Raw genomic sequence first — 71,807 nt, 5'->3', positions numbered from 1 at the left:
TTATTTTTTTTTACATTTATTTTACAAATGATAAAACTAACTTCCATAGTACTTTTGTATAGGTTGATTACCATAGTTTATTATTGTGTCTTGCATATGAATGCCCAGCCCGAATGGGTTTATAAAACACACCACAAAACATTATACAGATGGTTGCAATGCCTCACAGTTTACACAAATACAAACAAAACACAAATCACTACTAAATCCAGATCAAGCAGGAAATAAACACATTTTGTCTTCGGTCGCAGGTTTTCAAAATATAATACACAAAATCAAAAACATGTTTTTCAAAAGCATAGAAGCAAAAGGGTTAATATAAATAAATGTAAGGGCTGGGAGCTATGATAGTGATTTATTTTCTCCCATAGAACTGATCAGCCAATGGGCATTGCTCTTTGTGTTTTGGTTTGTCGTGTCAGACAGAGCATCTTGCAGAGCAATTGGGTCAAATTTATTAGATACAAATTAATTATTGCTTCTAATATTCTAAAAGCTTTGCAAGAGTTCAAGAATCAGTGGCCTCGAGAGTTTTTAGTTGTTGTTTTTTACCTAGAAATTTGTGTGTGTGTGTGTGTACGTGCGCATGTGTGTTTTTACCTGACTGATTCATCTTTTTTGCACCAGACTTTCTTCTTTTGCCAAAATTTGAAAAGCAACTGCAAATACTGAATTCTTGTATGTTGTTGCATCTGAAACCCAGAAGGGGGCGCCACAATAAAGGGAAGTGCGTGATACATAACGTTAACCGATGAAACTGCTGCCAAACAGCGACATTTGTCGGCCTCGTTCTGATTCAGGACACACATTCAACACAGAATGTTATTCCTTGCTCAGTAAAACTATCAAGCAAATAACAAAAGTCAGCTTTCAGAACTTAAGGACCTTTTATTAATAAAGATATCAATCCTGAGATGGACTTCTGTTGAACTTTAACACAACATAAAGACTGTGTCCCTCAGGAAAATCAGTGAGCTTGATTGTAGCATAATGTTAATTAATAGCTTGATGCAATTCATTGTTTTGACTCTAAATGTCTGTGCATTACATTGTTGCAGTATATAGATATTATAATGAATTAAAAATGGTTTAAAGGAGGTTAAATCCCAGGTGTTGGAGTTTAACTGAATCAAACGTGAGATTTGTCTTATTTTTAAACACTTGTGGGAGAAACCTTTCCGTGTCGTGCGTGTGCACGTCCCCAGTGATTCCAGCAAGAGACCTTTTGTAATTCTTTGCTGGGATAAAGTTCCAACTGTGTGTAATTGGATATAGCCTCACGGTCGCTTAAAAGGGGGAAAGAACCTTCCTCTCAAAAGTGTTTGCAAATATGAATGAAGTCACAGAGGTCTCCTGTCAGAGGGCGTAACACGATAATTACATACATAACTAGAAAAGCACTCAGACAGCGCAAACCTCTGCCATGCAGCCCATTCCCTTTGGATTTACCTAAAAAATTATCATCTTTATTTTATTAACATTTTTAGATTCAATGACCATTAAAAATACCTTAAACAATTGAATTCACATTGACATCATTAGCTGAGTAGTTATCCGCGCAAAAAGCTTCTTCGATAATTTTGTGTTGGTTCCATGAATATGTACTTTCAAGAGTCCATCTGGACTCCTTTGAAACCATCCGTCGAGCATCTACTGCTGATTCCAAATTATACTGAAGCTCCTTGAGGAACCCTCAATTACCTCTTGAGTTTCAGTCCAGTGCATGCCGTGTACACCCCCAGAGAACAGCATTTCAAAGTCTAAGGAATACAAGACGGGCATCTGGGCTCGCTCTAAACATTTAATGGGATCGACGTTGGACCGAGACCCATCTTCAGATTTTTTTTTCCATCAAGCTCCATCCAGCAGTTTTTCCACAATCTAACAAACAACAAACAAACAAACAAATGCTGTCAAAACCCATAACCTCCTTGGTGAAGGTAATTAACATAAACTGTACAGCAGTTGATTTTACAGGGGGAAATTCAGTAGTAGTTGTACTCCTACTTCACCCAGTAGCCTTAGTCTGTAAATACTGTACTAGTCCATACTAAATGTATATATTGCTGCTGTAATGGCCTGTTTATCTAAATTTACAGTCAGTACAGCAGTGTTATGCCAGCTCCCCCCAAACTCACAGAGTTTGCTTTCTTTTCTCTCCTTTTACTGAATGAATAAACGAATCCTTTGTCTGGCTTGACACAAGAAAGGCTCCCTCTAAAGATGCGCTTCTGGAGGCAACTGTTTAAACCATCCATTTCATCTGCACAAGGAGAACCTCAATAGCAAAATACATGGAGTGATGGAGACAATATTAAACAGACAGAACCAGCAAAGCATACATGTATTATTTACGTTTTTTGTTTTTGTTTTTTTTCAGAATTCGAGATAATTTCATAAAGAATGCAGGGGCATGTAAACTCATTTCAAGATTATGTTGTATGCTATCAAACGTTAAAACTTTTGCTTTGTGTGGGCAAAAATAACTTTTTTTGAATTGCACAATTTGCATAGAGTGACGTCAAAGGGGCGTGTCAGCTAGGAATACAAGCTGAAAAGACTGAGTAATCACCATGGATACAGCTTTTAAAGTTATCTGTTTGTTGGTCTTGTGTGGAGGTAATGCTGTGTCGTTTCCAGGACTTCATTTATTGCAGTTTGCTTTGGTTTACTTTACAATGGACTCTGTTGGACCTGGAAGAAAATGTACTGTTTTATGTTTTTTGTTTGTGGTAAGTTGGCTTTGTGCAGCAGGTTTTTATGAAAAATGATTTTAGTTTGTTTTTAGTGTTGCAATTTATGAATGTATAAAGTTACAGAGCTTTTGAATATGTAGAACATTTACATATTATGAAAATAAATGTCCCAGTCTAAACCGATACTTGGAAAAGTACGTAACATTAAAATGCTTCAAAAGTTCCCTGTTACTGACAATATCACTTTTGAGAAGAAGCTTACGTTTCTTTCACTCATCAGGTATTTATTATTGCATCCTCTTGTGAATCAACTGGAAAAGGAGTGAGTGTGAGGAAGAGGCATTTTGCAGATAACGTCTATGAGCAACATCTGCTTTCCTTCTGGCATCATGCATCTGTTGATGCTGCAGCCAAACGTCACACAGTCAGCTTACTGGCTGATAACAGACGGCAAACACAGACGGCTTTCTCTAAAATCGTTCATTTTGAGGTGACAGAAGACACAGTACCAGGTTAGTATAGTGTACAGCAAAGTGTTTCTCCATGTTAATTAGTTAATTTAAGTTTTACTTTCCTCATTCTATCAAATGTATTTTAGATATTTTCTGACTTTCTGTTTTTGAAAATAATCAACAAAATGTGTGTTTCAGTCTAAGCGCACTAGATCCTCCAGTAATTATGCGTTATCCATGTGTTGACAGGAACAGTTGTGGGAAAGCTGGAAACAGACTTTGCGTTTCTCACGCCGATCACATTCTCAGTGGAGGAGGATGACGGGGAGAACCTGTTTCTCCTCGGTTCCCTCTCAGGGGAGTTCTCTTTATCCCGAACCCTTGATTTTGAAACACAACGCTTCTACATAGTCACTGTGGTGGTGCAACAGGGGGATTCTCAGGTGTCCAGTGTCAGAGTCTACTTCAATGTGTTGGATGTGAACGATAACCCCCCTGTTTTTAGTCGGCACACTTTTTCTGCATCGTTGCTGGAAGACACTCGGGCTGGCACTTGCTTCCTGTCCTTGAATGTGTCAGATAAAGATCATGGTAAGTATCAAACCTGCTGTAGATGTGAATATATATATGCAGAGAATAATAAAACAAGTATCATTGGAAATCTTTACATTCTTACAGTGCATGGCTGCGTTATTACGACTCTAAAAAAAGAAAGCAACAAAATATGAGGACCGATTTATTGTGAGTTCAGCGAGAAAAACATGGATGCATGCAAAAGCTGAGGTGTCTAAATAAAGAGCATGGAAAGGTGTGATTTATGTAATTGTCCATTGCCCCGATGCGCTGGCAACGCATCCGAGGTGTCCCCTGCCTCTGCCCCGTAGTCAGGTGGAATAGGCTCCAGCAACACCCGTGACCAGCAAGGCGGATAAAGCAGCTGCAGACGACATGATTGAGGTTGTCTCTTCTACAAGAAGATGGATGGATGGATGGCATGAATGTGATTTGTTGTTTGTCATGTGGCCCTGTGATAAACTGACGATGTTTCCAGGGTGTACCCCACCTCACCTCATGCCCAATATCAGCTGTGATAGAGGACAGCCCCCCTGACCCGAACCAGGATGAGTGTTTAAGAAAATGAATGAATGAATGAATGAATGACTGAATGGACAAACGAATGAGGATTTTTTTTCATTTCATTTAATAAATTCATGCAATTTCTTTTAACTACATATCAGAGATTAAGTGTAAATTGATTATTGTACATTTAAATGAACTTAATGCAAATTTGTGCATGAATCTAATGTGTTCAGTCCATTGTTACTAAGAGAAAGTAGAGAAATGTCTATATATATATATATATATTCTCTGTAGTGAACGTTATTCACGTTTAAGGCATGAACGTAAACTCATGATCAAATCTGACTGAATTGTCTGAATTTCCACGTATTGAAAAAAACATGACGGGAAAACGTATCATTAAATAAAACTTTTTCGAGACATTGCATCATGAGTGAATTACCATGTTCCAAATATGGCTGCAAATAGTTTCTAAAATGAAATATGTTTTACTTTTTCCTTCTGTGCCAGGTGACAATGGAGACTTGAAGCTGAAGCTGGTCGCTGGAGATGACGGGGAAGCGTTCTTCATCAACCCGTCTGGTAGTTTGTGCCTGAAGGCAGAGTTAGACAGAGAGAGACAACCCTTCTACAATCTGACCGTGACGGCCACCGACTGTGCCCAGCCCGTGTCATCACAGCTCACCAGCACAGCACAAGCTGTTGTGGTGGTTGAAGACGTCAATGACAACGTTCCATTGTTTGTATCAACGAGGACAGTCGGCGTACCGGAAGACACTCTGCTTCATTCTGTCATAATGAGGGTACACGCTGAGGACGAAGACGCTGGATCCAATGGGGAGGTCTTGTATTATTTAAACAGCACATCTGGTGGCACCTTTAGTATCGGTAGCAAAAGTGGAAACATATACCTGGAAAAAGCATTAGACAGAGAGCAGGAAGATAGCCTTATTATTACTTTACGTGCCACAGATAAAGGCTCACCCAGGATGGAAACCACTATGGATCTCTGGGTGGACGTGGAAGATGCAAATGACCACGACCCCGAGTTCTCACAAAGCACCCACAACCTGACGGTTAGAGAGGATGTTCCCGGAGGAACCAGTCTGTTTCAGGTCCGAGCTCTTGATCGAGACATAGGGATAAATGGACAAGTGAGGTACGTCCTGGCCCCGGCCAGTCCATTTGTGGTGGACACAGTTCGAGGTGACATCACGGTCATGGGTAAACTAGACAGGGAGAAGTACTCTGACTATGGTCTGCTTATAAGAGCTGCAGATCAGGGCAATATACCCAGATCTGCTACCATTGCTTTAAGTGTCACAGTGTTGGATGTTAACGACTTTGCACCCATCTTTAACCCAGAAACGCTGATCATAAATGTGATGGAGAATGGGGCAAATGCCTCTCACCCGGCACAACAGGTGAAACTGGCTCTTGTTCCCAAAGAATTCATTTAATATCGAATGAAACATGTTTTTTATGTTAATTTTGATACATATATGTATTTATTTTATTTTATTCAGGTGTGGGCTTTGGATGAAGATTTAGGCATCAACAGCCAACTTACATATTTTATACAGGAAGGGAATAAAGATGGGTTGTTTTCCATCACTCCGGGTGGCATGTTTGAAATTTTGCACAGCTTGGACAGAGAACGGGAGCCATTATACTTCCTTAGCGTCATTGCTGTTGATTCAGGTGACTGATAAGACGATATTCATGTTACAATACCCTGTTCTGTCAAAATCAATTCAAATAGTTTGATAGTGAATTATTTTCTTTGTCATTTGAAGGTATGCCACCTCTAACAGGTACTCTAACCATACATGTCATCGTGGAGGATGTGAATGACAACCATCCAGACTTTAGTGAGGAGGCCTACAGAACCATAGTATCTGAGGACAGTCCGATCGGCACTGTGTTCGCCGTGATTCTGGCGTCTGACCTTGACGAGGGTGTCAGTGGGGAAATAAGGTAAAATAACAGGTCAAAAAATCACTCAAAGTGTTTGATTAAGATTTTGAGGTACATCCAGGAGGATTCATTTCTGCCAGTTTTTAATTTATTTTATTATTTTATTATTTATTTTATTTTACTAATATCATTTAAGATTATAAAAGACCAATCGAAACATGTTTTCCCCAACATGAATAACTCATGAGGCTAAACCACTATCTACAATTGGATCCAGATTGATCTAGATCATCATGCAGATGTATTTGGAGGGGGGGGGGGGGGGGGGGGGCGTTATGTGCACTGCCCAAACCCAGTTGTTCTTTCAGAGGGCTGAACACGGACAGAAAATGAAAAAAGAGCTTATGTGACAAAATTATTATCCAGCTTTAACTTGAATTATTACCAAGGTTATTTTTTGTTTTTAATCTGTGGTCTTGCTTTGGTATCATGTTTTTGACAGTAGCCCATCATAAATAATACTGCACAGAAGCAAATGGAAATGACGCTTGGACCCCATGCACATCATATACTGCACATTTTGTAAGACACTGAAGTGATTGCATCTCTTGAGGTATTCCGTGGAGAACCCTGATGTGCCTTTCGCCATCGATGAAGCCTCTGGCGAGCTGTTCACCACTGATGGCCTGGACCGCGAGACGGCAGGCGTTTACAGGCTGACGGTGACTGGTGTAGATAAGCATCCGTCTCAGCCTCTGTCGAGCTCTGTGCTCGTCATTGTGCTCGTGGTAGACGTTAATGACCACTGGCCCCAGTTTATGAACAGCCCATACGTGGCCTATGTGCCCTCTGACATCACTCCAGGTGAGAGATATTCTTTACTTCTTGACAGTTAGCCATATTTATTGGAATTGCGTGACTCATTTTCTTCAATGTGGTTTTTTTCGGTGGTGCTGTTGTCTTTTTCCTACAGGCTCAATTGTTTGTGCAGTAAAAGCAACAGACGGCGACGTTGACGTGAATGCAGAACTACATTATTCGCTATACGGAGAAAGTTCCGACCTATTTTCAGTCGATCCATACAGCGGCGTTGTATTCACGACGAGTACTCTCCAGAGAACGGAAGGCATCATACTGTATGTACACGTGGCAGATGCTGGAGACGACCCTAAATTTGCCAACACTACGGTCAGTGTCAGGTTTCAGAACGCCTCCGAGTTCCCAGAGATGAACCTGCATGTTTTTAGCCATTCCCTCTCTGAGGACGTGCCAGTCGGGACATTAGTGGCGGCTGCCTCTGCAGTAAGCACAAGAGCCGAACCTGTCGCTTTTTACCTGGCTTCTGGAAACTCTGAAGACTCGTTTCATGTGGGGCAGTCGAGTGGGACACTGAGCGTAGCGAACGCTTTAGATCATGAGAGCAAAAGGGAGTTTACTTTGTTGATGGAAGCCAGAGACGCTGGATCACCTCCTTTCTCGTCATTCGCTGAAATTCACATAAACGTCAGTGACGTTAATGATAATTATCCTCAGTTCACCCAAGCTGAGTACAGGTGCCAGGTTTACGAGAACGCCCCCTCGCCATGGGTCTGTGACGTTCTCGCCATTGACGCTGACTCGGGCAGCTATGGCAGAGTGCAGTACAGCATCACAGAAGGAAACACTGAGCACTTTTTCACAATTAACCCTGAAAGCGGCTTATTGAGTGCGATTGTAAGTTTAGACAGAGAAAGCATCCCCGAATTCAGTTTAACGGTTGCAGCTGCAGATCTGCACAGCCCTCTCCGTAGAGACAGAGCAAACGTCACCATCGGGGTTTTAGACCAAAACGACAACGCTCCTCGATTTTCACAAATTTTTCTCGCAGTGGTTTTTGAGGATTCCCCTGTTGGACAAATAATTTTACAAGTGACTGCAACTGATGAAGACACAGGTGTAAATGCAGTAATTAATTACGCCATATTTCACCAAAGCGATGTTATGCCCTTTGGCATCGACATCGCCACTGGCGACATCACCATTGATAAGCCTCTGGACAGGGAAAAACAGGATCTGTATATCTTGAAAGTGACTGCGAATGATTCTGCATGGAGCATTGGCACTGATGTCACGATAGTAATTTCAGACATCAATGACAACAGGCCGGTATTTTCGGATCATTTTTACGATGTTGCTCTTCCTGAAAGCAAAGACGAGGAGGCGTTTGTAACGCAGGTTCTCGCTACGGACGCAGACGTTGGACAAAACGGTGAGATTTTATACGTTATTGAACCTCCAAATGAGCAGTTTTGGGTGAACGCTTCATCTGGTGAAATTTATACAAGGCGACCACTGACGTTATATAATTCTGCTTTTGAAATCTTCCAATTTACAGTTAAGGCATCTGATTGTGGCAATATTCCTCTGCACAGCAGTGCCACCATCACAGTGAGGCTAGACCCGTGCAACTACCACCCACCGATGTTTTTACCTTTTCATGCTTCGATCGTTATGCCGTATTACATGACTGTTGGCACTTTGGTGCTCCAGTTAACGGCGATAGATCAGGATGTCAAGAATAGTAGCGTCGGCATTGAGTACGTCTCGAATGGAGGCAATGCTTCTGAGTACTTCTGGATCCAAGCAGACAATGGCAAATTGACGCTGCGTAAAAGTGTGGAAGCGAGCATAAATTCATTTCTCACTTTATTTGTAAAGGCCTCGGATCAGGGCTCCCCGCCGTTGTCTTCGCAGATTGAAATCACATTTGAAATTACTGGAAGGAATCAATTTTCTCCAACCTTCAGAGAGCCACACGTTACTTTCTCTGTCCCCGAGGACTTGGTGGTTGAATCAGTTGTAGCGAGAATTCAAGCAGAAGATGGGGATTATGGTCCCAATGGGGCCGTCATGTTCTGCATTAGCCCTGAAACGCAATATGTACCCTTTGCTGTAGGAGAAGCCTCAGGGCTGCTGACACTGATCAGGGAGCTTGACTTTGAAACAGAAAGTGTTTACCATCTTCAAATCAAAGCCGTGGACGGCGGCTGGGTGCCAAAGACGAGCGTGTTAAATGTTACACTGGTAGTCCTGGATGTGAATGACAACCCTCCAGTCTTTCCATTCTCAGAGTATACCGTTTCATTGCCTGAAAACTCAGCAATAAGGACAAATGTCCTCACTGTTCAGGCTACTGATTCTGATTCAGGAGCAAATGCACAAATATATTACTCTCTAGTTGCTGGCCATGTGGGCGAGTTTGCAATCGGGTCAACGAATGGGACTATTACCACTTTGAGTTCCTTTGATTATGAGCAGGAACAGATCTTTGATATCACAGTCAAAGCTTCAAACGTCGGAGGTCATGCTTTTAGTTTGGCACATGTTGTCGTCCAAATCGCAGACGTTGACGAGTTCACGCCTGCATTCAGGGAGAAGCTCTTTAACTTTTCCGTTTTCAAAAATGTCCCTGTTGGAACTGGGATTGGAAAAGTGACGGCTGCAGATGATGACCGAGGCTCGGAGGGGCAGGTGTTCTACCTGATGTTTGGACAAAATAAAGATGCGGGCTTTGGAATCAACAAACTCTCCGGAGAAATATACACTACTGGCAACTTGAGGAAGCAAGGAAACCGAGACATAGTTCTAAAGGTTCTAGCTAAGAACTCTGGTATTATTACTGGCATGGATGTAGACGAAGCTCTGGTCCACATCAGAGTGATCGACACCAACGATGCGCCCGTCTTCACATCTGGAATCCTTTTTGCTCAGCTAACAGAAGACAGCCCCATCGGGACACCAGTGATGACTGTGAGTGCTCGGGATCAGGACTCCGTCTTGAACTGGAATCGTGTCTTCTACGGTTTGGAAAATGGGAACATGAATTCGTCGTTTACCGTCCACAGGTCCAGCGGTGTCATTTCAGTAAACGCTTCACTTGACAGAGAACTTTGTCCACTTTATAATCTTACTGTCGTGGCCACTGATAATGGATCTCCGCCAGCCACCGGAACTACCAATGTCATTGTGACTATTGTTGATGTGAATGACAATGCTCCCACGCTCGCACCCACTGAAGCTGGGGTGAAGGAAAATCAGCCTCAAGGTACAATAGCAGCCAAGTTGATTGCATTGGATTCTGACTCGCCACCAAACCAGGGACCTTTCACCTACTGGTTGGTCCATCCCTCAACAGCCTTTTCTTTGACTCCTGACGGAGTGTTATTCACCACAAGGACCATCGATCGGGAAATCGTCTCTGCATACCAAGTCTTGGTGGCCGTTAAGGATGCAGGAATTCCCCCGCTGTCATCAACAGGAACAATTTCCATCAACATCGCGGATGAAAATGACAACCCTTCATTGCCGAGAAATATCTTCATTGAGGTGAAATATTTTGGCAGTTATTTCCAAGGAGGCAACATCGGCAACGTCCATCCCGAGGATAAAGATGAGGCCGATCAATTCAACTGCGCCATCAGGAGTGGATCACTTCACATGTTTTCAGTAGCTAATGGCACATGCGAGCTGTGGTCGTCTCCTTTTCAAGGCGAGGCGACGTTTAACATCACAATTGAAGCTACGGACCGTCTTCACTCCCCGGTTAATAACAGTATCCACGTGAAATACAAAGGCTTCACAAAGGCTTCCATAGCCGGCTGCATATTCTTCTACGTGTCGTCAACCTCGATGGAAGCATTTTTGTCTCATCAGTATTTGCGATTTGTGAAAGCTTTGGACAGCCTGTTCAACCTCCAGGCCTCCAAGACTCATGTATTTGGTATTAAACATTTCAGCAGTGAAATCCTTCTATTGGCTGCAGTGAAAAATTACAACGGTCAATACTTTAGCAGGGAAGTAGCCAGCCGTATCTCTGCTGGCCATAAGAAACTACTGGAGGGTCAGAGCAACGCGACAATCTCTCGCATCGCCAGTGATCCGTGTCGCGTCCGTCCTTGCCGAAATGGGGCGACGTGCAGCGAAAACATTCGCATCAGACAGGAAGTCACTGTCCTGGAGAGCACGGCTGTCATATTTGTGTCACCGCAGAAAGAGGTCTTTAACTGTACCTGCCTGGCTGGCTTCAGCGGCACGCTGTGTGAAGACGATATAGATGAATGTGAGGCGAATCCCTGCGACAACGAAGGCGTTTGCGTGAATACTCCAGGAAGTTTCCACTGTCACTGTCTGGGTGGCTTTTCTGGCTTGATTTGCTCTGCTGATAGAGACGAATGCCTGAAGCTGATGTGCCAAAATGGAGGAATGTGTGTTCACACACAGAGTGGATATCGATGCCGATGCGATCCTGGGTTTGAAGGTAGATTTTTGGTATATTGAAAGTGACTTTTATTCCGTTTAATCAGATTCCTGTCTGTGAAGTTGGACTTTGTTTGCTTTTCCTAGGAGACACGTGTGAACAGCTTGTTAACCACTGTCGATCAACGCCCTGTGTTCAGGGCAGCTGCATCAGTTCACAGACAGGATTCTACTGTCAGTGTCCTTTTGGTGAGGATATGTTACGACACTCACTCTCTGTTAAAGGCAACCTACATCCAGCCAGACCTGAATAAAAGTCAACAGAAATAAATTGCTGAGAAATAAATTGTGGCCATATTTTACTGTCAGAATTCAGAGTTGGATCGATCGTCTTCTCGAGCTTTCCATGCAAAAGCAAAGATATTATATTTAGTGTCTCTTTTAATGTCATGAATAACCCACATGTTTCTAGGCCAAACCTGGAAACAGCTGGCTTGTTATTAAAATATGTGTTTTTTTCAGGGGTTTCTGGAGTCCGCTGTGAGGACAACAGTTATGGCTTTGAGGAGCTGTCCTTCTTGGAGTTTCCCCCACTGGATCGTAGGACTAATTTAATCTCCCTTGAGTTTGCAACTGTGCAAAGGAACTCCCTGCTCCTGTACAACCCTGGAGGACCTTCCACCAGAGAGTTCTTTGCCCTGGAGATACTGGATGGGGCTGTCCATCTCACGTATGACCTTGGCTCAGGACCTGTGAGGCTGCAGACAAACAAGCAAGTGACAGATGGATATTTTCACAGTGTCACAGCCAGGAGGATTGGCAACGTGAGTTTGAAGTACATTTGAAGTACACACAGTGAAGCAGATGGAATTTATATGCAAGCAGTGCACCTGAAAACCCTCATGCAGTGCTGTTTTTACTTAACAGATGGGTTCATTACTTGTGGACACCTGCACAGATGTTGAGAAAAATGGCTTTTGTTTTTCTCAGAGTGACGGCAGAACTTTAGACAGGTGACTGTCAAACTGACTGCTTCATTTATATGCATGTCCTTTTGATTATACGCTTTGGTGAGTCCATCTCTCTGCCTTCCTCTCCAACCAGGACACTAGATGTTGGTAGTAATGTGACTTTTGGAGGACTGAGGACTTTTGAAAGTATTTTACTGCATCCCGTTCAGGTAAAAACTCACGACTTTGTTGGATGTATTCGCAACATTCACGTGAACGGTGTCTTGCTGAGACCTTTGATGGCCCTTGAATCGTACAACGTCCTTGATAGGTAAACATGGACTATTAACTTTAGCGATATGATCATAATCTCATATTCTGATGGCACAGTTGTCCCAACCGTTGTCTTTCATTTGAGTAAAATGGAAGCCTTTATTATATGTTATCCCCCCTCTCCCCCATAACTAAGTTGTAGTCCTTCCTCTACTGATTCCATCAAATGAATGCATAAAAATACATCTTTAAAAAAAAAAAGAAATCTCAAACTTACCTTTTTAACTTTAACAGAACATGTGTTTTTCTAATATTTTTATTTAAAGGTGTCCAAGAGAGACATCATCACCATGTTACAGAAACCCATGTAAGAACAGTGGCACCTGCCATGACCTTTGGTCTGACTATTCCTGTGAGTGCAAAAGTTCCTTTATGGGACGCAACTGTGCCAAAGGTAAATATTTTAATACACAGATATTTCATCCCTTCCCCTAAGTATTTCAAAGCAGCATCATTGGTTGGTGCATCTGGAAAACCTTTTCAGTGTAGCAAGGATACCAGCTAGTAATACCAGCAACAGCTATTACACTATGCGGTTGTTATTAACATCACAACAACTTGTTTTACCTTCAAGTGATGATACATTTTATTTTCAATGTATTCTCTTTAATTAGCAAAACATTTTCAATTCTGCTCACTGAACCGTTAAAACAAAAAAAAAAAATTCCAGTCGAACCTAATTAACCAAAATTCTCTTTTTCTTTTTCTTTTTTTGTATAGCGATGTCAGAGGAGCTTGTGTTGCGATTTAATGGGAACAATTACATTGAGTTTTTCATCAAGGAGCAATTCAAGAGAGACTACCAGCTAAAAGTTTTTCTGGATGAAGAAAAAGTCCAAAATAACGGAGACCAAACGGGAATTAGCATCAAATTCAGAACCCGGGACAATGGAGTGTTGATGGTTGTTGTTGGACAGACAGGATATATTATGCTGAAGGTAGTTATGAAATGCTGTTATCCTGATATTTACTCAACCTGATTGTATATTTAAAGCATTAACATTGTTTTTTTTCCTCTCTGTATAATTTAGATAAAAGACAGCAAGCCGGTTTACATTTGCAAAGACAACCTGTCTGGAATCTTGTCAGAGTTCACCGTGGACTCTCCGGTAGCTGACGGGCGCTGGCATGTCCTCTTCCTCTCCAGCAACGCACAGGAGACTTTTCTGTTTCTGGATGGCAAGCCAGTCCTGAACATCACTGACCAGAATATGGATATCACTCCTGTTCATGTGGAAAAGCTTATCGTTGGGTCAGCTCTGACAGATGAATCAAAGCTTCAACAGTCAGGTAAACTCCTTCCTATCCTATTTCCCACCTGCAATGAGGTTCTTAAAGGAGAAATATACATTTTGAGCCCCACAAATTCAAACCAGTCTTCCAAGATACACTTGTTTAAAAAAACCAAAAAAAACAATCTGATTCGGTTCAAGACCTCCCGCAGACCAAAAAAACAAGAGACAATCAAAGTAGTAAATGTCGTTCTCTAAGTAGATCAGTCTGAATACAACCTGCATGCGTAACTTTACATCAAATGGCCGTATTATACTGTCTCCTCTCTGTTTATGACAGGATTCACAGGATGCTTGCAGTATTTAAATGTGACTGGTTACTCTCTGCCTGCCACACTCAGCATGATGGTGGATGTCTGGCCGAGCTCAACCCTTCAGCAGTCGAGCTGCAGCTCTCCAGACGTCTGCCTCCCTTCACCCTGCTCCGACGGTTCCACACGCCAGGTGGGCTGCCTCTCTGAAAGCTGTCTCCACCAGTGGAGGTGTGGAACCGCCGTGCAGAACAGGTCCTGCATCTGTTTGCACAACGTCTCTAACCATGCCTGTGACATCTGCATCTCTGCGTCGGAGAGCCACGGTCGATGCCCTGAGGCACTGGGCAGCACACGTTTGTGGCTCATCGCTGTGATTGTTCCACTAATCTCCACGCTGGTGATTTTAGGAACGCTCGCGGCCCTTTACAGAAGAAGGCGGCAGAATACAAAGCGTCAGCGTGATGGCTCGTCACGAAAAGCAAAGCAAGGGACAGACGATGCAGCATTTTGCTTTGACGACGGCAAAAAAGTCACATGTGTTACATCTTCTGGGAAAGAGAAGCAACTTGACCCAAAGAGTGTTGACGAGCAGAGATTAAGCGGTGCGTTTTCCTGTGGCGAGTGTCTGTCCAATGTTCGGCCAGCACCGAGCAGTGAGCTGGAGTACGATGAAAACAGCAGCAACTCCAGTACAGTCTGTTCAGACTCTGCCTCTGTGCAGCTCAGTTGGCACAAAGGATTTTACAACCCAAAGTGCTCTAAAGCCGAACCGAAACGGTGGAGAGATGTAAGGATGCTTTTTGGACTTCACAAAGAAGCTTCCAGTGGCGACAGAGAAAAAAGGCTGACGACGCCTCTGACTGTGGCTTCTCTGAACAAGCAGTTATTGGCTAGGCTTGATGCAAAACACTCCCAGCATGCATTGCCTGGCTACAGGAAGAGTGTTCTGCAGACGGAGTTCCTGCGGCCTGTACAATGCCTCACGTTTGAAGAAATGAGCAAAATAAACACTCCCACGGAGCGAACAGTGTCACGCCACGAATCTCAGATTACCAAACCTGCCAAGTGCCCTAAAATGATCGATGCCTCATCTGACCGTGAAGCAGACAGCACGTCAGCCAATGAGGAGGTTGGGTGTGGAAAGTTTCCAGTCATAAGCACCAGGAAAAATACACATCAACAGACATCAATGTCAGGATGCGGCTTCGGGCAGCAAGACATCCTGCCTGTCAGCTCATTCTTTCATCCTCCTTCAACCTGCCGGTCTAATTCAGATGAGTTTACTGACTCCTCCCAGATGTTTGAGCATTGGGAACATACTTTAAATATGCACTTGCCTTTTACAAGCTATGCTCCTGTGTTTGAGGATATTGCATGTTTACCCAGTGAACCCAATAATTGCAATGATATTCAAAGTGACATAGAGGAAACTATTTGATGACTAAAGAAATGAACATCCTGAGTTTTATTTTGGACTCTGAGCAGAGAAGGGTTTCATTTCTGTCTAAATTAGTAAAATACATAAGGCAGAAAAGTTACAGTATTTCTTTCTTCCTATTAGTTCATTACTTCCATTGTACAACACACAGTATGATATTTGTCAAGCAGTGGCAATTAAAATCACAAGTTCACAACCAATATAAATATATCTTCATTTGGATATTTGTACAATTGCCGTTTTTCAGTAGTGAAACAGATATTCAAGCAATACTCATTATTTAATCTCTTTTCTGTTTTCATGGCGTATTTCTTGAAAATTACGTCCAACTCTGAAAATTATTTTATTAACAGAATAAAAGTTTTGCCTCTATTTCAATCCGAACTGTCTTCAGCTTTTTTTTTTATTAAAGTCTGCTTGATGTCCTGCGTTTTGATAAAGTATATGATTGGATTTACAGCCGGAGGGAAAAGACTTTACAACAATACTAATAAAATACGAACGTCCAGACTGATATAGAAACCAACAGTATTAGTGACGTAAACAAAACATCTGGGTCAGAACGTGATGACAGTTGAGATTGTTGTGTTCGGTTATGCTTAAGGTGTGTAATCAAAATAATGTGTGACAAGCTTCTAATTAAATATTAAATATTCTACAAATATTCTTTTTAGTTTTAGTTTTCTAATGTTATTCTGCATCAATTGAGTAATTTAATATTGGTTTTATTTTTATTTGTATTGTGAAAATTGTATTGTTAAATGTCGATGATTTATGTACTAAGGACTTTCAACGGAAACAAGACCGCAAGGGCTTTTTTGAAATGCTCCTCTTAGACAGGATGTTTGACTTTATTTGTACTGTAATACATGCTACTGTGTGACTGTACTTGTACTCTATCATTCTATCTAATAAATATATTCATCATCATCATCATCATTTAACGCTTAATCTTCTGACTTAAGACATGTGAGTACTAACATGAGCACAGAGCAGGTGATTCTGGAAGATTGTTTAACACAGTGCCTGGAATCTGGGAAGAAAGAGATGAGCCATTAAAATGAAAATAATGAAATGAATAAAATAAAATATGACTAATAGACTATATTTCCACCAGTGCTCTTCGTCTTAACCTTTTCTGTCAAAAGAAGAACGTGTCAAGTCAACACTTTAGATTAAAATAAAAATAAATGGAAACTTTGGACTCTCCAGTCTGCATGGCTGCAAAAGAGTACAGTATTTACTCTGTCACTGACAAACCGGTCCAACAGATGACAACCTGGAGGCAATTACATAAACAAACAACCGAACAAAGAAAGAAACATAAACATGAAGTCTATGAGGCTGACATTTGCCTCGAACGCACTGATAATGCAGATGAAGGACAGAAAGGCGGGGCGGGGCGGGGCGGGGCAGCAACCTGGTCAGACGTCACTTTATTTTATTTCTTTAGTAAAAAAATAAAAATCCAAACCCGCGACTTTTGTTCCGGCAGAGCGCCACGTAGTATTTTTATTTTTGGTTTTTCTCCTTTTACGGCTTTAATAATGACGCGACCGTTACTGTGATGCGTCTGCCCGCTTCCACAGACGGAGCGCCTCCTCCTCGCTTTCTCTTCCGGGTACTGATGCTTCCATACCGCGGCACCAGGAGGATGTTGCAGACGCGCTGCTGTTTCAGACCCGTCGATCTGAGCTGGCTGCAGGATCCCACGAGTTCTGCACCCTTTTCTTGAGTTTTTGAATGCTTGATATGATGAATATTGTCGTAATAGCGTTGTTATTAAATATGGGGAGCCATGTGTCTATAATGTATAATGTGCGGTAAACAGAATATCTAGTGGAGGTAGGTCAGACTTTAGATGCTGATTAAACGAACAGATGTGTATCTGTATTTATTATATTGGTGTAGAATCTCGGTTTTGCGTCGGCTGACGTATGTCTGTGTGTGTGATTTACAGTGAAACTGTTCTTTATTCTTAGCTCAACTCTTGTGCTGTTTCAGACCGAGATGCTCCACGGCTCAAATATCCTGGGGCCCGAGAGGCCCCTGGTCATGAAGATGTCATTCACCTCCTGCGTTCAGGGTACTGTGTTCCTGCCTCTGGTCGGACTAATAACTTGTGTCTTCATATCCTCCGTTTTTCATTTTGATGAATCCACTGGAACACACTGCCAGGTAACAGTGGCAGGTGCCTCTTATTTTATTTTTTTTGTGCCACATTTCTGCACTAAATAATAGATCATTACCATGTGCTTCCAGGTCCCTAATTACCTGCCGTCTATCAGTGCCTCCATAAGTCTGAGTCCTGAGTGCCATATCTGGCGATTCTGCATTGGATTGCACTCAGCGCCAAGGTTCCTGGTTGCCTTTACCTACTTCAGATTTTACAAGACGCGGTTTGCCTCAAAGTTCCCAGAGAGTCCACTCAGCTGCTTGAACCTGGCCTTTTCTATTTCTGAGAACCTTGGCCTCCTGCTCCTCACATATGTATCATCCAGTGAAACATATTGTGAGTAATTTCGAAAAAAGTGACAGTTATAACATTGATTTGTTTATTACACACAGTAGTTATATTAAAGTAAGAAGCAATTGTCTTTTCTACCTTAAATTTCTCTCTTTGCTTTTACTCTTCAGTTGTGCATAAGGAAGGATTTGTCCTCTTCGTTATTAGTTCCCTCATCTACATGATGATAACGTGCCGTTTATGGAAGGCTATTAAGGAGTATTCTTTAAATCCTGATGTAAGAAACGCTGAATCCCACACACAGACTGAAATCACCCGGAAAACCTGAAATCAAGGCATTCTCTATAATTCATTAATATTTTTTTCCCCTCCTTTATACTGCAGGTTGCCAAATCTCACCACTGGAAAGTTCGTCTTTTCGGTCTCAATCTGTCTTTCTGTGCTTTTGCTGGCTTCTTCTATTGGAAACACAACATGTACTGTGAGTCAGGAAGTAAGTAAATCAGCTCTATTGTATTTACTTAACCTATAAGCAGGTGATAATTGTGCTCAACCATGTCTCCTATTTCCTTATTTTCACAGGTTACACACTTTTTGCTCTGTTTGAGTATCTCGTTGTTTTCTCCAACATGGCATTCCATCTCACAGCAGTGTGGGACTTCAAGAGCCGGGAGGTCTTGCTCATTTCCTCCTCTGAAGACAAAGACTTCTGACTAGAAACTCAAGGAATAAGTGCTGAATGTATAACCACTACCCATAATAACAGCCTTCATCTTGTTCAAGAGGAAGAGCTGGGTGGAGTTTTTTACCATACATGCCCGTGATGATAATAGCTCCAGAGTTGTGAGAGTAGAGGTCAGACGTGTTTGAAAAAGACATGCATCTGTGTTACTGTATGGTCCTTTCAGTTCAGTTCTGTGCAATGTCTGCCTGATGCATGGATGACTTTACCTAAATATGACTCTCCCTAAGCCCCATAAAGTTTTAATAATTGATCAAATGTAAATAAAAAGAGAATAATGTGTAGTTTGTGTTTCAAACTATAAATTAATCTCTGAAAAAATGACTTTATAAGCTACTTTTTTAATATATCAATCTTTTGACCTGCCACAAGAATGTACAGTAATGCATTTAAATGAAAATATCTCAAGTCTGTGATTTTTCAGTGAGATTAAAAGGAGCCAAATTTTTTAATCGCTTGACAGCACAAAATGTTACCATATTTAGTTAATATTCCACTCCGTAGTATCACCAAAATGCATTACGACATAGAAATCTCTTCTGAATCCCACCCTGATTAAACAAGAACTGAATAAATGGTCACATTTTCTCTTGAAAATAACTTCCAGGGTTATGGCTTGTTTATTTTGTGTATTTGTCGTTTACTGATAAGATAGGCTTCCCAGCATCAGAGAGACAAACATGGTTGATTAAATTGTTCCAATATTGATGTTTCCTACTATTATTATATTGTAGATTGCAATATGTCATACTCATACATATACAATCCAACTCGGCAGTGACTTAGTGGGTTGGAACATGAGTTCGGAACCTGTTTTCAACGGTTCAAGTCCTGGCCCAGAAGAAAACACGGAGTGACTGGAAACACCAGTGACTGGTTACTGGAGAGGGCCCAGTGCCCTTGAGCGAGGCACTGACCTCAAATGCTCCGGGCACACCAATCATGGGTGCAATCCTGAATGAATTGCAGGCTTGTCCAGGGTGTACACTTCCTCTCGCCCAAAGACTGCTGGGATAGACTCCAGCACTAACTGTGAGCTGGTTATGGATATAGCGGTTAAGAACATTTATGACAAATTAATATATATTTTAAACAGCCTCCAATAACTAATGTGTTACTCTTTAATAGTAAGTTATTGATTATTGATACCAGGGCTATATATGAACAGTATCTCAATGTGACTAAATAATTATTTGTACTGTATGTAATTTCATATTTACATGTTTATTTGTCAACGTTTGACAAAGTCACTCACAAGGAAATGTTTATCATAGCCCATCCTTCACAGCAGGCAGCCTCCTGTAGAGTTCATTTGATGTAATTTTCCTTTAACCATATGACTCCTACAATTACAACAACCGCCTTGTCCTTTTTGTCTTTTTCTCAATAAATTTGCCAGACAATGCTCCGTATTTATTAATTTTGAATTTTCAACAGGTTTCTCTTTAACTACCCTTCTGGCGTATGTGTGGACTGGCTTTAACAATCCGGAAGATGGCAAACTACAGAAATGAAAAAAATATATTAAAAGTGATATAAATCAGAACTCTAGGGGGAGACACTTGTTGACGATGCGCAGGAGCCGTAGAAGAAGGCGAGCACCTTGTCCACGTTCTGCGGTTTTTTGTTCAGTCGGTCGGGGGAGATCTTTAATGGGAGGCGGAGTTCACCGAGCCTCGACTCCGGGTGACCAGGCAGCTGCTGCAATGTTCACACGGGGCAGGAACTAACAACCTCCTGGCTCTGATACATGACAGGTAACTTTATCTGTTAGCATTAGGCTCTCAGTAACATTACAATGTAGCCTAGCTAAGACTACACTTAACGCCCCCTGTGTTACTTGCGGCGTCTTGCGGCTAGCTTATCGTCAATTGCATGAATGTTCCTCTGCAAAATGAAAATGCAGGCAGTCGACACAAACATAGACTAAAAAATGATGAATGGTTGTTTATGCCGGGGACATAAACTCACACCCCTCGTTTGTAGGATATCTCACTGCATTTCCTCGTTAGCCGAGACATTTTGCTAGCTAATCAGGGTTTGTCGGACTTGCAGCCACTACTAGACGTACACGGACCAGACTGCTGTTACTTTCAGGAGTCTTGTTATTTTTTGTCATTTAAATGGGCTGGGTTTGCAGATATGCTACAAAAAAAAAATCCAAAGTTTAGATGAAAGGAGAAATATTTGAATGATTTATTGGCTAATTGAACCCGCACGTTTATTCATTCACAGAGGAGAGCATGAAGTGTCTCGAGGATATTTATTCAACCACCTGTTCTAGATGTTTTCTTAGCTCGTGAGCTCGTGCCTTTCATTTATCAATGCTAATTTGTTAAGCTGTAACAAGAGATTAAGTAAATACCTCGTTGTGTTGTGTAAATGAAGGTTTTTATACTGTTCTCGTGAAGAATACTTCAAAATTCATGCGAGCATGACTAAAATGTAAATCTACTGAAATCAATCAACTTTCTTCTTTCAGTATACACCAGTCATGGAGTTCAACACATTTGTGACCTTGTGGATATTTTGCTCGTATCTAGTTGGAGAAAGTTGGACTGAAAAAACACTGACACCAGATAATCAAATTGTTGAAAATGGGTTATCAGGTGAGTAATTTGCCATTGCCTTATTTTTTTTATAGCATTCCAGTTGCTTAACTGTCTGCTTGTGAAACTACTTCCTCAATATGTTTGTAGTTTGCTTCGTTCCATGACTTGAGCAGACACTATGGGTGTAGCTGTGCTGAGAATCGTCCAGCTGGCATTCTCTTTTGCAACGTGTCCTTCAAACTCTAGATCAAGCAATCTATTTAAGCGTGAACGGGATGGTATAATGATTAATGGTTAATGATGAGCAGGGGTCGTTTAGGAATCAGGAATGGCCTGTGTTGTCAAATACCTCTCGTTACGTTTCTGTCGTTTCCCCTGCAGTGTGGCTTGTGTCTGGCAGGCAGTTAAAACGTGGTGCGGATTGTCTTTTTTCTTTCTTTTTAGAAAACCAATAATAAGCAAATGTTGATGAGCGATAACTATCACATTTAATGCAGTATGCTGTGAAACCGGTAACCACTAGAATTCAATTTTGTCACACAGGAAATAGGACTGTGCCACCACATTAAGAAATAAACAGCAAACAGTTTTTGCACTTCCGCGTTTTTTATTTCCCCACAGTCTTCAAACTAGGTTAATACTTCTAGACACTTACACATAACAGATTTGAGTTCTCTGAGAAATGCCACTTAAATATGGGAATATTATATAACACTCGATATGAGGCAAATCAGCTGGGTACGGTCAGTTGATTTATCTACATTGAGTGCTAAATATATTCATTAAATTACATTTGTACACATTGTTTACTGGCTTTTCCTTGATTCTTCTACTGCTAAAAAGCTTTTTATTGGGATGATTTCATGTTTTCTAGGAGCATTTAAGGCTAAATGAGTTATTTTGGGTCAGATAACGCTGTAAGAAAACAGACATGGTGTCCCTCTTACCCGCTTCAGAGAAAGACTTGGTAAATAAATACTGAAGTTAATGACCGAAAACATAAAATACTTTTGCTTTTGTCAGTGGACTTTCAGAGGGATTATCAAACCATCACATTCAATACTGTTCATCTTTTACACATCATTCCAACATGTTTGGAGTTGGCCTTAAACTGGGCCTTTTTCCAGTAACTAGTTCCATTATCTTTTGTTAACGAAAGGCATAACTGTTCGATTAATATATTGAGATGTTTTTTTTACTTTCAGCACCACATTGTCAAACAGCTAACTCATAAACAGCTAACTCATAATCTTTTATACAGTTTAACAGTGTGGTTGAACAGGAACCTTTATGACATTATGGTCATTAACATTTTGCATTTGAAGCACAATTTTACTTGTATGTGGAACGTGTCCCAACAGTGCCGGGCTATTACTGCATGAGAGAGAATGCGTTCTCAACAGTGGTTGTCAAAGCTTGACTTGCTTTCTGAATGGCAGGAGCCCATACTAACTGATGCAATTATGGAGTGTGCACACAGTGACTTGCATAACACGAGCTCTTAAAAAAGGCTGGCTGCCTGGTATGTAAATAGCATTATCTAGTCCGGTGGTTTGGAAGCGAAGTGAGAAGGCGTGCCATGTTCTGTTTGTGAAAGTACTGCAACTTTGAACGCTCTAACTTGGGTAACTGGCGTCCTGTGTTTAACATGTTAAAGGTGAATAATTGTGCGAGAGTTATTGCCTGTGGGGTATGTGGTTGTGCAGGTTCTGCATTCCTACGACTTACTGTTGTGTGGATGACATGGCGAGTTTGGAAATGTTCCCGTCATGAATATATAAAACTAAAATGACTCTAAGCCAAAACCCACAGTGAGATATTTTGTTGAATAAAATACTAATTTACATAAGTGAAAGCCACGCAAGGAAGTGCATCTTTCTTTACGTGGGTGAGCAAAGCCGGCCTCTCACTCACTGTCTCCGTCCTCTTTTGTGGTTAAATGCACTGAGCTGGGTTTGACACGGTTCTTGCGTAACTTAATTCAACCAGGAACGTGTTGCCGTGGCAGAAAATGACACGTTTACACAAACAAGTGTGTGAGCTAAGACAGTAGCAGCACATGGAACTTAGAGGTTATACAAGAGGTTATACTAACCTAAAATACATTGACCGAATGTTCAAACCTTCAAGGGCAGTGTTCTTTTAAATTCACTTCGACCATCCTGCTTTAAGTGAAAGATCTACCTTTTTAATGGAGTGTTATGTATTATAGGTGGCGTACTGTACCCTGTCACAAAACTGCTGACTTTCATGCAGGATATGCAAAGCGAGGCTTCCTCTTGTGGGAGTGGTGGCATTATCTGTGATCTGCGGCAGAAGTGTTCGAATCCCTCAGGAAGGAGAGAGAAACCAGCGCATAGACCGGCTTTAGATAACTTGGAGAATTACATAATCATCTATTAGGAGAAAATATCCGATGATTATTAAAAATGAATTGTGGAGCCCCATATACCATGTTACTGATTAGTATTGAAGGTGAACTGCATTAAAATGAACAAGCGCATGTTTTCTGACCTTACAGAAGCGGTGTAAAATCCAATTGAAAGATTTTTTAAAGTGCATTATTTAAAGTGTGCTCAACTTGTGACATGGGCAGTTTTTGGTCAACACTGGAGTTCTGACATTCATGGTTCTGGCTTCCTGGTAACGACTAAAAGGCCTTAAGTAAACACACGTTTGCCTTGAGAAATATGCACTGTAAAACATTTATGCTCTTCCAAGGAGCACAAAATGTTAAATGAACACGGTCACATTTATGACATCACATAATTAGTCAGAATTAAGAGTGTCATTTAAACTGAAATGAAAAACTGAGTAACGGCATTCCTGAGATTAACTTTAATATTGTAGGGACACCGTTTTTTTCAGTTTGTTGATTTCAGTTTTTAAATTAAACCAAAATGTTCTGTAACAACATTTCTCTTTGCTGTGAATAACTGCAGTAGTCAAGGAAGTGTGAATGTAATCTGACACAACTGGTGACTCATGCGTTTGACTCTTACCATTTCTTAACTTGACTCTGTTTCGCCACTAGATTTCTGTCGCATTGATGAGACACTGTGCAAGGATGAGAACAGCATTCTCAGCTACGAATCTATCGGAAGTATTCACAAGCAGATGGATGATGACGCAAACGGCAACGTGGACGTGGCAGAGACAGACGGTGTAAGTACCAGCCTAAAGATGTCTTCATCAACAGGAGTATGTTCTGCTTTGTGCAGTCGCTAAAGTGGCTTTCAATCAGTCAAATGGAGCTGCTTGCTGTTACCGTCGCGAACCTGTCATCTGATCGACAGGGTGGCATGCTAAGGTCTGGTAATATTAGATCTAGAATGACCGCAAGTTGTTCTGAGCAGGTTGAAGATTTGTTCTGTTCAGTGGGTGTTAAATTAAACAAACCCCACCAGTGTGGTTGTCGACACTGATGTCGCTGCATTGATACAAACATGTAAAAATGGACAAAACTGTTGCGGCTTTAATTACACTTTATGGTTGTATTTTTGAAAAGCATAAGGAATAACATTTGCTGCGTAGTTTCAGTACACTGAACATAAATGTAAGCTCAATAGAACCAGGTGCAGCTCAGGTCCAGTTACAGCCGTTACATGCAAATCAGATGTTGAGTTTGTTGTTCTCAGACTTTGCACGCTTTGCACTTCCTGTAGCACATCGAGCTTTCATTACCATTATACTTCCGGTTACACGCTGTGGCCTCGAGGAGGCCTCCTGAAGTCTCATTTTGGTTTGATTCAGTTTGTGGCCTGTGGCTGAGGCCATCGGCGTCGCTGCTGCTGTGGTTTAAGAAGAGGTACTTGGCATGCAAATATCCTCAAGGCAAAGATGCAGGTGCATACAGTTTGTACTGACGTCTCTAAGAGCGTTGACCTAAGCAAGCAAGTTGATTAGCACTTAAAGTGAGTAGTCAGCCTTTCAGTTATCATGGCTTGATGAACATAAATATATTTTTGTAAATGCTCATACAAAAACATTTGTATGAGCCTTTCAAACATAAATGCCCAACGCCTTGGTCATGTTTTGTTGGTCCTGATCATTTTCAAAAGTCTCCTTCACCTGAAGTACAGACCATCTCTGTTGTGAAACCCACCTCCAAATCTGTCAACAGGTTGTTTTTAACAACCTGTTGACTAAGCTAAGCTTCATTGTTCTGCTCTGCTTAAATTCGCAGAGCCATGAGTTTTGGTGTTTCGTGGCATTTACTGTGTGATATGGCATCTCTACCCAGGGTTTCTGTTTTTAATAGCCATTTCAATGGTGCCTACCAGCACTTATAAAATTCACTAAAAACAAGTTTAATTTTTTTGATTAATTTTACTTAATCTGAAGGATAAAAATGAAGAAAGTTGCAGTTTAAATGAATGAAATGTTTTGAACATGAGAAACAAGGAAGTATTTTTCACATTTCTCACAGGAAATAAATAAATTAAAGGTCTCTCCATGTTTAAAAAAGGAGAAGGAAGAAGCTAATTTATGTTTACCTTGCTCTTTTATACATCTTAATTTTCTCACACGGCTCCTGTTTATTTTATCAAAGTACCGGCATTTGTCCAAATGAAAAACTCTTGATTCATCTGAGGTAATTATTTCTGGAAATAAAAGAATTACATTTAAGGGGAAGTTAACGAACACTTATGAAAGGCAGATTCTATATAACAAGTGCAAATATGCTTGTAATCTGACAGTTCCTGAGAGAAGATCTGAACTACCATGACCCAAAAGCCAAGCACAACAGCTTCCACGGTGACGACCAGTTCATCAGTGTGGAGGACTTGTGGAATGCGTGGAAGGGCTCTGAAGGTACTGCATTATTTTCCCCCTCTGGTGGCAGCAATGCCTGAACGAACAGATCTTCAGGCTTTCTTTATATTTTTGTATATTTTCGAAAGGTTCAGTTCAAACCTTATTCTCTACACTGTTTTCCCGAATAGTTGTCCTCTGCCCACACTGACAGGTATAAAGCACTCCTTTTTGACTTTGTCTGTTTGGACAGCAGTGCTTTTAAGTAGCGGATAAATAAAGATGATATTTCCATGTGACTGGATTCCACATCACACACACTTGACCTGGCCAGTCGTTCAGTGAAGAGGAAGGCGGGTGATTAGATCGCTTGTCGAGCAAAGTGCAGCCCGGTTATCAGCTCCTGCCAGTGGCAGAGCGGACGTCATTAAGCCTGTCAGCACAAAGTTAACGTCCATTCTCACCTCCTCCTGTTGGGCTGGGCTATCGTGTACTCTGAGAGAAGTACTCATGAGATACATCTGGCTCTCAGGCCTTCTTCCATCCAGTCATTGAGCTCCCATTCTCGCTTTTTCATTCATATAAATGAAATAATTGTAACTGCGGATCGTTGATCGCTTCCTATTTTAGTGTTTAGTTTAGATTTCTGGTGTTTTTTGCTCAGGCATATGATCAGTTGGCCTGAGGTCAGCTGACGGAATTCTTGGGCCCCACCAACAATTTCTTCCCTTCCCTTCCTACTGGCTTTTATGTTGTGTAGGATGTCTGTGCTCAACTCTACAGGCTTCTTAGGATATTGTTTACTCAGCAAGGATATGAACACGTGTAAAGTAATCTGAATAAGGACACATTTATTGTTTCTTTTCAAAATAAAACATTGGAAGCACAGGAGACTGACAGACATTACTTGTACTCTGGCTGTACCTGTCGGTGATGGAGTCATCAGTACTGAATTCTGCAGCTATTAGATAAATGAGAATTGAGGCGTTTAACGGTATATTTTCTCCTTTTCTTATAGTGTATAACTGGACCGTGGATGAGGTGGTCGAATGGCTCATCACTTACGTGGAATTGCCACAATATGTGGATGTATTTCGCAAAATGCATTTTAATGGAAGTGTCATGCCAAGGTAAAAGATTTCAAGGACTTTTGTAGTAGATTTATAAAAGCATGCGTCTCTCCAGCAAAACATTGATGTTTATATAAGCGTAGTAATAATTTTTAACTCTCTGAAATCAAGTTTAATGCTTCAGTGAAAGCGATAAGTTGCGAGTTAAATCATAATTTGTCAAAAATAGCAGTTAGTGCATCAAATGACCATCGCTGTTTTAAATCTAATTGGGTGGATTTGGTGGATTACACCCGTTACTCTTCCTTCCTGGTTCTTCCTTGTTTGAGTTGAGTGTCTGTTCTTTTACAGGCTCGCCATAAAGAACACCACTCTGACACACTCTATACTGAAGATTCTGGATCGCAGCCATGTGCAGAAGTTGCAGCTGAAGTCTTTGGACACGGTTCTGTTTGGAGCACCACTGAGTATGTGACGTTCTTTCGTGAAACACCCTGTTGAGAGATGAGGAAAAAGGATTCTGTTTTATTACCGGTACCAGTCATTGAAGTTTTAGATTTCGGTTTCAGTTTTCTTCCATGTAACAAAAGCGAGATGTTTCAGAACTGACACGTCAAAGTTTGGTGATGGGCCAAGGATTTTTTTAAAGGGTTTCTGATTAATGTTAACTGACTGGAAACATTAAGGAACTAGAATTAGATGAGTCAAATCTCTTTCACAGTGTCGTCTCCCGTTAGTATTTTCATGTAGATACTGAACTTAGTTGCAGTTTGCAAAAACAGATTTGGAGATCGTTGTTTTTCCGAAGGAAACATTTTGTTTACTGTCCGTGTGTGTGTGTTGGATGTTCATCACTTACACCGACTTTTTGCCTAACCAGTTCAAACTTGAAAACCTGACAGACGGGGGGACTACACTTATCCGCCTAACACTGATGCAATAGTTTCATTGTTCCTCGGCACGTTATCCTGGGGAAATGTTGTCGGGTGATATTTGCATATTTATTGATGAACATGATCATCTCTTTGCCACTTTACTTATTTATTTACTTTTGTTTGCCTATCATTGGCATATTGGGAAGTGCTGTGTCAGTTTCACGCTGCTCTTCGTTCCAGACACACCACTTTATTCCACATTGTCAGTTATGAGGTCTTTCTTTCTCACCTTTTTTCTTTTTACTGCATCAAATACCATCACCATTGCTGGGGTGTGTCTCAGCTGCTTCGTTACATTCAGGGATTCATCTTTTGAAGCTTAGTTGAAGATGTTTTAACGTTTGAAAGTTAGGGAAAAATCTGGACTTGAAAAACGCAAAGTATTAATAGTTGCTGGTTGCGTACTTGGAAGAGGACTGCTGATCAGAGCATATTTATGTAATCATTGATGAATGAAGATCAGATAATGTGATGCACCTTTGCAGCAGACGTGTCTGTGTCTGGCATGTGTCTTTGTGGGTGTGTTTTGTTTGAGTCAAACCTGAAGGAATCCATGAATGAGCTTTGACAGTTGGCTTTGACAGCCTCTCAAAGCAGGGGCTCATTAGTAGTCACACCGGTATATAGCAGCAGCATTTTCAGACACATCTCACAGTGGGTGGCTGCTAACCGCCTAAGACAGTGTTATAATTAACCCAAACACATTTTAGTCCAGTGTTTGTGGTTGATTGTGTCACTTTATGCTGTCTTTTAGCTGTTTCTGAAAGACGATGAACGTGGCGTTTGAACATGTTTGTTATAAATGCTACTTGCATATTATAATGACAGAAGGCAACCAGGGTTTCCTGTTTAAGACAGGTGGTGTTGCAAAGCAATAAATGGAGCCAGCAGCACAGCGGCAAGGCAGAATAAATTTATCTCACAGGTAAGGCACTGGATTTGAGTTGAAGCATGTTTGCCCAGACACAGTCGAGACCCAAGACAAGTGTTGCGGTCACAAATCCAAGTTCATTATCGTGGTGTAATTTTCGAGTTGTGTTTGTAGTGGTTGATCTGAATTTATCAGAACTAGCAAATGCAGCTGAAGCTTTTGTATTCATTCCTACATTCACTAGGAAAGAGGGAAGACCGGAGTCTGGCAATTCCTGTTTCTTGGTTCTGGTACAACATGCTTCGATGCTTATAAACCTGTGTCTGTTCTGGGCTTTATAACAAGTACAAGTGCACTTGAATGTACACAGGATCCTAAAAGATAATGTAACACAAGCTCGACTGTTTACCATTGTGTGAAACGAAGTGTGCTGTGGGGTGAAATTGTTTGCATTCATGCTGTTATTTGACTTGGCTCTATGTCAGTAGCCGTCAGTGGCACAGGAATGCGTTTGCAGGGAGCCATGATTAAGGTGTATTGTACTTCTGATTATATCTCGACAGAGATGGCCTGTGTTTTCTTTCCTTCTACTTTTACTTCATTTTTGTCTCATTCTCGAAAGTAGAAGTTATGGCTTTGACAGTGCAAGAAAAACGACTGAAATAGGCTCTATTAAGCTGGCTTTATTACAGTCTTCTGCGCTAGGCCCCTCTAACCCCAATCTGATTTCTATTTCTGTGAAACCACAACACTTGCAGTCGAACAAGCCTACATTCAAGCACGGGCTTACTCGTCGTAGCAACACCTTCCTATGTCATGATCTTGATATTTATCTTCTAGTAAAAAATATTGTTTGATGTTTGTCAACTTGCCAAGAATGTAACCTGTTGTCATTGTTTTTCTCTCTCCATCAGTGAACAGACATAACCACTTGAAGGACTTCATGCTGGTCGTGTCAATAGTCATTGGTATGGGTGGCTGCTGGTTTGCCTTCATCCAGAACCGCTACTCTAAGGACCATATGAAGAAGATGATGAAGGACCTGGAGGGACTGCAGAGAGCTGAACAAAGTCTGCATGACCTTCAACAGAAGTGAGAACTTTTTTTTTTATGTTTTACAAGTGCTGCGTTATGCGCATTACTAGTCTCCTCATAAAACCTTTCATGCTACCATTGTTGACAATGTAGATTCTAAAGAGATGTTGTGAGCTCCCGTCGTTGGAGCATTACTCAATGGTAGGTTAGCTTAAAATAAGCTGAATGAGTCCGCATACTGCCCAGAGTTTAAATGCAAAAAAGCATGGTTAATATCACTTAAGTTTGATAAGTGATGGAGTGTAGCCTTTTTGACACAGAAAATACACAACAGCAACAAAAATAAATCCCTGCTCTACAAAGCCTGTTTAGTTTACACTGCACAATAGAAGCATGGAACAAGGCTGCATGGTGTGTAACACATCAGCAGTGTTTAATCGATCAATCAAACCACAGCTCCTCAAACCTTTGTCAGGCTGAGAAACGTGCTCATTTGGACTCTTCCTGTCCATCTTGACCTTTAAGTTATTTTATGTGCTGTATCGCACATGTTCTGTCCTAAGATATGACTCTTCATGGGACATCTACCATGTTCTCCTTTTTTGATTTAATGTTCACACATTCCATGTTTTATTATTTAATGACCCCTAAATCTGGTATTCATTCATTCATCTTCCAACCGCTTTGTCCGTTATCGGGTCGTGGGCGAAGCTGGATTCACCAATTCACCTAAGCTGCATGTTTTTGGTGGGAGGAAGCCGAAGAGAACAGGAGAGAGAGAACCCACGCAGACACGGGGAGAACATGCAAACTCCTCACAGAAAGGCCACAAGTCGGATTCGAACCCGCAACCTCCTTGCTGTGAGGCAACAGTGCTTACCACTGTAGTATCACGACAAATAATAGGATACCGTATATATATAAAATCCTACTATTTTTGTCAGGAATGCTCAGAATGTGCTTTGAAGAATCTTGTCTGATCTTATTCATTTAAAGGATAATGAAACGCATTAATCTCAGGTCCGTTTAAAAACAGCTTGAACAGGATAAGGTGCTCTAGTGCACGGATGGTGCAACAAAATTGTCTTAAGTTGCATGACATTTGATATTTATGATCTCTAATTCTAAGTATTGCTGATTAAATCATGTGATGTGCTCTGTTGTAAATAAGTGCTGTTTAATAGTACACTGTATTGATTGTAGCTGCTTTATTCAAGGACACACACGCCATTAAAATCAAAATAATTTTGAAATAAAAAATCCGTCGGGTAAGAAGAAGGATTAAGAAATGGGGACAATAATTTTCAGTTTTTGAAATCGTATTCGAAGCTGACTTGAAAGCTAAAGAAGCAACTAAAGTGGAAAGTGTTCAGCCTCGGAGGATCCAGTATTTTGTTGGACTAAAAACATGGAATAACGCCGCATTCTGTAACTTAACATTCACAGAGTTCGGAGGCAGTGGCAGGCAATGACGAATGACTGCGTAACATTCCTGCCTCGATGCTCAGGGACATTAACCAAGGGATATGAGCGGCATGGTGAAATTTCAGCACTATTCCTCTTGCCCACACAAGATACTTTTGTATCTGCTGGCTGTTTTAGGAAACATAGTTTGAAACATGAGACAGTTTTCTCCCATTAACTAGACTCTAAGGGGGTTACCTGGTATCTCTGTCATCATACTTCATTCTAGTGTCTTGTTTGGGTATTTGTAATTTATATAATATATGAGATGCAGATGTCTAGTGGACAAGATCAATCGGGAGTGGAAAGTATTTCAGGTTTTGCCTGTTGAATACCAAACAAAAGCTTCCTTGACTGCTCCTATGAGGCCACTCTGTGTGTGTGTGTGTGTGTGTGTGTGTGTGTTGCCTCTGTCGCGTCATACTTGGAATAGCAGTGATACACACCTACCACTGCCAAATTTGGATTCATCTCTGATTTGTATTTATTTTATTTGTGCTGATCTCTTTTTGGTCAGTTGTGTGCTGCTGTGCCTTCACTAGGCTTATTTCTCGTGATCCGTCATGGATTATATGCATTCAACACAGTTAACATTTCTGTGCTCCAAATATAGTGCTGTTCACCCGTACTCGGCCTAATCGGAAATCATTATGGTTACTGTAGAAGAGAATGACATGGTGTGTGCCTCATAAATCAGGATAATTTCAGTATAAAGAGGATTTGCTCAACGTATGTTGAGCTTTTTCTACATGTAATCAAACAATGTTAAGTGGAAATCATTCAGGGCGTGAACCGACTGCCAAAATCAGATTTGGATCTGAGCTCTGGACCGATCTGTATCGTATTCCCTTAAAGGCGTTCAAACTGAGAACTGTGGCCCTGGCCACGCATATCAGATGATATTCTTTGTCTGTGACTGGTACATGTTTTCTAAGCAGAGCTAGAAAGAGGGGGCATGTCCTCTATCGGTAGCCTTGCCTTTTCTTCCTGCTGCCAGCTGTTCTCTGCCCATACCTTCAAGCAGATCCCGTGACGGTATCAAGTATCCTGGTCCATCCGCAGCTTCCCTGTTGGGAGACAGTGGGAGGAGCCTGCCTGGAGCTGGATTTCCTGGTTGCTTTTTAACAACACTTTGTGACTCAGCCTCTGCTTCACCGTCGGGATATGGTGTTAAACATGCCTGCTTAACATGTCAGCTCTAGTGCCAATTTGTCCACATTTGGATCTGGGTGTGGTGTGTGGACAGTCATCCTGGACAGCCATTGGCGACAGGCTCAACAACATTGTTGGAGCATCATGTTATCTCTAAGACATTGAGTTTCCTCTTGCACAAAGCATTATTTAGGTCAGTAAGTTCAGTACAAATGAATAGATATTACATTTAAATACATTATTTTTATGCAATGCAGCATTTGGTGTCGTCTCTCTGGACGCTGCGGCGCTTCTGTATCTCAGACCGGTAGAGGTCAGGGCCGAAAGCATTGACAGGACAGCCCACCATCCACTTTTTCCATAGCTGGCCCCCAGGATCACCTTTCATTTCTCTGCTTCATCTGCTACTCTGTTTGGACTGGTTGGAGGAGAGTGCTGCCCCCTACTGTCTGAAATCTACTACTGCTTCATGCAGTTCAATTTCCTGAGAAAATGGTACTATGTCTTTGTTTCCTATGAAAAAAAAAAAAAAACATTAGCATAATTGTTTCCATGTTCATTGTATGCAGGCTGCAGATCGCACAGGAGGAGCACCGTACAGTGGAAGTGGAGAAGGTGACCCTGGAGCAGAAGCTGAGGGATGAGATCAACACAGCCAAACAGGAAGCCCACCGTCTGAGGGAGCTCCGGGAAGGCACGGAGAACGAACTGAGTCGCCAGAAGTATGCTGAAGAAGAGCTGGATCAGGTACCTGCAAACTCATATGTATGACATAGAGATGAATTGTGTCATCAGTCTGCTTTTAGAATGATGAGATTCACGCAGTGTAAATATACCCACTGCAGTCATTGCCCTTTAGGAATTTTGCAGTAAAAGCATAGCACAGCCCACGCAGGCTATCAAAGAACATGAACGTCACAGTGATCTTATTTAGACACTTTCATCACGTTAGTTCACGTAAAATGATTTCAGCTTTAGTGTAACGCTACGCTCTGAGTTTCATGCTCTTTGTATTCTGTGGTGGTTCTTTCCTTTGTTTTTGTTTAAGTTTTAGTTAGAATCAACGCAGTGAGTGATGCAAATTAGGATGCAATTAATAAACTATTCTGAATAAATATCATTTAAACAGAATATTTTTTTCATTCTGTATTCAGATGAATATACTTTTTGTGCTATTTTGTTCTTTCATAAAGATTATGACTGTGTTGTGTGCTCATTTATCTTCCGTGTGTTGGCCCAGGTCCGCATGGCATTGAAGAAAGCGGAGAAGGAGCTGGAGTCTCGGAGCAGCTGGTCCCCCCCAGAGTCTCTCCAGAAGTGGCTGCAGCTCACCCACGAGGTGGAAGTGCAGTACTACAACATCAAGAAGCAAAACGCTGAACGGCAACTCCTGCTGGCCAAAGAAGGGGTATGTAGCCCTCGAAGGGAAGGGAAATGTAGCTGAGGAAATTGCTTTTAAACTAACTGTTTAACGAGAAAGAGACGCTATGCTTTAATGCAAGCCTGTGTAAAATATTCAAACCTTTGAAAATGGGTGTTTATTTAAGTTCAATAAAAAGTATTTAAAATAAAAATGAAAGGTAGCCTTGACTAAATAGCAATACGGTGAGATAAGTGTTCTTTTCTTCACAGGCAGAGAAGATAAAGAAAAAGAGGAACACTCTTTTTGGGACTTTCCATGTGGCTCACAGCTCCTCGCTGGATGACGTGGACCACAAGATACTGGCAGCAAAGTACGTCTGCGGTTTTGATTGTGTGATAGCACGTCGTTGTTGTTAAATGAGGCAGAGTGGATTTCATTCTCTGTTTATTCGAAGTTCCTCACTTTGAGTTTTCCTTCTCTCCACTCCTCTCTCATAGACAAGCTCTGGGCGAGGTGACGGCCGCTTTGAGGGAGAGGCTCAATCGCTGGCAGCAGATAGAGATTCTCACAGGTTTTACCATCGTCAATAACCCGGGCCTCCCTTCCTTGGCCTCATCCCTTAATCTCGATCCCACCTTCGTGGGCGGCAGAGCAACACCTCAGCACTTCATCATGACCGACGATATGGACGAGTTGGAGGAAGATATCGTCCCCGGAATTCTGCAATGTAAGAGTTCAACTGAATCCATCGGCCATTCGGTGGGGGTTAGCAAACGAGCCCCTAAACCCTCCAAGACCCTGGTTGGGAAATCCAAAAATCAGTCCTCGTGAGAATTTGGACCTTTCATGTTACACTTACCTGAGTTTGTCCTCGCAGCCTCCCTGCTGAGGTAGATGGCGAGGGGCACACATGTTTGTATTTGAAAGTTTGTATTGTATTTGTTCAATGTGCATTCTGTGAATTTATATTATTGTGTCTTTTTTGTTTGTTTTTTTGCACATCTGGCTGCAGTTAAATTCCTATCATGTTGATTTTGGATTTAAGTGCTTACTTGACTCTCAGTCGATTATATAGACTGAAGACTCTTGTGTCTCATCTGGAAATTGAACTGTTAAAAATATACCTCTTGATAAGAACACGTTTTTTTTGTCTTTGTGTTTGCGTGTACAGACCGTTCTGAATGAATGTTTGGTCAAGCAGCTACAGCCGTAGGAAAAGTGCTAATGCTGGCAGATCCCACTCTGAATTATGTTCTATGTTGAATGTGAGATGCTAAAATACACAAAAAGATGGCCACCATTTCTCTGAGAATCTTTGTAATAATTGTTTTTATTCTAGAAAGCGTGGCTAAACGTGTCTGAACACAGTCTTTGCAGCCATGTTGTTACTTGCTGCCATAGAATTCTCTATTTGACTTCCCTTGGCAAGAAAAATGGTGTGATAGGTTCTGGTTTGACTCCAGCTGCAATAGTGAGTAAGTCTTTCGATCAACATTATGTGCACCCCTTGTCTCACTTCCCTCTCCCTCTGTCCACTGCCTTTTCTTTGGCATTTGGCTTCCACTGCTGTCTCAGCTGTCGGGTCAAACGGTCAGCCCGTGTGGAAATATCCTGTTTGGCCATTTGTTCATACCCCAGTCTCAGTTTGACTAAAAGCTACACCATGCCGTTATACTCTTTTTGGGATCGTACGCTGCGCATGGTCACTGCTGAATGGGAACATATTCCTTGCTTCATTTAAAAACACCCCTTGCCTCACATTACTTGCTTGCTCACAGCATTGTAAATCTAAATCTTGTCGCTACCTCGTGTATCGCTGCTTCGTGATTTCTCCGTTTATTCTCCATCTTCTGAATACAGGAGCTTGTAACAACCAGTTTTCATTTTTTGTTTGACTTGATAGTTTATATTTCCTTAAAGGAGAGATTAAATGGGAATGTTGTGTGTGTGTGTGGGGGGGGGGGGGGTTCTGATGCCACACAGGCTGAATTGGAATGTGAGCTAAACCTGGATAAACCTGAAGAGAAATGTCTCCCATCACCTGAGCATCTTCCCACCAAACTCCCGCTTTGTCCCCCGTTCTCCGTCACAGGTTCTTGACTATGCTGTCATTTTGTCCCCACAGCTCCCAGTATGATGTCCTTACGCCAGCGCCACATCGACCCCCATCTGGCCATGGGCTCACAGAGGTTGGTAGAGGGCTGCCTGTCAGTCGGGCAGCAGGGAGCGGGAACCCCACACCCATGCAGGTCGACGGCTCCCCTCAGACAGTCACGCAGCCACTCATTTGGGCAGCTCGACTATCTTCCTTTGCCTCACCTTTCCTCGGCTGTATCCCACCCTTCCATCGTCTGCGCCTCCACCTTGAACCTGAAGCCCCCTTCCTCCTTGTCCTCTTCTTCCTCCTGCTTGTCCAGCTCTGTGGATGGTGGTGTAGCCCCTCATTCCTCACATATACATCAAACCTCGTTTCAGCCCATGGATCCCATTCCTGATTTCACCTTCTCAGATGTCTCCAAAGCCAACTCCCCATGCAGCGACAGCATTGGGTACCCGTCTTTTTTCCAATTCTCCACACGCATCGCATGAGCGAGGGTGTTTTCTTTTCCACCAGCTTCATTCTTTTCCTGTTTCAGTTGTAGGTGCCTATTTCTGTCCATCATTTTCCTACAACTTCATGCTGTCATCATGCGCTGTCCTTTTCATGCCTTCTATTGATGTGCTTTCATGTCTTTGCAGCAGATGAGACCTCACAGAATCAATGCATTTCTATTTCCTCTCTCAGGCCTCTGTCCACAAATGTACAGACACAAAGCTACTCATTCTCATCTGCATGTTTGACCTTAGACCCAAAGATTGTCTCAGGGTCACTAAAACACTGACATACTCTACAGACTTGTCAGTATAATTATTTTACAGAATGAGCCTCTCTGATTTAATTAATTTTCATTTTATTTTTAATTTAGTCATATTTTTTTTATTTTTGAGAGAGAAATGTCTGGATATGAATGGACAAGGCCTCGGTGTTCCTGATATTCTTTGCCTGCTCAACTAACAAGTGTGGAGTTCCAGTATCCAGGCTGCACCCAGTTTGTACAGGCATAGTATAGATAACCCCCAGCATGCAATGCTTTAGCTGTTGAACCATTGGTTTTTCCTCTAACTTGTCCCCCCCTCTCCCCTATAGGGACCTAAATTGCTCGGATTCCGACTCCTCTCTGTCCCTCTCCCAAGTCGGCGATCGACTTGCCGCCTACAGCTCCAAGGGTCACCTAATCAAGCCCGCCTCCCTCATGCACGGCCTCTCCAGTCGTGCAGACGATTCTGTCTCCCTGCACGCTCACACCCCCAACGGAGGCAACCGCAATCACGAAGTCAGTCCTGGAGAGTCCGTCCCCGATAGTCCCATTCTCATGAAGAACGTGTACAGGACGGACAAGTCGCCAAGCATGGGAGAGATCAACAGCCTTTCAGAATCTTCCCGCTCCTTTAGCCCCAATTCCACCGAACCAGACACGCCATCACCTACAAGTGGAGGGCAGCCAGGAGCCGTGGTGGCGAAGACCAGCACCCGCATCCCCCAACTGTCCTCCAAGAAAAGCCCATTGGAGGAGGACAGTGGCTCCACGGGAGAAGAAACGGATTCCACCGCCAGTCGCAAGAAACACACGTTCAAGATCTTCAAGAAACCGAGGAAATAAGGGCTACATGGACTTCAGGCTATCAGTGCTGTTGGACTGTATTTCTCTGGTCTGTTTTAGAAAAACAAATGAAAAAATAATGGCTAAAATATGGCACAAGTTTTTGCCATTGCATCTTTTTGTAGGTACAACACCTACTTGGGGAAAACTGCACTGGGGAGGCAATTTATCTGCTTGATTGGTTCATGCTGAATATGTGGGGAATGGTTAGATCTGTATATTAGAATGTAAAGTATTTATTCTGCAGGAGATTGTGTCGGTCTGAAAGGGAAACCTGTCTCCCCGTTTTCTTTTTCTACAATCTATAACATTCTGCATGTCTCCTTCACTTTTGTTTAATACTCGAATGCTCTCCGTGTTTGCTCGATTCTCGTCCTGGACCTATTTAGACAGCAGTTGATATTTATTTTCTGACCACCTACCCGACAAATTCAAAGTGAATTTCAGAGGATCACAGAACACAACCGTAGAACGCTTCGGCTGCTTTATTAGTGACTTTCTCTGACGTGAAATAATGTGTAGATGAAAGAAGACGAATCACAAGTTGCAACCTGAAGGAGATCATGTTGTACAGAAGGCAAATCTCCACGCAAAAAAAACGAGGACTGATCAGATTGCGTCTTTGGGCCTCTGTCTTTGTATTCAGGGTTCAGTGCATGTGACCTTCAGTGAAGTGTATGACTTTAAACATTGATGTTATTTAAATATCTTAACATATGTTGGTATATTTTTATTATGGATAAGTGTTACAAAACACATAAATACCAAAATGATAATGGAATCTACTTTCTATGTATACTGACTTACAAAATGAGAATATACATTTATTGCTATTCATCCCAGAACAAGATTTATTCAGCTTTTGTGTGTGTGTGTGATTTTTCTTTTTAGCCTTTTTTTTTTATATATTATGCACATGAAAATGCAACATTGGATAAATAACTGCAACATTTTCTCCAGATTATAAATCTGTTGAATTGGCCCCGTACTGAACTTGTATCCTGCTCCACTTGATTGTGGTGTTTCTGTTTTAGATCAAATTTAGATGGACATTCAAACATTTTACAGCAGTCTGTCAGTGAGGGACGAGTGCTTGCAAGGGCTATACATAAAGAGCTGTAACAACTTTTCACAGATTTAGCTCGACAATTGAAGCAAAAAAATAAAAAAACCTGTCAAAATGCCAATTTACTGTTTCATTCTGAGGCCTTTGTATTTGTAGCGGGTTTGGCTCTTACCCCAAACCACAGGATCGTTACAGACGGTATGAAATATAAATCCTATAACGGCGTCTGCAGTGTGTTAAACTCTTGTGTTTACCACGAGAACATTGTGCCCTTTTTTAATTTTGGCAGCTTTGTTTGAACAAAGAACTATGCATCAGTAAACGTGGGAGAGAACTGAAGTAGGAAGGATGCTTATACAGTTCCAGGCCACTGAACAACCAAAAAGTGCTGCAAAAGACAGTCGGCCTGCCCAAGCCTGATGATGTAACAGGTGATTTGTGTATATGGGTTCATGTTGAAATGTTTTCCTTTAGAAACCAGTTAAAATATTTACATTTTCTCCTGGTACTTTTTTAATGCGTCATTTGTATCTCTTTTTTGCACGAGCTGTAGATGGATTATGCCATCAGAATGTGCGTGTCTCTGTGTGTGTGTGTGTGGCGTTTGCCGCCAGTATAATGCACTGTATTGTTGATGCATGTCAACTGTTACAAAACCTACATTGGGTTCAAAGTGTGATTCAGCTTCAGTGCTTGACTCCTTGATCTCAAAGAGAAGCAAAGCTCTTTATTTTGGGCTCCTATTTATGAAAACAGACGGTATATTTGTAGAGAGGGAAAAAAAAACAACACCTTTTGCATCTTCTGTGATGGTCTATACTTTGATGGCACTCCTGCATGATAGCAATAAACTATTTTGAATGAAATTTGAGTTAATCTGTCATTTGCATCGCCTGCTGTACACGTCACACCTGCTTTATGGTGCTGCGTGTGTTTCATTGAACCAGAAACAAAGACTTCAAACATGTAAATGTCTCTTTGGTTGTCTATTGTGTGTAACCCAGTTCTCAAAGCTCCACCTTACCTGCACTGAGCACACACAGTGACAAGGTGGGTGTTGGTGTAGTTAAATATTTACCTATGAAAGAAGGTCAAATAAGGTGGAGCAGGATGACACCCGGATCTTGAGGTTTACTGCTTGACGGCTTGGAAATCTTCGATGGGGATATTAATAGAATACTGCGTCAGCCATGGATTTGCAAACTCTAGAGATACGTGCGTGTGTGATGTTCTTAAGCATGCAGGTAGGAAAAGGTTTCACTTTGTGTTCTCTAATACTTGAGCTCTTCATGCTTCAGATGGATTACCGGCTGTGCGCTTGTCCCCTGTCCTCATGCAGGTGTTCTTATGTTCGGACCTGGTGACGCTCCTGAATCCTCCAGAGGAGCCGCTCCCAGAGCATCTTCTGAAAGTGCTCTACTCCTGTGATGAGCTTGCCATGGTTCAGCTGGACTGTGTTGTCTATTTCGACACTGGCATCATTTCCACCCTTCAGCTAAAACAGTGGAGCTGCGTCCCCGGCGACCCCAAAATAAGGACTGTGGAGCTGAAGCTGCCTGATTGGTTGGTGTATCAAAGTGATGGGATTATCCCTGACTCCCAGTGGGTGCTGAGTTGCATGCTGCTGGTGTCAGTCAGACACCGTGGATTTGATGACAGCGAGAGATCTATCGCGGCTCAGGATGTGGCGATGTTGCAGCTTAAGCCTTCTTTTAAGCGACCGCTGAAGCAGCATCTGCTGTGCATGTCCTGGAGCAAGCAGATGCTGCAGTTAATGCGCCGCCTTGCAAAGAAACAGTGCCCTTTTGAACAAGGTAGGGTCAAATAAGTTAGTATGTGATGGTACATATAATTTAAAAAAAAGCATTCTGTCAGAAACTCAAGCTCATTTAATATCAACTGTTCACATCATTCAGAAACGGTTCACTTCCTGTCTTCAATATTTGCTTCAACTGGAGAAACATTTGGCATCACAAAGTCTCTGGAGCCTTACGGCAGCGAGGTCCTGGAGTTTGCACGGGCTCACACCATCTCATATGCTTGGTAGGACAGCATAATCCAGTTTCTGTTGACTTTATTAAGGGCTGGCTAACCAGTGCGCTCTGTGGTTTTGACAGGGGTATGTTTTCCGTGTGGATATTTGTGAGCGGACCCTGCCAGAGAAGGTTATGTGGAGTGTTTCATCACGTAAACTCCCAAAATGACTACGCCACACCATCAGTGTTCCTCAAAAGTTCAGGTATGAGGCAGATTGTCATGTCCTCCCTCACTACGTCCATGTATCTTCTCCTGGCTCGGCCTCTAGCCCTGTTCCCTGGCAGTTCCATCCTCAGCATCCCTCAACCGATATCGTCCCTGTCTCTCCTCTGGACATGTCCAAATCATCGAAGTCTGGTCTCTCTGACCTTATCTGCAAAACGTTTAACCTTCACAGTCCCTCTTATTGTCTCAGTGACATTTTCCGTCTCTCGCTTCTCATGGACAGGCGAGCTGCACATCCAGGTGGAAGGGGACTCTAAAGCATCCACTGCATTCGTCTCCGCATTCAAAGTGCCAATGAGGCAGTGGTGCCAGGTCAGTCTGGTGCTGGAAGGCCGAGAGGTGAGTAGCCTATTGTTGGCTTTAGAACATGTAAACAATGGTAAAGAAAATGAATGGCGTCATTCTTACGGCATCCAGGTGACCGTCTCCCTCGTGTGCTTTCACAATGAGCAACGGACGGTTCACACTATGGACCATATGTAAGTCTGTCTCTAACGACATCTCTGGGCTCTGTGAACGTAGGGAACAAAGATCCACTCAGGTGTTCTGTATCCTTCAGGCTGGGGCAGAACATGGAGCTGGATGACACAGACGGGAGTTTTGTAATTGGTGGACGGAATTACGTAGAAAGTGCTGAAGGCTATTTTGGACCCGCGGTTTATTACCGCAACAGAATACCACAGCACAGCACGGTAAGAGGCTCCTGTACAGTAACATACATCCCGGTGCACGGCTGTGGAGCTGGAGCCAGAGCTGTTGCTTCTGATGAGCAGCTGGAGAACGCATGGCTGCCTTAATCCACCAGGATGTGGGTGAATGGGTGAATGCGGGCCCATGATGTAAAGCGCTATGAGTGAGAAATGAGTGTATTTACCTTGTGCATCGCTTTAATCCTTCAGTCAGTCACCATATTGACAGATATAGGCTTTTTAGTGCGCAGTATACGCCAGCCGAAAACACACCAGGAGCTACAAGTCAAGTCTGATCGCTTTTTCCCTGTCCTCCAGTCGGAAGTTGTTATTCCCGACGTTCTCAGGACTGTGAACCTGACAGGATGGCTGCAGGCCTGTCAAGCATTCCGCCTGGAGATGACTGCGAAAATCACCGGCTTCTCTCTCCAAGCCAAACCGAGGACAGAGTTAGGTAGTGGGCCGTTACATCCAGCAGATGGCGCTGAGGTCTCCTCAGCAGCAGAGGAGCTGATGGTGGAGTCAAACTGTCTGCCCTTTTACTTCAGGGACCTGTTTGGATGCTTTCTATGAGTGGATGGGAGAGGAACGATTGCCATCACAGGCACAGTGTGGGCTGTGGGAGGCGACTGTCCCAAAGAGAAGACAAGCTGCAAAGCTCGCCCAGATTTTGGCTCTCAAAAACGGTATAATGAAAATATTTGACGGTACTTATTAAGTACTGTTGCAATTACTGCGTTGTAGCCAATAATTGAAGGTTATACTGGGGATTTAACATGCAGTCAGGAACCATATTTAACAATAAGAAATTATTTAGTATTACTATTGGTAAATACTAGTATTTCAATTGTATCAAGATTTAAAACAGGGTTTAAATGAAGGAATTTAGCTTCAACAGAGAGTACTTTATGAATTTGTCTACAATTCAAATATCGCCATTTTTTGTCTATTATAAAAACCTCCAATCAAATGTAAATATTTTATGTGAAAATACATAATACAGGTCCTCTCCAAGCTTGGTTACTCCAAAAGTAAAGAAGAAATAACCAACTATATATATATATATATATATTATATTTATATTTATTTATGGAAACTTTGAAACATTGAAACTTTGGAATCACTGCTAAAAATAAAAATTTGATTTGTTGGTATGAAAAAAGTTTACTTGCGCAGCATGAATTTGTCATGCCTTCCCCACCCCTTCTCAGTATTATTCATGTTCTGCATCTGTCTTTTATTTTTTTGCACAAAGCACTAAAATGAGTTCACTCCCTGACTTGCAGGGGCAAGAGGAGTCAGCCTTCCCGCTGTGGGCAGAGCATTGTACTCCTTATCGCTTCATAAGCTGGACAGAGCAAGGAACGCTGGAGCGGTCAGCAGAATATTACCGCTGCTGCTCCAGGCCGGCTGTTTAGCTGATACACGAGCTCTGCACATGTCGTCTGTGCTCTACAGCACCGGCCTGGGAGTCAAGAAACAGCCTGGGAAGGTGTGCACTGCTGGGTCAGCTGCCTGTGATGAGCCTGTCTGTTTTTGTTTTTCCTCTTCTCACATTGTCCTTATATGCCTGGCTCAGGCGTGGCTCCTGGCCCTACTGGCTGCACAGCAGGATGATCGATTAGCACTTTTACATCTGGGTCACCTGCATCACCAGGGCCTCCTTGGCCTCCCTGCAGACCCAGACCTGTCCTATGCTTACTATGCAAACATCGCCAAACAGACCATTGAAGACCGCCATAATCCCACATTAGAGCAGGTGATGTATTTAATTCTTACTGGAAGCTTTCATGTGTCACATTTGACATATCTTGGTAAATCCAAACATGATGCTCTTTATTATCGGTAAAGATGGTAATTTATTTTTTAAATTCTCTTCTGCTGCTAAATCTGTTTATTGGAGTCCCTGAAATAACTTTAACCCCTTAAATACATTATTAATAAAGATGATTTTATTTGTAGGTTATTACAAACATACTGTTTCTGATTAAAATGGAACACAGTGAATCAGAGAGGAGAATTTGCTGCAATATATTCTATGGAAACAAACTGTTGCTCCACTTATTATGGTTATTTTCTACATTTCCATCATGCATGAGTTTCATTTTGTCGCTACTTTCATTAAGAGAAAAAACAGAATATATATATATTTTAATATCACAGTATTAACCAGTGATTTTCAAGGATGTACAATATCTGGACACTATGTGCCTTTTAATGAAAGAAGAGAAAGAATAACACATCGTCTTGCTTTCCTCTCTTTTATAGACTTTTGTTGAGGCTGTTTATTTAAATCGCGACGAGGAGTTAAGTCTCCAGACCAATGAAGACCATCATATCTTCCAATGGCTAAAGCTACAGGCACACAGGGGAGCCGCTGAAGCCGAGGTACAAGGAATACAAAAGTTCAGAGGGACCGGATGAAATGAAGTAAATTTCGTAAACTGCAAAATTCAAGCGCGTTGAGACGTCAGATTTGAGTTTTGTCTCTCAAAGTGCACTTTTGATCAGAAAAGACAAGCAACAAAGACGCAGTCTTATGATGTGTTTTAGCGAATAACGAACCTGTAACGCTCTTGCAGCAAACAATTGCTCGCCTGCTGTTCTGGGGTCAGCAGGGCGTGGCTCCAAACATCCAGGAGGCTGTGAAACACTATGAGAGGGGAGCTGTTCAGTGGGAGGACCTGGTGTCAATGTATGACTATGGCATAGTCCTCCTGCAGGTCAGAGTCACGCCTGATGCACAGAGATGAACCTTCAAAATGTCGAGAGTAAATATGTGAACACATTTTATTTAATTCTCCGTAGGGGCACGGGGTAGAAAAAAACGTTCCGAAAGCCATTTCTTTCCTGAGGAAAGCCATGGATCGGGTTTGTGAGCTTGAGTAGTAGCAATACTTCATTAGTCTTTTATTATCTCTACTGTGACATCAGGAGTTGCAGTTTTCACTCTTTGCATTGCCTGGTCTGATGTCTTGTCCCACAGGGTTCTGTTCCTGCTATGAACGCCCTGGGCTGGTACTATGAGCAGTTTGAACGGGACTATCGGCGGGCGGCGCAGCTGTGGGAGCAGGCGGACCTCCTCAAGAGTCCAGATGCTGCTCTGAATCTCGGTGTCATACATTCACAGGGTCTGTATCCAGGAAAGCCTGCTGACCAGGTGAGCCCAGGCCTGAATGCCCTCTCTGACGACCTGCCAGGATGCTTTCAGGCTAGTCATTGACGCGTGTCTCTCTGGCAGTTTGTGGCCTATCAGTACTACCTGAGGTCTGCAGAGCGAGGCCACATCAGGGGGGCAGTTCTCCTCGCTGAGATCTGGAACACTGGGATTCCCGGCCGCGTCGACAGACGCCCATCAGACGCTGTTTTGTGAGCTGCTTACATTTTTTTTCTTAACTTCCTTTGCTTGTTTCGTCTTCATGCAATGACTGAAATAACTTTTTTTTATTTTGACTGCAGGAGGGCAAAGCAGGCGGCTGAGCAAAACGGCTACCTTGGCACTGTCTTGCGGAAAGCCTTGAACTCATATCTCAAAAATGACATGTAATTATTTTTTCTCTATTCACATCTGTCTTGATCAGTCGACCTGTTTCCTGCCTTCGTATAATTTTAACACCGTGACCATTCAACAGGTTCCACTCGCTGTTTTATTACACGATGGCTGCAGAGTCTGGGTACGCTGTGGCACAATTCAACGTGGCCTATCTATGTGAAAATAATGCGGTGGGTTACGTCCATATTAGCTGCATTGGGCCTGTTTCCTTTATGCATGTCATTTTTATATTTCTTTTCTTTGTGTCCACAGTTTGGTTTTCTGGATCCTGATTTTGCATTGAGCTGTATGTGGAAATATTACAACCTGACAGTACAAAGTCAAAATCCCAACCCTTATGGTAAATTACTATCCTCTAGGACTTCAGCATGTGGAGACTTGAGTGCCAACATTCACTCTGCACCCTTTATTATTCCTGTTTGTATCCCCAGCCTTGGTCAGGATGGGCGACCTGCTTTACGAGGGCCAAGGCCGCAGGCAGAAAGACTTGCTTTCTGCAGCAGAGAAGTACGCCCAGGCAGCCCTGAGGAATGAGCCACAGGTCTGTTTATTTTGTACAAATGTCTAAGCCTGTGTTTATTTATAATTGCAATCCCTGCGTGGGTATATCCGTGTGTGTGTGTAAGCAACACTGTTCTTCCACAGGGATGGTACAACCTTGGCCTCCTTGCAGAGGAGGGTTTCAGGCTGCCACTGTCTGTACTAGTTCACCTCGGCCTTTCAGAGCTCTACATGTCAGACAACAGTTCGCTTCTAAGTGCTTTGTACAGAAGGTGTGTGTGTGTGTGTGTGTGTGTGTGTAGCAAGAATGCACAGAATTCTGTTTTTAGCATGAAGTTGTAATAAAATGTATTCCTTCTTGTAGATGCAGAGACTCAGAAGACAAAGACTCTTACTTGCCTTGCAGTCTTGCCCTCCTCAATGTATATCTTCGATCTTTCCAAACGGACCGCAGTGCTGCTATTCAGGTTAATAAGATATTCTCAGGACATGCAGTGATGTTTGATAATTGGGGTTTGATAATTGGGTGCAACACATATTTATTTATGTATTATTTTTATTATTATTATCATCAAGAAAAACTAAAGTAATCTTTACATTTATCAACATATTTTTTGCCCTATCTTTGCTTCATACTTGTCAGTCATTAACAACCTTGATCCCATAATTAATTTCAAATGAAATGCTTTTGTCTTTTATGCATGTAAATGTGTTGCAACAGAATATTATTTTTTATAGTATTGTGTAGTTATAAATAAACCATCACAGTCCATTGTAGAACATGATAAATATATGCATTAATGCATGCATTATCAAAGTATAAAGTGTGGTCCCTTTAAATTGTGCATAAGCACAGCAACAAATTAATCCTCATAGAGACTTTTCACTCCGGTCAAAGTGCAGCAGCGTGTCGGCAGAGACTCAACCTTACAGCACTTTGCTTTGATGTAACATCTTTCTGACATTTCTGTTATGTTGTTTCCCACAGTTCTCCACTGCTGTTGCCATGGTGATTGCTCCGACAATATTTTTAATCATCTTCAATGTGTGCAGGAGACCTGTCCCTGTCCTGTCCTTCAACTAAAGTCAACACAGTGCAATATACTGAGGGACGAAGCAACAAAATATTACTTGTTGTTGAGTTTTATGTTTCCTATGGGATTAATGCACAAAAAATAAATGTCTGGTAGGATTTTTGTTGTTGTTGTTGTTGATGTTTTTAAGTTTCTTACTAATTCTGACTTTAGTAGCAGTCTTAAGGAATTCCTTATAGAGGCTTGAGCCATGCGGTTCACTCCTTCATCTTGAAGTTCTTTGAAGCCGTCAGAATTCATGACCACCACGTTACGCTTCTGAATTCTCTCCAAACAAGAATCAAACAGGTCATCCAGGCTGTTTCAATTAGGACACACATCGAGTTTACTGTGTGCTGATATTGTTTTATTTTCCTACCCACTGTTTAATAGTTCTTTAACAGGACAACTGAAAGTGTTATTGATCATAAATCTGCAAGCCTCGCAAGCAAGAAAAGAAGAGAGGGTCATTTATAAAAATTGCAGACCAAGGTGCCAACATGTAGCAATAATGATTTTGTTCCAGCCTGCTGGCATAGAGGATTCCATGGAAGGGAAAATAGCATCACATGAAGCCGGTTTACTTGATACAAGAGTGAATTCAATAGGAATGTTGTCTCCTGAAAAATCATTGCCCAGTTGACTTCAGATTATCTCCAGAATGCTGAATATCTTCGGTTGTACAATCGTTGAAATTACATGAGTGGAATTATTGCATTTTACGCAAGTGTGTGTGTACTGTGCATGTGTTCTGTGTCAAAAAGCATTAAAAAGGTTGCTAAACATGTATATTCGTTTGAATTGTCTTTTGCATTTCTATTATGTGCTTAACACGCTTCTCCATAGGGTAAACACGATGTCAGAAAATCTCATAACTCATTGATCACCAAAAGAAATCAAGCAAGCAATTACAAACACTTCTCATGAGACCAAACCTCTTCAACGCTCGACATCTCATTAACCCCAGAAGATGAGTTTAATTGCTTTGTGTCTGTTGGAGGGAGTAATTCAGAATTAGAGGCTTATGATGTTAAGGATAAGATTTCAAAGATGCTCTTAAACGCGTTCTTTCGGTCCACGCTGTGGACCCGAACGCTATCAGGGTTTGCTGCAGAAATACTGCAGAAAGAAATACACCGAACACGTTCAAAAATGTGTGTGTTCACACTCGTTCCTATTACGTGTTGATGGACTGCAGGAACAAGATGGAACTGAACCAACACAGACTAAGTGCAAGACAGCAAGTGACACGCAATTAACAGTGCAATAGGGTTTTTATTTTTAATTATCATTATGCTGGAAATTGTTACCATGAGGCACTACCCATGTCGTACCATCACCATTTCACTTGAATACTTCCAGTCCATGAATTCCACACACGGCTTGTCGATTTGTAGAGCCACGAGTGTTATTTGTGCCGATAACAAGCATTTCGATTCTCGTGTTCTGGTCTGCGCATTCAAAGAAGCAGAATTTTAGTAAGCTGCTGCCAGAAGGCAACAACTTTCGAGCACCAGCCCTCTCTCTGCTTACCCTATTCTCATTTGTTTTGAGGAGTGCACATTTGGTTGTCCTAATCTGTGCATTAGAAGGAGCGGCGATTTGATTCCAGGAGGGAGTACCCTTCGGGAATCACCCACCTGCCTCTCAACCTGGTCTTGTGTGAGTGTGCATGTGTTTATTTATTTATTATTTGCCAAATGGAACAGAAGCAAGGGAGGCACCACTGTCCGGCCCACAGAAGAAGGTTCTTCCCTCTGTCCTAACAGAAACCAATGAAAACATAAACACCAGAAGTAAGACCGCAAAAAGAGGAGAGAGCGCAAACAGCTGTCCCGTCCCTCTCTTAATTGTGAGTGCTGATCAGCCACACCTGTTGGGAAGGAGGCAGACCCAAAATGAGGGGCAGATCAGGCCGATAAGCCAGAGGCGCTGGTATGTAACATACATGCGGCAGCTACACTGCATATTTAAACACGCTCGGCTTTGTTCCCTTGAATAAGTTTTCTTCTGGCTTAGAGCCCAGGCTCCGAAGCAGAGTCGGTGTTTTCTGCCTCATGGGAGAAGCAGTGGATTTAAAGGTAACATGGAGTGTGACTCATGTTGTTTTTAGACAGCAGGTTGTTGAGTCCTGCGTCAGATTGTGTTCATGTGGATGATGTGTAATTATCTAAAGATTATTGCCCTGAGCTCTTCTCTGTTCCCGTCTTCCTGTCTTTGAGGGGAGTGACATGGATGAACAGGGTTTGCGATCGTCATGTCAACACACGATCGATATAAACCTAATGCTTGAGGCATTTAAATGCCTTTTACTGGTGGAGTCCAGAAACCAGAAGGTTGTTCTCTTTTACCAAGCAATGATTAAAAACCTCTGACATTTCTCAATGAAGCCGAATTGGTTGGATTTTTAATGGTTCCGATTCCGGTTTTGAGTCTGCGCTTTGATTTCACTACTTGATGATTCTTTGAAGGGCAGGGAAAACAGACCTCACACTTCCGTCACAGGAGACATCTTTATATAACTGATTCTTATATTCATCTCTTCATCATTTGACAGAGACACAATGGTGGTAACTCAGAAGTACTTGTTCTAATGCATCATTTAGTTTGACCACTTGTGATGGAAAAAAAGAACCCACCTTCTTCTTGAATGCATGTTTACAGATCTGATGACTAATAGATTCATATTAGATATTTTTAGATACTGATATTTTGAATTAAATCTCTCCCATCCCTGTAATTTCTTATTTTTCAAATGTTAAATTAAAATTTTTCAAGAAATAATGAAAATAATAATGAATACTAAGTGAACATCATAATAACTTGTTTCTCACACATACCTTTTCCACAGTATCCAATAGTGACAAGCAACCAGGGTGAAGTGGGGTGCAGAGCTGTCAGAGTGGGTGCAACTTCCTCCACCCTCCAGCTCTTTCTAATTTTCTGTGGTTGCTTACTGGATGCTCAGGGGCAAGGTAAGAAACAAATGATCTGCTTCTTCTTTGTGCACTTGCATGTCAGAGAACATGGATCAGGTCATGCTAGAACAAAGGTTCTAGGGTTCTAAGGTTCTAAGGCTGAAGATCAAGTTGGTGATCAGTGGCAAAGCAGTGAACTTCACTCCACCGTTGCTTGTGAATGACTGAGCTTGTTGCTCCTTAAATAACCATCATGACACTCTGACCTGATACCTGTGAGCCTGCTCACCAGTTCTTTCAAACTGTTCATTTAAGAATAGACATAGATTTGATCTACTTTCAGATCCCCTGATTTTATTTTATTACCTCTGCCAGGCAGCTAATGTGATTGGTGTTTTCTCTTTGTCTACTTTTAGCAGGATATGAGTGGATGGGTCACCAAAGATGGACCCTACATATCCTGATACATTTGGTGGAGGATTGTGCTCTCTATGAGCGCTTTGTTATTTTGAATTTACGATCTGCAGGAAAGAAAAGAGAAAACCATAGACGACAGGTTCTACTCCAGATTTAAATCTCACATCCTGTGACAAGGCCACTCTGCCCTCTGCTGTCAAAACTCTCCCCTGGATTCTGTCCCTTCCTGTGACGTTATTTTTAGCCTCACAGAAATGTTCATACTAATAAGTTACAAGGGATAAAAATGCACACACACACACACACACACACACAGTGATAAGGGACATCAACAAGGTTAATACGCATGAACTGTGAGTAGTAGGTGTGTGTGTGGCCCTTATTAACCAGGCTTTGATTAATGGGTGAATGAATTTATTTTCTTTATTGAACAGCAGAGCACAAGAGCAGGTGGTCTGTTCAAAAAAGCTAACATTTACATGACATTTGCAAAATTGAGCTCATAATTGCTTTGCCTGATTTGAAAATACTTGCTCTGTTGTTCTTTCCATCGTTCCGTTGTCACCACTTGTGCAACAATTGTCCAAGTTTAGGATAGGAGTACCGGTACTTAAAAGCAGCAAAGCTGAACAAAAGCATTGGTCTTCATATTTTATTATAAACTACATTTTATTTTATTATGTAGCACAATCTCTAAACAGTGAATCACTGCCAGAATACACACGATTACAAATAGGATCAGTTGTATTTGCTGTCAGATTTACAGGCTATATCTGCATTATTATCTCCCGTTCAGTGAAAGTTCTCCTGAAATGTAGTCAAGGATAATGTTTTTCTTAGGATGGAGCAACTCTGTGTTTCTTTTAAAATTCTGTAGGCTATGCTGTGTTGATGTGAGGTGTAATATCTGAAGGAAGCTGAACCTCTCGAGGTGGTTCAGGGTTCTGATTGAGGAGGCCTGTAGGGCGCCTTCCTTCAGAGGTTCTCCAGTCGCATCCAACTGGGAGGAGACCCGGGGTAGACCCAGAGCTTGCTGGCTGTATTACAAATCTCATTGCACCTGGGAATGCCTCGGAATTCCCCAGGATGAAAGGAAAAGTGTTCCTGGGGATACTCTGCTCAACCTGCTGCAGCCGTGACTCGACCCCGGATTAGTGGAAGCAAATGGGGGAGTGAATGGATGTGTAGGTGCAACATTACCAGTGAAGAAGTCATCAAAGAGTTTAGTAAAAACTATTATACACAGAGATCCGTGTGAGGAGTATGAGCTCATTTTATTACTGTTCTCATTCTTCTTGTCAATATCGGCATTGTGCTAATTCCTAAAACGGAAAGACGTGGATGCTCTCGTTATGGCGTCGCATTAAATTGTCTCACAGCTCCCATTCATCCGTGCACGGCACGTATGCCAGGACATGTTCTTTGAGTAACCAATCGATGTGAATGACATGAAAGTAATTTCACCGATACACTGCATAACGCCAGTTACAGCACAAGGATGTAATGTTGGCACATTACATCCTTGTGTAATGTGCCAACAGACGACTCTGCTTTATCAGCGGCGGTGGACGCCTGCCAACCACCTTGCAGATTGATTATTTTCATTAACAAGAGTAAATGGATATTGAATATTTTGTGTAGCAGAATGACCCAGCAGTGGAAATGCTAATGTGTGTAAGTCCAGTGTTGAGAAGGCACAGTTTGACAGATGAGCTGATTCTATTAGGTGTCGCGTTATCCCTCAAACCTGCGAGTCAGAACATCGAGAGACTCATTACAAGGGCAATGGTCCTGCTTTCCAGCACCACCTTTTAGTACCGTTAATTCACCACATCGGTTTTCTGTGTTCAACAAACGGCAAACTGTTCGGTTTATCTTAATGACTGTCGGGACCCATGGAAACTGCTACGACCCTTCGCCATGCATCATGATGCTACATAACAATTGGAAGATTAAACTCCTCTTCACAGCTCTATGAAAGGACTTGTGCATAGTATGATCCTTTCTATAACGCCGATGCTTGCCTGCCAGAACAAATTCCTGCCAGCTCACTGTCTGCTTAAAGTAAACATGCTGATGCGGAGCAAACGCACCGGAGGGCTTAGATGGAGGCACGATACGACTGTGACTATCACGCCGTTTGTCACTGCAGGCATTTTGCTGCCGCCGACTCCTGAGGCAACGATCGAAACCTGGAGGGCATGGCAGACGATGGAGGAGGAAAGCGTGATGGCATAGAGTAGACGAAACGCTCTGTGATAAATGAGTGGGCGCCAGACCCAACGGACCCCACGATGATCTGAAGTGACAGAATACAACAAGTCGGAGTGTGAGTGAGAGCGCTTGCATATCTAACTTCCCGTCTGTCTTAATGCTTGAGACTGTTTTCATTATTGGCTCATCAATGGTAACACACCAATCCAGCTTTTCTTCACATCTCGCTGGTCGGCTTATTAAGGTCAAATGTATTACAACACTTAACATATCTTGTTATTTGATTGCAGTTTTTCTCTCCAACTCGCACTTCTTGTCACTGTGAAACACCGATTTGTCTTATCAAGTTTACACGCACATCTTTAACATTGTCTCCTTTGTGACAAATGCGACGGCGGTGAGGACTGATCGACTCACACTAGATGGCAGTATTGCTTTGCTTGAGCCCGATGCTTGTGGGTGGGAACAACTGCAGAAAGAAATAAAACCTGAAAATTATTTATGAAGCGACTACAAATATTGATTTTTAAATCAGTTGATGGGGTTTTGTGCTTTCCTAGTTTTTAATTGTTTCTGGGTAATGGATTGGCTTTGCAGTTTTTGCCTTTACATATATTTTTCCATTTTATTTATAGAATGTTGGAACAAAACATTTCCCTTAAGTTGAAGCGAAGCTATTCATTTTAGCAGGGTGGGTTTTTTGCATCCTGCAGACCTGTGAGGCGGCACGGTCTCTTTTATTAATGAAGGTCGGGAGTCTAAGTCATCTAAGAGTCATTAACCCAAACACGGTTGTTGTAGTCAATTGGAAATACCCCCCCCACCCAACACAGCAGGGTACAACCTTATTACAACACAAATGGCTTCTCGAAGCACTTCTTCTAAAAAGCACCATTTAGGGAGTTCATTTAGGATGCCTGGTTGCACGCCCTTATTTTGATAATCTTAGTGAGCACAAAAGACAAGAATTTCTGTGGCAACATTCATTCAAACAGAATATGGCTGCTGTGCTTCAGTTAGATTCTCCAATGTATAGGATGATGAAATATTACGGGCAGCTTTAAAAGGCATGGCACATCTACGACCCGGCACACAACAAGGGGAATGGTGTCCCAGTGGGCTTCGCCACAGTCACAGCCTGTGACGCCACACACACACACACACCAAGGGCCATTAAGTCTAACTATCTGGCTTTACGCTTCCCACTAGGAGCAACTCTTCTGCAACTAATATCACTCAAAGAATAACATTAATCCTTAAAGGGGGAACATTTTACAAGGTTGAGACCTTTAAGTTGTCTCCCTGGAGAACCACCGTGTAAAAGAGACACTGCATTTATGTAAATTTGTGTTTGACTTTTAGTTGACACTCAGAATAATTTGCACTTAGTGCAGCAGTCGAGATGGGATCCGATTCTGAGGTAAACAGAAGCACAAGGGAAGAGAGTGCGGCCTTTCTTGTAACTGGATGTAAAGGACTGCAAGCCAGAGTTGAAATCATCATAGCGGCCGCTGCTGAAATGATAAGTTAGCTGGGAGAACAGACTCATGACATTACTTTGTAGATGTTTAGACACTTTGAACCGGCTAAAACGATCTTCCGCAGTTGTCCAGCAATGATCGGATTTTTTGGATGACTCACTCGGTGGAAAAAATGTTGATATTTTCCTCTGCGAATCTTGAAGGAGCCTTTTTAAAGAATGAGGAATAACATTGCTGATAGCTGGTATTGATTCATTTCAACTTGGAGGCTGCACATTTTTGACAAAGACCCTTAATTACCAACTGCAACAAGGAGTTTGAGGGATGTGGCCTTTACCAGGCATCCCGTCTCTGTCATGTGCTATTGAGTTGCTGGAAAAGAAGGACTCGGTGGTCTAGAACTTGAGATTAACGGAGAATTCAAACCCCCGATGCTCACCAATGCAAGCTTGTTGTTGGAGCAGAAAGAATCTCAATGTCCTTGGAGCATTGGAACGTTTGTCCTCTGAGTGGATGGCGTTCTGGTAAGGGGTGTGGCTGCGTGATCGGGCTCATGCTTTGGCAGTAGCTGTGACACTGTTCTTCAAAATGACATCCGAGGGAGGGACCTTTCACCAAATGCATCACAGGCTCATCAAGTGTTGCAGCCTGCCCAGATTAATGGGGCTGAGAGCTGATTATGCAGGGCTGTACATCATGTCTGTCTAACTGCCTGCTGCTCTCCCCGCCTGTCAATGATCCGCCCTCCTCCAGCCTATCCTTCCATGGAAAGCCGACAAAAACTGACACTGTCACATTTAGAAAAAGGAACTCCTGTCGTTTACCCCCAGACTTGAGCAAAACGATGTGGTTTAGCAGTTTGTCATTTATCTGAGTGGGGATATTTCACCAAACAGGTACTTTATGTACTTTATACTCTCTTGTTAAGTTGTCTATCGTTTTATACACGTGGAACACTTGTTTCACTAAGTCATCATGATTACAACAATTGAGGAAATACTGGACTTGATCCTCCTCATTTTGTTTTTCTGTGTACATCACAGTTTTGCTACATTAAGGCCTTATTTCAAACATTTCTGTCCTTTTCTTTTCTCCTGGTTTTTGAGGATTTTCAGTATTTGTGTTACGTGAGTAGCCACTGAGGTGGAAACACTCTGTGTCTCTCCATTGGCCTTTTGTTCAAACAGGTGCCTCCGATTTATGAACTGCGCTGTGAAACTGTGTGCAGAGGGAGCGTATCTGAGGAGTCATTAGCAGAATGTCCTAGAATAAACGATACTTGTGCAAAAGCCCATAATCTACGGTCTGTGTGGCGCCGTTGTTTTAATTCGCAGCAGTTTCAGACTGTAAAGTTTAAATCCAGGTATGTTACTACTCCTAAGGCCTCAGCTGCTGAGCAGAGTTACCTGCGTGTGTAAATTATCTCCGTCACTGCACCCTGTGAGCCCAACCCCATGTGGGCAATGGATTAATCTTCCCAGCACATTATTGAATATGTTGCCTTGCTTGGGAGCAGCCGATAAATTGTGCACGTCACAATGGGCCCGCCTGCTTTCCGTAACCTTGGAATTTTGAAGAAAGCCTCACGTCTTTGAACGTAGCACTAGAGCATAAAACTATTTGCAGCATGGATAGGAAATGTTCGAGGACATTGAGGTGGAGTTGGGAGACAATCAGAGAAGGAGACGGAGAAAGGCAGACAGGTTCGTCATCTCAGGTGTCTCTTTACACTCATTAAGTCATCGGATGCAGGTATCTGCCCTTCCAAGAATGATTTTTAAATTGATCACTGTTGACTAAAAGCAATGATTACCGTAATAATAATAATAAAAAAAAAGATTTTACGTCTGCCTTGTGACACTTCCGTTTGACTTGGCTTTTCATTGGAATATTAACGTTGGTACAAAATCTACTGTCCTCTTGAAAACGTGAATGGTTGGTTATTAGCGGCTATCAACAGTCCACTGACATGAATTAGAGAGACAGTTAAATGTGATCTGAGTCTAAATTGCACAGTCGCTGTGATTATATCACACTTAGAAACAAATGCAACTGGGTCAATAGATTTCATTTACATCACACGATCTTCCATGCATTTATTGTGGCAGTGTCACTATTCCATACGCTGCATTCATTTCACTGAATGCAGTGAGTTCATGAAAACCTTGAAAATGCTTTGTTTTTAATTTGATTTTCTTTGCCCATTCTTTCATTGGCTCTTGGCTCAGACATTCTTCATGTACGAGAATCACCATCAACATACTCTTGGATTGTTGAATGGATATTTGCAAGTAAAATGTTTGTGTATATCTGTCTGACTTGATCTGAGGCGTGCGGTATACAAATGCTTTTTGACTATTGCCAATAGGAGGCGCTTGCACACTGGCCACCATCTGTTTTTGTTTTTTTAAATACAAGCTCTTTTGAGTCTTTGGTCTTTAATCTGTATTCATGCGCCATCATATAGCCCTTTTTACTGCCTTTGTTTTACTCTCCACCGTAAAAGGTCAAATGCTGCATCATTTCATTGTCATTGTTTATTTTGTCACAACAGTTGTCAGTGGTTTATGGGGCTCACACAATAGTGATTCATTGTGTCATTGCATAGACACTGATGTTACAGCTTTACCTGAATAGCATCAGCTAAATTAACTTATTTGCTTCTTCCACTCCATCTTCGCTCTCTGTATTCCGCTTTCTTTGTTTTCACTCATTTACTTCTCACTCTGTCTTTGCTTCCTCAAACAACCCCCCCCCCCCCACCCCAACTCCCCATCCTGGCTACGCTCATGCAGTTTCATCCCCAGAGGTGAAGAGCAGACTCCTATAATTACCCAAGTGTCTGTGAAATGAATCATTGGGTGGCTGATTGAGCTGCTTGATGGGAAACATCCATCCTGAGCACTACGACTGAGTGTTCTCTGCCCTACATCCCATCTCTCTGCTGGTGCCCAGGGCTGGAACGTGTGCATGCTCAATGCCACTGCTCATCAAGGCAGGGTGTGGCCTGCATCCACGGCATGCTGAATAATAAAACCATAGATAGCTGACAGGAAACAAAGTAATCATTAAGACTGTTGGATAACCTTTGTACAGTGTAAACACAGGAAAAAAATGAGGGCCCACCTTTGAAGCTGTTGGAGCACTTCTGAAGCTTTACAGTGTTTCAGTAAAGGGCAAAATGATGATGTCTCAATGGCAGGATGCATCACCATCAAATAGCCAATGCACAAAGAAACTATGAAGCACATACTGTGATCATAGTATAATAATATGGCATTCTTGTTTGACCATTCGAGGAAAGAGGCACTCTGCTCAGACGTGATGGAGGCACTGACACTCCCTTTTTTTCTGGCAGCAACTCAGAGCTTCACAATTGGAATAAATTACCGGGAGCTTACCAAAAACTAGCCTTAAACCCCTTAAAATGTATAAGTTACATATATTTCAGTTTTTACTTGAGAGCGTCTCACTGTTATAGTGTGTACTACTGCATTTGACTTGCTGTTTGTACTCTGGTAAATACTGTTGTTTTGTTGAGACTGGCTCTTGAGCAGTGCAGTTAAATCCAGTGAGCTGCCAAATTAAGATGAGCTTTTATTGTCATTATGTTTCACACTTTTTACACTCCAAACACACAATGAAATTCCGTTTACACCCTAGTACAAGGCCGTCTTAAAACAACCACACACGTCACGCATATATGCATCGGAGCCCCAGCGCATGCGGAGAGGGAATAGGGTGAAGGCGCCGCCATGATTTGGGCGCACCTGGCGCAATTGGGGGGGCGGTGCCTTGCTCAAGGAAATTCCTCATTTCGTCTGGGCTGGGTCTTAAACCGGTGGGCTTTCCAGCCCAAAGCCCAACCTATTGAGCCACTGCCGCCCCATCTTCTAAGCTAAGGAGTAGCTATCAGGTTTAAATGTCTTAAACCTAAAATGTTCAGCTTCGGTGGGATGGCTTCACTTTCTTCACTCTGTCTTCACGTACACCTTTTGAATGTTCACAGTGCAAATTCAGACTGATGGGTTGCAAACACCAAAAGGCAGAATTTTGTTCATACACAAATGGAATACTCAACACATGGTCTCTCCCACAGTTGTTACTTACAGCTTGATGCTGCAGTGGAAACAGATGTCTCATTGGCCATATCAACTTTATCACAGATGAAGTTGGAGAAAACAGAAGGTGTTTTTAGCTCTAGGCTGAAGCAACCTCAGTGTTTACAATGGCTCGTATTCAACAGTTTCATTTGGCTCTGACGAGAAGAAGGCTTGTAGGATCGTAAAATTCAGTCTGCTTCAAAAACCAGTGTATTTATGCACAGCTGGCAGAATGGATACCGAAGTACAAGTAGTCTAACATGCCGATTCCTGAATTTGTGTAAACATTGGGTTTTTTTTTTATTTAAATGTATTACAAGGATATTTCAACAGGTTCTTGGTCTTGCTTGTGAACCGAGACAGTCTATCATTAAGAGTTCGACGGTTTCAGCTCCTTATTTCAGTTGAAGTTTGCAATTCATTTCTTCAGTTGAAGAAATGATTAAGCTGCAGGATACAATATTTACTTGTTGGCTTTTTATTATGAATATTTAAGTTTCTTATTTGTATAGCTACATATTTGGGGGATCTTTAAACCTTTTATTTTCATTATGCTCACACGAGTACTGACAGACGATTTAGACTAAGAGTGATCTAAATAAGTTGCATGAATTTGGTGGTGGGGGGAAGCCGGAGAGAACCCACGCCAACTTGTGGAGAAACGCAGAAATTAGTCGAACCTGGATCCTTCCTGCTCTGAGGCAGTGCTACCCACTGCACCACCGTCCTGCCCCTCTTTCACTCACTAGTAAGACCATTTTGTGTTAGCCTGATCATTATGTCAGGATGTTTCAGAAATGCTAGTAATTCTGTTCAGAGAATCGCCCAGTCGACGCAAAGTGCCAGTTCTCTAATAAAATGCTGTTGAAGGACTTAATAAGGACACAAATGGACCAGTTTCCTCAGTCCATATACACTGTTGATTGACATTGTCTCCAGTGATCCCATTTGTAAACTGTTGCCACTAAAGACATTAACCTTCAAGTCCCTTAAAAAGAAAAGAGGCATTTACATGAGGTTGTTGCCTTCTAAGAGATTTTTTTTCATAGATTGACAACAAGCTCATCCTCTGCAGAGACTACGGCCACTGCTCTAAAGTTGTTTTCCAATGAATAATAAAGAGAAGGGACACTTGCACAATTGACTAGTCAAAGTTCCTCCCCAGGACAGCCTGAGGACAGGCACCTAATAGATTGCAAAATACAAAGATTGAGCATGAAAAAATAGCAGTAGCACTTTGATGCATTCCATTTTCATCTTTCCTTTATTCCCATATTTAAAGAGCCGCTTGAATCGCAGCCTTGCCTGCAGGAGAATCCTCCCCTGATGCTGTGATTTGCCAGGTGTGTGGCGAGTAAACGTAGACGGGGCTTTATTTTCTGCCTGTAGCTCCTCAGTCATTCTTGACACAAATACATCCGTATTTTTTAACGGCTAAACAAACCAGTGCAACATTATGAAAGCCGACACTTAAGATTGTTTGAAATGATTCCTACATTCCGCATTTTAATGCATATCTTGTAGATTTAGTTGAGTTACTTTGAACAACCATAAACACTATTGCTTGACAGGATGTATTCATGAGTTTGTTTATCAGCCACATGTGCTTTTTGTAACTTTGAAGCTTGTAACGTTGTATGTAGTTCTGGTAAGAGACCAAAATAAATAAATAAAAAAGTCGGAAAGATGGACATTTCAGGAAAGTTTGTATTTTCTTTCTCTGCATGTACTTTCTTATGCCTCCTTGGACTGTGTATTCAGAGTGCAGCATGAAATGATAACATTGCTTCCATTACATCAAGAGAAAGTCATTTAATGACACTTTCGTAGATGCCACAGCACAACTTCAGTCGTGTGTGTGTGTGTGTGTGTGTGCGTGCTCAGCAGTGCTCAGCTGGACACTCAAAGCTTTGGCTTGCTCTCTCAGAGCTCAGTACTCTCGTTGCTTTGATGCCGACTGTGTGCTTGCAAAGACGAAGAGAGATAGCAGGACAAACTGTGACAAACAGCCTCTTTCTGCTGATGGCATTAGACGTGGGAGTTTATGCTGAGGGGAGGATGAGTGCTGTGACAAAGTCAGTCGAACAGAGGCGAGTGGGACTGCATGGGCTCGATTGTTTAATTAGACTTTGCTTCATGGCGTGCCAAGCCGAATGAAAGGAAGAGGAAAAGGGGATTGAGGGAAGAAAACAACAACCCAGACATTCTATGCCAAACTCATTGTCCCAGACTGTGATGGGCTCATGAGATTCTGGTGAGTCGCTGATAGGGTTGTCATTGTCCTTGAGTTTGTGCTTCTGCTAAAAGCTGAGACTTTGCACACAATAGAAGTTTTCCTGTTTTCATTTTGTTTATATATGTGGCTTAAACCTGTTAGTCGAGTCACGCAGAGTGACATTCAGCATGACGAGAGAGATGCTAGATCTCCACTGATGCCCTTTGGGCTACGAGGGCCTAGTTTCTCCACTGCACCATCAGTTCCTTTAACTCTGCTGCTGCTTATTACAGCCTTTATTGTACATTAATTGACATCCTCCTAAGTCAAGTTTCATGTTAGTGGAGTTTGACTGGGCTCTTACAGACAATTTATTTTCTTTTTTATAAATTTATTGTTTTGATGAAAATTTACAACATCACACCTTACACACACATTCAAGAATGTTTCATAATTAGATAGGAGCAGATAGAAGAATTAAATTCTTATATTTGTCTGCCCCCACTTGAGCGCATGCTGCAATACACATTTGTGCATAATCCTATTTCTATTAAATGACAACATGCTTTCCATTTCCCATCACTCCTCAATGCAAATGCTGAAATGGGAATGAGGGACAGGGTGAACAATACAATGTATTTATACAGTAGGCTTTAATAATGTTAAAGGAGTCACCTGTTCAAGGATGAACATGCTTAGCCAGTATGAAAGAGGACGTGGAATAAAGTGACAGTCGTAGAGCAGTCAGTAGATGTGTTGTATGGTTATCATGTGCCAGTTAATAAATGTTCAGGCATATCAAACCCAGCAGTTTTCTTCTGTTATCTGAACAGCTGGAAAAGTCAGTGGTAAGAAATGAAAAGCAAACAATGCACCTTGACCTCTGTCAATCCACTGAACAGGAAGTACAGTGTCTTCCGTGCGGGGCACACAGTCTCTCTCCTCACTGGCCATTTGAGCAATCTCCCCTTGCCTATGTCTTCTGGATCCATCATCACTTGATTGCTCATTTTCTTATTGGTTGCTGATTGGTTGAGGTGATGGGAGCTTCTCGCTCACAGATCCAGAATACAACAACATAGCTGCACGTCAGTTAGTTCATGCATGTGTGATCATAACCAGTCGGTGCTGGTAGGTATGTGCTATTGACCATTAGTCCTGCATAGCAAATACACAGTCAAGTTGTTTGTGATATCATCATGACTTCTATCGCTCCATTAAACATTACTCTTTGAAAAGGCAGAGGATGTTTCCTACAGGCTTGTCCTGATGTACTGTAATTCATTCACCACACCTTATTTGCAGTGGGATTTCCGCCTGTCTGGAGGAATTGAAGGTGCCGTTTTCACTAACATCTGTTTGCTGTTGCTTGCTACTCTGGGTAATCCAGCGCATATGGAGCAGCATCCTGACAACCGTGTTGTCGTATTGTCTCCTGCATCTAGTGAGGATTATGACTCTCCAGTTGATATACCTGACCCTGGCACCTCCAACCGCACATTTCAGCGTCAAGTCAGCCAGCCAGCACATCAGACTGAAGAATGATTGAACTCTCAAAATATTAAGGTCCTTCTTTTGATCCCAGCTTTTATCATTTATAGTATTTTCTTTTCTCATTTCCCACTTTCAAAGACTGCATTCAGCGAACATCTGTGCTTCTCACCGAAGCAGAAATATGATGGGAAATCTCAACATCACCTCCCATTTCAATTATTTTGTCCTTTTGGTGACATTATTTATATCCTCAGGAAGGACCATATATTATGTTTTTCATATGGATTCTGCTCTAAAACAAACAGAAGATATTGCTTATTGCCCCCCCCCCCATGTTTAATGCATTATTTATGGAGTGTAATAAGTGCTTATGAGGCCCAACAAGGTATGTGTATTGTAACACCAAGTCCATTATCAGTTCTGTATCCATCATTTGACTAGCCAGTGTCTAATGCTCTAAGATGCTTGTAAAGATGGGCTGTAAATGCAGTTTGAAGTGTCACGGCCTGAGAGCATCAGTCCAGATTTATTGGAATTTTAATAGGAAAATGGTGGGAAAAAAATCTAATAAAACCCCACGGGCTATTTTACCACAGCGGCACAGACTTATGACTTTTGTGGAAATGCACACTCAATAAGAGGTGAGTGGCACAGATTTGTGCGTTTGTCTGGAGGCTGTTGTAATTATGAGCTCCTATCACCCTGCTGAAACGGGGCAGACAGAGTGCCAGTCACATCCAGAATCACTTTGTTGTTGCCTTTTCTTTGACAGTCATACCCAGTCTTTTTCTTCAGTCTCTAATGCAAAAACATCAGCCTACTTGGCCTTGATTCAGAACTGCCAAAATACAAAACAGGACATTGTTGGAAAATCTTGTCATTTTTCTGTATGGCTGAAAACAAACTGCTCTACATACCATTTGGAAAATGGACTGGACCAGGCCAGCAAACCAAAGTTTGATTCAAGTATTTGAAGATACTTGCAAAGCTAACTTATTAACCATAATATTATATGTATATATGTATATATATAAATATGTGTGTATGTGTTTTCTATACTTTATATGCGAATTTACACTTTGCTTCGTATTGGAGGCACCTGACATTTCAATAACAATGCCCCTCCCTTTGATACATTTCTTACTTTTAACAATGACAACTGTAATTGTGAGAAACTGATATTTTAAATGCCAAGCCAGGAGTTTCATTAAAATGGTGTCAGGCGCAATAATAAATATCTTTAATGTAGAAGTAAATGTGTTAAATAATGGCTTTAATTCAATTCATATCATTAGGTTCTCCTGTGGAATCCATTAAATTATTGATATTGGCATATACATCTTTTTTGTGAAGGATAAAATGAAAAAAATACCCATATATTTGTTAAGCATGATATGAAAGCATCAATTCTCAGCAGCGCACCTGTCAGAACAGGCCTTCTAGGGGCGAGTAAATACAAAAGATTACATTTTCACTCATAATCAATATTGGTCAATGACAGTGGTCCCCGTGTTTTTCATCCTGCTACTTGTCTGGAGAGAATGATATGTGTCTCTTTCCCAGTAAAGGGCCCTTTCAGTGACTTGGAGATGGAAATGGCATTTTTAACAAGTGGCCTGGGAGGCTATTGATTATAGTGTCATTTCTCAGGCTGCAGTTTTTATGCTTTGAGAGCATCTCCCTGCTTCCAAAGTTGTTGTGAAAGCAGAAATATTGAAATTGTGTCGACTGCTTTGTTGATGTTTTGTGTTGAGCGTTTATTATATTTGTCATGATGCCACTTGACTTTGTCAGGTCACATATTATAACATTAGTGCCCAGTCAAATGAGAATTATTCATTTTATTTTATCTGCCATTACTCAGGTTTTGAATTTAACACACTTACCTCAACTTATGCTTCATGTATGCTTTTGAAAATATGTGCTGCAATTGCTTCTTCATCAACCTGATGAAATTAGGAACTCCATTGTCTTTGTGCGTCATTTCTGCATTATAGCATTTGTGATATTTTAATGGATGAAGATATCATCAGAACATTGTCATCGTTATTACTCAGCTTCCAGTTGTCAGTTTACTTATTTTGGAGGAGCAGACATGTGTACGCAAGTCGGCGTCTTCCGACCAGCCAGGAGAGCATAAATATAATTCCTAAAATACAATGAAAACAAATTAATCCCTGTTTGTTTTAAAGGTGCTTGTATCATTAGTCATTTAATCGAATACGAATAATTTCCACTTGACGTCTGGATGTGTGTTTATCCTGACATAAATTAATTAAAACTGTTTCACCGCAGTGCAAATTGATAATGTTATGGGAGGGAACGCTAGATGTTTTCTTCCCGTAATGTGTATGTAGAAAACTCTTTAGCTCCTTTGTAAACTGACTACAGGCATAGCTCATTTTAAAACTTATTTCCCTGACGACAGCCTGTCCTGATTGCTCCCAAGGCTGCTGTACTGTATAATCGTGCAGCACTGACAGCGGCAGGCTGCTGCAAGACAGACGAGACTTTATTGCATTTTTATTGTCGATCCACAGTGGAATTTGGTTAGATGACTCTCTGTGACAAACATCACCTAAACAACAACGCTGAATTAAAGTAACAACAGCAAACATGACAAAAATGGGGTAAAAACAGGAGCAGGCTTTGGCGAGTTGGAGTTGGTCATGATTAAGAACCTTTGTGTGTTATATCTATGCAGCATTTACAGTATATCTTCAATGTAAGCGGTATTTGACTAAGCTAAAGTACAGTAATTAAAGACTTCCTGTGTCTGCACAGAAGCAGTGCGTCACTAGAGCAGACACACTGCTCGGGCTCAGTATGCAACAGATGCGTTTAGGTGCTGAATTAAGTGTAGGCCACCTGGCAGTGCTTTGGGCACAATGCACACTCGGTTCAGTCCTGAAATGGATTCATATCTGTTCTGCAAGACACATGAAAGACAGGAAAACACATCTCAAATGGTTTCGGTGTGGGTAGGGCTAAAGAGGCTGCTTCCACAAATACCTGGTTCGTCACATTTGTCACTTTATATTGTTATATATGTATTGTTGTCATAAGTGGAGAGAGATATTATGATAGTGTTGGGCTATGTGCTGGGAATTTTCAAAGCCTGATGGCTGCGTGTTTCAAGGGATGTTGTTTTTAGATTGCACATGAAAAGAGATTTGACAGAAATGGGCTTGAACGATTCTGAGTGCTGCGTGATTTCTATCCTCTAAAGTTTTTGTCATATTCGTCATCCAGGGAGAGCAAAGACGGCCTTCCAGTCAAACTGTCAAGAGTGAAAGCCATGATAATGTGCCTGTGACCAATTTATTTACATTTTTGGGAATTAGAAAATATGAAATAAGCTATAATGATGTATCGGACTAAGATGACAAAAGAATCAATCAATTGATGGATACAACGAAACAATAGGAACAGGTTACAGGACTGTTGTCCTTTTGTGTCATCCTTTCATCTCATTTGCTATTTTGTGATTTGTTTTTTTACATTCAGAAGCATTTCTGCTCAGTCCTTGGTTGTGAAATTACAGGTTTGTTTAGAAATAACAAAGCCAATGATGCAGTTAAAATACCTTTATTGATTACAGCATATCTGTAAATGGGGGTTGTCCCTCAGACGTTGAGATGGGATTACTTTTCTTTTTTGATTATGTAAATCCAGCCCATGGTATGGTGTTTGTCTGTGTTTCACACACAAGACAACAGTAAAAAAGTTGACAACCTTTTACACTAAAAGTGCAAACAAATCTTTCCAGCAGAAGCAGTCAAATACACTTTCTTTGACGCAAAACCAAGATCCCTCTTCTCCCCAGATGTGTTATCCCCAACCTGTCCACCAGATGTCCCTTGAGTCTCCCGCTTCTCACCTGTTCACAGCTGTGCAGTTAGTGAGCTTCCTATTCTCATCCCATCTCCTCCTGGCACCCTGCTTGGGCTAACTGTGGCAAAGGTTTGTGGAATAAAGTTAGCCCATAACCAAAGGAATCTGGATGTACTGAGCAGCTGATTTAATAAATGTTCATCTTAATATTGTTAGAGAGAGAGAGAGAGAGAGAGAGAGATACTAAGACTTGCCTGACTCATTGATCCTTTTCTCACTGATACTATTTATCTTGATCACGGCACTGAAATATCAATGTCCAAACTGTGCCGTGGATTAATAATTCCATGGTGCTGAAGGAACAGACGGCATTCTCGATTAATAGTTACAGCAAAAGCAGACAATTGAAACTCCCATTACTGTTTATTAGTAGCCACTCCAGCAGCATTTCCAACCAAAGGAGTAGAAATGTTGACTCACGTTTTGGATGCTGAGGATGGAACTGCCAGGGAACAGGGCTAGAGGTCAACCCAGGAGAAGATACATGGACGTAGTGGCTGGTGTTGGGGTGGACGATGCAAAGGACAGGGTGAAGTGGAGAAGGTGGGTTTGCTGTGGCGACCCCTCAGGGAACAAGCCGAGAGTACAGTAGTAGTAGTTTCCAGGGAGTGTACAAATGTCAAAATAGCGCAGTAATGTCCACTGGACTGGAGAATAGTGAACCCAGTGTTTCTCCAACAGTAGCCATCTTTAATGTCATAACCCTAACCCTAATCCTACCCCCCACACCAGGACCTCCACCATAAGGGCTGAGGCAACACTTGGCTTGCAAATCATGAGTCTGAGCACAAAATGCGTGAAACCGTCTGAGGGAAGCTCACCCGCACGCTTGCTGTCCTTACCGGGGTCTTAACCCGACTGCAGTTTGTCATCATAACTGACTTCACTGGGCTCATGCTCAGCCTCGATGGCATATAGCGCATTGGAGGAAAGTTGTTTTCACAGATGAATCGTGTTTACACTACAGCAGGAAGATGGCTGACAGTGTGCATGGCTTTTTGCTGATGCCAATTTATTGACCAGACCGGTCCATGGTGGCAGTGGATTTATGGAATGGGCACCTTCCGCGTTGTGTTCATGCTTTTGTGGCTCCATTCTCGGCTGTTGGAGGTTTTATTTTGGTCCATCATAGTTGGAAGGTAAAAAAATCAACATTTTTTCTGTCAACGTTTGTTAAATGATTCTCATTGACCTGAGGGCACCTTGATATTGTTTAAATGCTTTCAGAGGCAACACTTTTCATTGTTCATTAATTACCTAATTGCGTGCCAACTGTCTCTGCTTCAAATGATGGCTTATGAACAAGAGGGCAATTCTCCCAGCTGGTGCCTGAAACCAACCCATTAATTTTTTGTCTCTTGGTTTTTTTTAGAGCATTGCTGTGAACCTGACTATTAGTGGCCCATTCAAAGCGTATCACAGGTTTAGGTCTGTTTCCCAGGTTGTATACAGAAAGTTTTAATAATCTGAATAGTACTAGATGGTGGTTCATTGTTGGTTTAACAACCTGTGTATGGGGGAATTGTTTTTATGAAAAACCTCTTTGTGAGACAATACAAATATTCATTCTCGATCAGCAACAAACTGGCATTAGTAAATACTACATAGCATCCGTTTTGTTCTTATTCAGCCAAATAGCAAGAAAATGATTGCTGGTGGAGCAGAGAAATGAGCTCAAAGCAGACAAGTCCATAGCCCATCAACACTGTCCATAATACATTGACGTTTAATAAATGGAAATACTCATGGACAGATAAAGTTAGAATCGGCTTCAGAGCGTAAAACCTGAACCCATGAAAATGCATGAAACTGTGTTGACCTGTTCATTCGTTGTTATGGTCTACGATGCTTTGATCAATAATATAATAAGCAGATTTTTTTGTGCGATTCTTTTTGTTGTATGGTATAACATCCTCTATTATGTATAAATTATAGATTTAATCACACGTTCTCTTCTGATTCACTTTTGATTCTCTCGCGCGTAGAAAAAAAATACAATAATTGACAGTACGGGCTCAGCTACAACTTGATCACCACCATGTGTGAGATGATAATTACTGCTGTGTCCTCTGCTGCTACGTGTTGCTCATCAAAGCTGCTGAGCGTGGGGCCGGGCCGCAGCTGTACATGGGCGGCCATGTGCAGGGAGCCTCCTGTCCTCTCTCCTCGTTGACACATGAGCTCTGCTGGTGCCAGATGAGCTCTCACTGTCAGCCGGATGTAGGCCGCTCAATCCTCGTGAGTTCACCTGCCAGCCTGTGTTTCTGCTTTCCTTCTAAAGCGCCACTGACACGTCCTCTGTCCCTCTCCTCCTCCTCCTCCACTCCGCTGTCACTCTTTCTTCTCTCCTTCACCTCCTCACTGACTTATACGACCACTATAGGGTTAGCCTTACAGCTGCTTGCACAGTATCTTTATCTGCCTCATCTTTATTTCCATCCCGCTTTTCTCATCTCACTGCTGTTCTAAAGGCTTGTACCCCTTATTTGATGGTGGGTTAGCGGTTTTAGCACGCAGGACGGCTCAATGGTTTTTTCCATCCCTTCCTGTAATTTCTGGTGACAGAAATGAGTAACTAATGCCAATGTGAATGCCATTGACTTCTCCTCCCCTGTCCAATTGGAAAGCTGCTGTTGCATCCATTTTGGGCAAACTATGATAAAAGTTGTGAAATCCATGAAACTGAATATATTTAAAACCATACATCTGCCTGAGACGAGTATTTGAACAACCAAGATATCAGCTTTGAGCACATTTGATAAATGTAAGCGCATCCTCTGTAGCAAAATAAAAAAGCAAGACACAATTTATATGGATTATAATTGTCGAGGCATTTAATCTGATTGTTATATCAACCTGCAGAAAGAGAGATATATCATGAAATAAGAAATGCAGGAAGACAGATGCAACAGAAAATAATGAATGAAAAAGATAGATTATTCTCTTTTTGTAACGACAGTAAAATGTGCTCGTCAAATACACACACATCCACCTCTCCAATTGTTGCATCTCAAACCCGTCTTCGATTTGCGACTTGTAGCTCGTTGTTAATGCTAATGATGTCCAGTATCAACGCAGACATTAAAGGTGATGGCTAGCCGGAGTGGACGTCTGTCCTGTATAAAACCCCACATACAGATGGGCCATTGAAGATTTAGTGATTAGCGAAGGGTCTTTTAAATGAGTGAGTGCCTAAAATGTGGAGATGCATAATCCACAGACGGCCATTTGGGCTGAAGTGTCAGAGAGGTGAGCGCTGATGTCGTGTCCATTTGGAAGACTGACAGCACAATCGGAAGAGCCTTAATCCCATCTGGTTGTCTCGTTCATCAAGGAAAGTATTATTGTTAAATGCTATCTATGTGCTATCTATGCCTCTGTTCGTCTACGCGCCGGCACATTTCTGTTAAGGAATTGGCTAACCTTCAAGGAAAGTGCTTTAAAAGACCATGGGGTTTGAAAAGATCACAGTTTATCTGCTGTTCTTTCAGTTGTTTAGTTTGATGCTGATACAAGGAAATTAGTTTGAAGATTTTGCAGCTTTAATATTCTTGTTCGTATAGCAGAGTTCTCTGTACATCGCTTAGCTTCTACAACACACCTGCAGAAATGTGAACAGTTTTTGTTTTTTGGTTGATCGGGACCATAAACTTTCTGGAAACGGGCCCCGGTGTGATACCATTCTCTGTACAACTCCTCACTTCATTATTACCAATGGATTAAAATGTCCTATTTGATGTCTTCATGTAAAATACAGTTATATAGTTAAAATATTTGGTTTTTTTACCAATATGCAACGTGTGCTTCCTTGAGGACTGAGTGAATTTCCACCCACATGCAGGAGTCTTTCCGTATTCTTCTCTTGCATTAGAAGACTTTGCTGCATTTCCTTCCATGTTACTGTCGACAGCTGTTGATCAAACAGAAGGAAACTGAGACAATTATTTTTTTTGTATTGCCTGCATGCTAACGTGTATGTGCATGTCTTCATGCATTCTTGTTGGGACAAATGTCCATTCCATTCCATTTACTTGCTCCACCTGCAATTTTAAGATGGGGGAAAAAACTTTTTTCTGTTGAAAGTGACATTTCATTTTCATTTGGATTAATGAATACATTTTTCTGCCCAGATTGCCTTCCAGATTAATTCAGATTGTGGACATTAGCAGTGTTATTATCAAGGCTGAATGCAGCATATTGGCTGATGTGGAGTGGAGTTTTCTTCCTCGGCTCATTGAATCCGTCCAGGAAACTAACCCAACCCTGATAAGTAAATGCTAATTTTCTGGCGTGGTTGGATACCTTCCCTTCCACTGTAATGATCTTTCCACTCTGTTACAGTGGACTTCTTTCCACTGGCTGTCATTAATATTTCTAACTGCTTTGACCTCTCAACTCTGGACAAGACTGGGGTCCGGAAAACCTGTCTATTTCCTTCTCAGGATTTAATAGAGATTTCTGCGCCTGTGGGTCTTGACCACATCTGTGAAGATAAATTCGTAATTCAAAATTGACTCACAGAATCCTTAATCACCAATATATACATTGCAGTGTGACACAAGACCTTGAATCACATTACATCCAACTACTCTCTCCATATCTCCCATGGCCCCATCCCCCCGTAATACAAGGCATTATTCTTTAGGCCCGAGCGCCTATCTAGGTGTATTTATTATTATATTTTAATAGTAAAAAGAAACAGTCATGGAAACATGGAGATACCTCTGTGCTGCATGTACGGATGCAGACTCGGGATGAGCCGAATATGTCAAGGTGACAAGCAATTTATCTCAAACATTCATATGCAGCCTGGACTCATTACCCGAGCATGTTGTGATAAATGTACTGCGGTCTGCTTTGTGTCTGGCAGTTTCTTACTGCCAATGGGACTTATAGACTACAACAATATATGTTTTTTTTGTATACTGATTTAATAATAAGTCTTACAATAAATAAACATATTTAAACCCATTTCCGTATTTTTAATTTCCTTTCTGCAACCTTCAAGTTGAACTCCTAAAAGCGAGCCGTCACCTCTGTCAGAACCGCGAGAGGTGGACAAGTCATGTCGTCTTTGGAACATTTTTAAATGCATCGTGAAGTCCCCGCTCCTAGCCGAGTGGCTGCCGCCCAGATTTAATGCCCAACCCTAATCCAGAGAGCAAAGGTCCCAACTCGGCATGTCAAGGGATGCTTTTCTCTCTACCTCTCTCCATTGCTCTCTCTCTCTCTATGTCTTTGTGATGGGACTGGGGTCGGATATTATCATGCCTTTCTCTTGTGAACTTTGGATTCCCTGCAGACCTTTTTGATAGGTCAGTAGTTTGACCTTTTTGCTTCTTGGTGAAGGGAATGAATAGGACTTATGTAGTATATTAGGACTTTGTTTGACATTGCAATACCTTGCAGGCCGAAAATTCTCCAGCATGAGATAGTCAGCAGATTTTTGACGTCGTTGGTCTTTCTTAAATCCATGGGATGGCCCCTCCCAAAACATGGTTGACAGAAGCTAAGCCCTAACACAAGCTAAATCAAAACTAGCTATTAATGACTTATTAAATGAAAAATGTAAAAAGCAAACAAAAGAATTGAAAAAAGAAACCATGTATGTGCCAATTTATTTAATCCTATGAGCTCTTCCCACTTCTTGAATTACCGGTAATAGTTTTTCTGAGAATCTTTCTGTGGTTCTTAATATTGGATGTTATCCGCTCATATTCATATGTTCATAGATCATATTTATTTATACATTACCCTCTTTACAAAAACACTCCAGTGAAAGGTTCACACAAGAGACATGGAGGCACATCAATTGACTGGCATAGAAAGGCAGGCAAACAGACAAGCACACAATGGGAAGGGATAATGAGACACGTGACATCGACCAGGGCAGGGCAACTAATCGCCATGACAGCAGAACACGCAGGGGCAGGAAGTCTGAAGAGACGGAAAGAAATACAACAGAAACATGAAACAACGCAACAAGATGCGTCGGTTTTCAGCTTCGCTCTTAAAATGCAATATCCTGTTGATGGTACATTAGAAAGCAGAAGCTAGTTTGACAAAATCAACCTCACAACCCCTGCATGCATCACACACACGCACACGCACACACACACTGTGCTGAGGTTACTGTAGGTCTTACACTTTTAGAACTGACAGTTGTAGAACTG

At 41.8% G+C, this 71,807-nt stretch overlaps 3 protein-coding genes across 3 annotated transcripts; all 3 read left to right on the top strand.

Moving 5' to 3' along the window:
* The first annotated feature begins 17,648 nt into the window (after positions 1–17,648).
* Positions 17,649–19,368, top strand: LOC137914696 (post-GPI attachment to proteins factor 2-like). The gene is made up of 5 exons (XM_068758195.1): positions 17,649–17,825; positions 17,910–18,159; positions 18,285–18,391; positions 18,499–18,607; positions 18,697–19,368. The coding sequence occupies exons 1-5, from the start codon at positions 17,658–17,660 to the stop codon at positions 18,825–18,827; spliced, it is 765 nt and encodes a 254-aa protein (XP_068614296.1). The 5' UTR covers positions 17,649–17,657; the 3' UTR covers positions 18,828–19,368.
* A 1,982-nt stretch (positions 19,369–21,350) lies between these two features.
* LOC137914695 (stromal interaction molecule 1-like) lies at positions 21,351–39,678 on the top strand. Its single transcript, XM_068758194.1, has 12 exons — positions 21,351–21,465; positions 24,443–24,573; positions 26,109–26,223; positions 27,182–27,293; positions 27,585–27,700; positions 29,954–30,131; positions 33,260–33,437; positions 33,931–34,098; positions 34,323–34,423; positions 34,551–34,780; positions 36,179–36,602; positions 37,241–39,678. The coding sequence occupies exons 1-12, from the start codon at positions 21,351–21,353 to the stop codon at positions 37,752–37,754; spliced, it is 2,382 nt and encodes a 793-aa protein (XP_068614295.1). The 3' UTR covers positions 37,755–39,678.
* A 380-nt stretch (positions 39,679–40,058) lies between these two features.
* LOC137914698 (protein sel-1 homolog 3-like) lies at positions 40,059–46,909 on the top strand. Its single transcript, XM_068758196.1, has 23 exons — positions 40,059–40,064; positions 40,160–40,634; positions 40,737–40,863; positions 40,938–41,059; positions 41,306–41,421; positions 41,500–41,561; positions 41,642–41,774; positions 42,090–42,225; positions 42,320–42,457; positions 43,058–43,263; positions 43,351–43,530; positions 44,040–44,159; positions 44,354–44,494; positions 44,580–44,642; positions 44,758–44,931; positions 45,013–45,140; positions 45,231–45,314; positions 45,404–45,494; positions 45,577–45,664; positions 45,756–45,865; positions 45,970–46,097; positions 46,190–46,292; positions 46,814–46,909. The coding sequence occupies exons 1-23, from the start codon at positions 40,059–40,061 to the stop codon at positions 46,907–46,909; spliced, it is 3,027 nt and encodes a 1,008-aa protein (XP_068614297.1).
* Positions 46,910–71,807: the final 24,898 nt, after the last annotated feature.

The sequence above is a fragment of the Brachionichthys hirsutus genome, unplaced genomic scaffold (genome assembly GCF_040956055.1).
Source record: "Brachionichthys hirsutus isolate HB-005 unplaced genomic scaffold, CSIRO-AGI_Bhir_v1 contig_1000, whole genome shotgun sequence".
NCBI lineage: Eukaryota > Metazoa > Chordata > Actinopteri > Lophiiformes > Brachionichthyidae > Brachionichthys > Brachionichthys hirsutus.
Note: the sequence above shows the minus strand (reverse complement) of the source record. Positions and strands in the feature narration are given on the sequence as shown.

Coding starts and splice junctions, on each gene's coding strand:
- LOC137914695 (XM_068758194.1), top strand. CDS start 21,351: ATGGAGTTCAACACATTTGTGACCTTGTGGATATTTTGCTCGTATCTA. Junction 21,466..24,442: donor TGTTGAAAATGGGTTATCAG/GTGAGTAATTTG, acceptor TTTCGCCACTAG/ATTTCTGTCGCATTGATGAG. Junction 27,701..29,953: donor TCTGTTTGGAGCACCACTGA/GTATGTGACGTT, acceptor TCTCTCCATCAG/TGAACAGACATAACCACTTG.
- LOC137914698 (XM_068758196.1), top strand. Junction 41,060..41,305: donor AGTGTTCCTCAAAAGTTCAG/GTATGAGGCAGA, acceptor TCTCATGGACAG/GCGAGCTGCACATCCAGGTG. Junction 45,866..45,969: donor CCCTGAGGAATGAGCCACAG/GTCTGTTTATTT, acceptor GTTCTTCCACAG/GGATGGTACAACCTTGGCCT.
- LOC137914696 (XM_068758195.1), top strand. CDS start 17,658: ATGCTCCACGGCTCAAATATCCTGGGGCCCGAGAGGCCCCTGGTCATG. Junction 18,160..18,284: donor ATCATCCAGTGAAACATATT/GTGAGTAATTTC, acceptor TTTACTCTTCAG/TTGTGCATAAGGAAGGATTT. Junction 18,392..18,498: donor AGTATTCTTTAAATCCTGAT/GTAAGAAACGCT, acceptor TTTATACTGCAG/GTTGCCAAATCTCACCACTG.